General features: G+C 39.2%; 1 protein-coding gene across 1 annotated transcript; it reads right to left on the reverse strand.

Moving 5' to 3' along the window:
* Positions 1-20,076: 20,076 nt before the first annotated feature.
* LOC18444894 (leukocyte immunoglobulin-like receptor family A protein) lies at positions 20,077-58,127 on the reverse strand. The gene is made up of 4 exons (XM_006855048.4): positions 57,783-58,127; positions 39,646-39,735; positions 21,213-21,480; positions 20,077-20,557 (listed from the first exon to the last, which is right to left on the reverse strand). Exons 1-4 carry the CDS (start codon positions 57,823-57,825, stop codon positions 20,287-20,289), a joined length of 672 nt encoding a protein of 223 aa, XP_006855110.2. The 5' UTR covers positions 57,826-58,127; the 3' UTR covers positions 20,077-20,286.
* Between the last annotated feature and the right edge of the window lie 13,962 nt (positions 58,128-72,089).

Raw genomic sequence — 72,089 nt, forward strand, 5'->3', positions numbered from 1 at the left:
AAAACCTCTCATCCTATACGTGACCACTTTGGACGAGCCACTCAAGGCATTGTTGGGACAAAACAATGAAGAGGGAAAAGAAACAGTGTTGTATTATCTCAGCCGCAGGATGCATGGGGCCGAAAAGAATTATCCCTCTATAGAGAAGATGCGCTTGGCCTTAATCTTCACAGTTCAAAAACATCACCACTACTTACTTGACCATGAAGTGAAACTTATATCAAAAGCAGATCCCGTAAAGTTTCTAATGACACGCCCGTGCCTGTCAGTATATCTTGCTAACTGCGCATTATTATTGATGGAATTTGTCATCACGTATGTCCCACAAAAGGCCATCAAGGGCCATTCCCTGGCTGATTTTCTCGCAGCACACCCCGTGCCGACGAAACCTCCATTATCAAGTGATGGCCTTGACGAAGAAGTATTATGTACTGAGCTTGCTCACCCTTGGGAAATGTACTTCGACGTAGCTTTTCAATCTGATCGAGGAGGAGCCAGAGTCGTATTTCTCACTACGAAAGGAGGAGTATTGTCACTTTCCTTATCTATTGCCGAAGCTGGTTCACATAAAAACACAGAATACCAGTCCCTTAAAATTGGGTTGGAAATAGCCTTCAACCTAGACATGGAGCAGCTCAAGATCTATGGCGACTCTGAGTTGCTTATCCAGCAACTCAAAGGGATCTATGATGTCAGAAAAGACACACTCAAGGCCTATCAAGATACTGTATATGGCCCAGTTTAAGGATGTATCCTTGAATCACATTCTCAAGAGGCTAAACTCGCTGGCTGACGCACTTGCGAAACTCGACGCTATAATTCAGTTGCCCCCATCAGGACCCACACTCGTATGGGAGGCAGAATGGAGACACGTTGAATTAAGAACCGAGGTAGAAGCTGATGATGAGAGGAATATCTTCCTCGAGTGCCCTCCTTATCTATTCAGAGCGCTTTTATTGGCTAAAGAAGTAATCAAGGTTGAACGTGAAATGCCACGGAATCAAGAAATTAAGGTTCAAAACTGGGAACCAGAATTCTTTGACCCAAGGATCGTGCCGAATGGTCCTCAGTTTCGGAGCCAGTTTCGGATTATATCTGACGTACGCTGTTGCATTCGGCACGATCCTCTGGGAGCCTACCATATTGATCGGATTATATCTGATAATGGTCCCCAGTTTCGGAGCCACCATATTGATCGCATGGTCAAAAAGTTTGGTTTTGAGTGGAAGTACTCTACTATGTATCACCCTCGGGCAAATGGCTTAGCTGAGGCCTTCAATAAGACCATGTGCAATGTTTTAAGAAAGTCGGTATCAAAGACGAAAAAGAACTGGCTTGATAAGCTTCCTGAAGCACCGGGCAGCTAAACCCTCCCATGCAGTAACCATCGAGGAAGAATATGAAGCCCATGGTATCCTTCACGCCTTCTTTTGTTAATAATGCTTCACTAAGGCATAAGCATACCGAAGCTCGTCAAGCAGCCTTGTCGCCTTACTCAAGGGACTGCAGACCATTGGTGCCCGTATCACCAGATTGGGGTCACTACTTGTGGGAATTCACAAGTTTCCAAGATATATTCAAAAAAAAATGCAGGAATGTCAGGAGTTTTATAACCTCCCAATAAGTGAACCACAAGCCACTGCTTCACCATTACAAAAGGACCTCCCAACACAAGACCTTCTTAGTAATGCTCCAAACTCTGCTGAGCCATGGACTTCCCATCCATGGAGAGTCCACCGTGGGCGAAGCAGACTCAAGTCCATAAGATGAGAAGCAGTTTGCTAAGTTAGCGACATTCACAAGCCTAGTTAGATAAATCAAGCACCACCATGTGGAAACAGAAGGAGACGGGCACCAAGGACTGCTCGCCAGAGAAACCAGATGGCTCAACCACCGACTGAGCAAGAATTTCTTAGGCCCCTGCCCCCACTACAAACCTTACTGGATTTTATCCCTAGCACGATCGTCCTTCCTTCTCATCAAGAGGACGTCCTTACGGCATCTTCCACTCAGAGCACATTCAATGAGGGTGATGATGTTAAAAGCAATCCCCAACGGTCTAAGCAAGGGAAAGACATAAAAGACCCCTTGCACAGATCCAAACCTGGTGATGACGTAAAAAGCTGCCAGATCGGTCTGATGAGGGGAATGACCTTAAAACTCCCCCACTTTCTAACCCTTCTCCTTCTTCTTCATCTGCTTCAAATCCTTCGCCTTCTTTGTCTCCTGCAGGTATAACCTTGATATGTCCTGACTTCGAGGCTCTCGACAGAGAACTCAAGGGATCAAATATAATCAAGACGTAAAGAAAGTGGTTGAAGAAGACATTGGCTCAGAAAGCAGGATTCTTAACGGTTGCTAATGCCCTGGCAGCTCGAGCCAAAGCACAGCCATCCTCTTCAAAGAATAACAAAAAGTCAAAACCAAAGAAACCCTAGTGGTCCCCTGAGCCCGACTTTGAGTAGAGATTGAGAGAATCAAGGGGGCAGAGATTTTATTCTCAGGAAGCTTGCCACATGGTACAAGTCCATGAGCCATTAGACAGTATGGGGTAAAAATTGCAGGCCCCGTGTAAATACTGTGTGATTCATACGAAGATGCTTCATGCCCAACCATCGTTGAACCCCAAGACAAGCTCCTGCAGCCTCATTGGCTTCCCATGTTTGAAGTTGACCCTTTCGTCCCTTGGTTGGGGAAAGGCACGAAAATCATGACATACTCTGGAGCCTTATTGGAGGCAGAGATGTCTGAATCGTGGGTCTCTGCAATTGAGGCTGATGAAAAGACCTTCGAAAACAATGAGGAATAGTTGTAGGAAGCCCCAGAGGAATGAGAAGAAGGCGGTCAAGCCACAGCCGATGAACTCGAAGAGATAAATCTCGTGGATGAGGCTGATCCAAGACCTACTTTCATCTCGACAAATATGTCATTAGAGGAGAAAGAGAATTTCACTATTTTTTAACCAAGATATTTTTGCTTGGCATTACCATGAGATGCTCGGCTTAGACCCTCAAGTCGTTGTTCACCGCCTTAGCATTGATTCTACTGTCAAACCTGTCAAGCAGAAATCAAGGAGGTTTAGGCCTGAGCTCGAGATGCAGATAGACGTCGAGGTGACCAAACTCAGACGAGCAGGCTTCATTCACAAAGTCAAGTACCCGAAATAGCTAGCAAATGTTGTTTTAGTCTAGAAGAAGAATGGCCTCCGCGATTTGAATACCGCCTGTCCAAAGGATGACTTCTCGCTGCCAATCACCGAGATGCTCATTGACTCAACGGCTCACTGTCAAATATTTTCTTTCATGGACGGGTACTTCGGGTATAATCAGATACAGATGGCACCTAAAAATGAGGAGGCCACTGCATTCCTTACTCCAAAAGGGGACTTCTGTTACACATTGCTGCCTTTTGGATTAAAGAATGTTGGTGTCACATACCAAAGAGCAATGACGACCATCTTCAAAGACATGATGCAAAGAGTGGTGGAGTGTTATGTAGATGACTTGGTGGTAAAATCCGAAGAGAATGATGTTCACATGAGAGATCTTGAAAAGGTATTCGAGCGACTACGCCTTCATCCACATAAAATGAACCTGCTGAAATGTGCCTTTGGAGTGCGTTCGGAAAAGTTCTTGGGGTTCATTGTTAGACATCGAGGACTTGAAGTTGAGCCATCAAGATCAAGGCAATCTAAGAAATTCTGTCACCTACTACATTATGAGAACTGCGCTCTCTCCAAAGGCAACTGGCGTACATTCACCGATTCATCTCAAATATCTCAGATCAATGTAAACCCGTCACACACCTGTTAAAGAAAGATACCCCATTTATCTGGGATGAGGCGTGTCAGGCAGCTCTTGATGACATCACGCAGTAATTACTCAACCCTCTAGTACTCTCTACACTTCTGCTGGGAAAATCTCTTATCCTATACGTGACCACTTCGGACGAGCCACTCAAGGCATTGTTGGCGCAAAACAATAAAGTGGGAACAGAAACAGTGTTGTACGATCTCAGCCGAAGGATGCAAGGGGCTGAAAAGAATTATCCCCCTATAGAGAAGATGTGCTTGGCCTTAATCTTCACAGTCCAAAAACTTCACCACTACTTACTTGGTCATGAAGTGAAACTTATATCAAAAGTAGATTCTGTAAAGTTTCTCATGACACGCCCGTGCCTGTCCGGACGTCTTTTTAAGTGGGCATTACTGTTGATGGAATTTAACATCACATATGTCCCACAAAAGGCCATCAAGGGCCACGCCCTGGCTGATTATCTCGCATCATACCCTGTGCTTGTGGAATCTTCATTATCAAGTGAGCTCCTTGACGAAGAAGTATTATGTATTGAGCTTGCTTACCCTTGGGAAATATACTTCGACGGAGCTTTTTAATCTGACCGAGGAGGAGTCGGAGTCATATTTTTTACTACGAAAGGAGGAGTATTCACACTTTCTTTCTCTCTAGCCGATGCTAATTCTCATAACGAGACAGAACACCAGGCCCTTATAATTGGGTTGGAAATAGCCTTCGACCCAGACTTGGAGCACCTTAAGATCTATGGTGACTCTGAGTTGATTATCTGGCAGCTCAAAGGGATCTATGATGTGAGAAAAGACACTCTCAAGGCCTATCATGATACTGCAAAATTGTATATGGCTCAGTTTCAGGATGTATCCTTGAATCACATTCCCAAGACGCTTAACTCGCAGGCTGACGCACTTGCGAAACTTGACTCTACAATTCAATTGCCCCCATCAAGACCCACGCTCGTCTGGATGGCAGAATAGAGACACATTGAATTATGAACTGAGGTAGACGTGGATGATGAGCGGAATATTTTCCCCGAGTGCCCTCCTTATCCATTCGGAGCACTTCTATTTGCTAAAGAAGTAATCAAGGCTGAATGTGAAATGTCATGGAATCAAGAGATTAAGGTTCAAAACCAGGAACCAGAATTCTTTGACCCAATGTGCACCGAAATTGAGCAGGTAGTAGGCTCCCAGAGGACCGTGCCGAACGCGACAACGTATGTTGAATGTATACCCTCCCTGAAGGAGAGGCTCTTTTTAGACGATCATTTGAGGGTATTCTTCTTAGATGTGTGGAGATCCAAGAAGCAAATAAGGTGTTCCCATCTGGTCTTAAGCTCTATGAACGGATACACATGTTGGGATACTATTGGCCTTCGATGATTGCCGATTCCTTAAACTATGCTAAGAAATGTCAAGTGTGCCAAATCCATTCAAGCCTTATTCATCAGCCTCCATAACCCTTACACCCTACAGTGGCATCATGTTCTCACAATGGGGTATGGACTTCCTAGGGCCTATTGATCCTCCCTCGGCAATGGGTATTGTATTCATTCTCGTCGCAACATATTATTTTTCTAAGTGGGCTAAAGTAGTCCCCCTTAAGCAAGTTCTTGGGACAACAGTGGTCAACTTTGTTTGACATCACATTATATGCCGGTTTGGGGTCCCGGACCGGATTATATATGACAATAGTCCCCAGTTTTGGAGCCACCATATAGATCGCTTGGTCAATAATTTTGGTTTTGAGTGGAAGTACTCGACTATGTGTCACCCTCTAGCGAATGGCTTAGCCAAGGCCTTCAATAAGACCATGTGCAATGTTTTAAGAAAGTCGGTATCAAAGACGAAGAAGAACTGGCATGAGAAGCTTCCTGAAGCACTATGGGCTTATCGTACGACTATGAGAAATTCTACTGATTCCACTCTTTATTCTCTAGTCTATGGGGGTGAAGTAGATTTACCTCTCAAAGTTCAAATCCCTTCACTGCGAATCACTATTCATCAAGGAATAATCAAAGATGAGAGAGTCAAGCTCCAGTAACAAGAATTGGATGCGCTCAATGAAAAGAGGCTAGTGGCTCAGCAGAACCTTGAACTCAACCAAGGGAGAATGAAGAGGGCTTTTGACAAGTCCGTCAGGGTCCACTCATTCACCCTTGGAGATCTAGTTCTAATAGTCAAGAGGCCTAGTGTCATGCATGACCGGCGTAAAGGGAAGTTTGACCCAAAGTGGGAAGGTCCCTTTATAGTAAAAAAAGTTTCCCCAAATGGAGCCTACATTCTGCCACATCCTGATGGAGAGGAGGCAATGCCCCCTATCAATGGGCGATACCTAAAGAAGTATTATCCGCGATGCATGTGTCAAGAAAAGAGGCTCAATGCAAAGCAAGCAAAATAGTCCAAACACATTCTAACTCTTTTTATTGCAGTAAAAAACAAATTGCAAATTATAAGTTAAGGGCCCATTATTAGGGAGATTACAAGTCTCTTGCATCAAAGAAAAGAGAACATCTGACACCAAAAGTGTTGCTCTTACATCTCAGGATGAGAGGACGATTACAAACCAAAACCTGTAGTATTGCTCTTGCATCTGAGGATAAGAGGATGTTACAGGCCAAAATACTAAGCGAAACCACTCGAAGAAGTTAGTTTCAATTCATCCGACGGGTATGTCAAACATACAAGCCAGAGCTCTCATCTGACATGTATATCAAACATACAAGGCAGAATCCATTAGACGTGTGTATCAAACATACAAAGAAGGCTGCTCTAGTAAGGACCTGGCCTATTATGGAGAGCATGCCCAGTTCATAGTAGATGCCCTTCCACAGAACAACATGGACTTCACTGTTTTCCTCAAGGACTTGGCTTCCAACAGGTATCACAAGCCATGCCTTACCATCATTCACCACCCTTTGCCGGCCCATGCCAGCGCCACGCATGAACAGCGTCGGATGTAGCTCATCGTCGAGTGCCGCAACTCTCGCATGTAACTTACTACCACATGCGAGCAGCATTGTGCGCATAATGACGTGCCACAAGCGCTGATGAGCACCAGCTGTGTCCTCCAAAGGCCAGCACCGATTGTTCTCCCAACTCCCAGCGCTGGCTGCCTTTCTTGAGGATCAGTCCCGACTGTGTCAGCGCCCATTATATTTCTAACCATCAGCGTTGGTTGCATCAGCGCCGACTACGTCAACGTCGGCTGTCTTTTTGTTAGCGTTGGCCCTTTGGTGACCGTTCACCTGTCGAGACTCCTCGTTTTCAAGGCCAAAGTCTCTCGGCCTTCCCAACAGTTGCACGATTACCAAGTGCAACTATCCACCTTCTGCGATGGTTCACCTACTGTGACCATTCGTTTCCCCCAACCGTTCGCCTTCCCTGCGACGGTCCACCTCCCACAACTATTCGTCCCCTTACCCTTTGGTTTCTCGCCAGAACTTCACCTACACGATTGGAAACTTACTGAGAGACTTTCCCTACCTGTGCCTTAGCCTGGAATTCACCAAAACCTCGTCGAAAACCTCTTCAATTTTCCCTAAGTTACAAGGAAACCTTTGTGAAACCGCCAACGACACAGGAAAACCACTTAAGCCCTCGAAAAACTTCCCAAGATTTGCGAAAATGCCCACTACTGCACTTCCCTCCTCTTCCACTCTCAAAATACCACTGTCGGAGTTCTCCTGTTTCCCGCAAAGCCCCTGTGCTAACCGAAAAACTCTTGCAAACCCCCGGCAGAGTTCTACCCTTGCTAGAATCCCACTGCTTGCCAAAACCTTCCCTGTAAAACATTTGCTGGAATCCTTGGCTGCTTGCTGGAGCTTTCACCACAAACCCCCTGAACATTGTTAAAAAATTTTGCTTAAGTTTTTTTTTACCTTCTGTGAAAAGTGGGGAAAATGGGATTTTACCCCCTTATATAGCCAACACTACCATCAAACGCCCCTCACAAACTAGGAATCCCAGTCACGTCCAAGGAAAGCCAAACAACAATGAGCCGAGTCGGGCTTTAACTCAAAGCCCGAGGCAACTCTCAACACCATCTGTAAAATTCCAACAAACGGGCTAGACTGGGTCGGGCTTTGACCTGAGGCTTGGGCAAAGTTTATTTTTCGTCGCATCAAATTCCATGCAACACAGACTAGGACTAGGTTGGGCTCGGGCCATTGCTCAAATATCAATCCATGCCCAGCACCAGTTACGAGGTCGAAGTGACCTGGCGCCGGCTGAGTTTCAACAACCCTAGCATAGGTCGTGTCCTCGGCAACTCAACGTCGACTGTGTTCAAACGATAGCGCGAATCATCCACAACACCAGCTATGTTTTTAACAACTCAGATCCGATTGTGTTTTCAAAGACTCAGTGTCAGCTGAACACTCACAAGAAATAATGGTGGCTACACCTAGTGCCGATTGTATCTTAAACAGCCTAAGCCGAAGCCATGTGTCCTATCGTTATCCCGAGTGAGGTTTCACCTTGACTCTAACCTATAGCTCCCAACAAAGTGGAACCTAGGTCAATAAAAATCAGGTCATGACTTCTCATCCTCAGTGAGAGAGCCACACTTCTACTACGGCTTATTATCCTCAATAGAGTTAGGGTCATTCTTGCCACTGCAACACCTAGTGGTCTGCCTCATGCTTATTTATTCTGACCCACATTTGTCCCCTCTTCCCCAATAAGGTCGGCCTTCCTATATGGACCCTTCATTGGTCCTACCTATCTTATCCCCAAGGAGTCATATTGCTGCCCACAAACGTATTCCCCATGAACTGTCACCTACATGGCGACCCAAACCTCGATCCGTGCGGCATGGCCCTAAACTGCACAACCTTAGTCTAGGTGCACAACCCTAAAACTACGAGGTCCAAACTATATAACCATAAGCTGTAGCAAAGATCTAGCTGCACGACCTTAAACTGCACGGTCCAAGCTATACGAACTTAAACCATAGTAGACGTCCTGACCGCATGACATTAAAAGGCTTAGCACCATGGTCCAAACTATATGACCTTAAGCTGTAGTAGAGGTCTAGTTGCACGACCTTAAATTGCACGGTCCTAGTTGTATGACTTTAACCTATATAACTATGGTCCAAACTATACGACCCTAAACCATAGTGTGCATCCTGGCCGCATCACGATAAACAGCTTTGCACAGGTTCCAGAGGGATGACCTTAAACTTACCACTATATACGTGCACACTTTTTATGTGCATCTTCGAGCATGCCTTCACTAACCGAACCGTTCGTGTGCACGCATCTTTACTACCGCCCCAGTGAGCTCATTCATTTCATTATCCTCCATCATTCCTCAGAAAGTCTCACCCGCACTCACAAAACAGTGAACCACCCTGCCACCTATAGTCGTCGTAAGCTAGTGGGTTACCACACATCATCCATCTTTCATAGGTAGCCTCGTTCCATCTCCTCAAAAGTGAACTAAAACCACTACCATACTCACTCCATGGCCTCTACAGACTACCATTCATCTGTACGGTCCAAACTATATGACCATAAACTGTAGCGGAGGTCTAGCTACATGACCCTAAACTGCACGGTCCAAGCTGTATGACCTTAAACCATAGTGCACGTCCTAGCCGCATGATGTTAAAAAGCTTCACACAAGTCCCCAAAAGCATGACCTTTAATAAGGGAACGCCATAGGTAAAAATATGAAGGGGCATGGTCACAAAACCATGAGTAAAAGAGTTTCGTAAAAAAAATGGGCAGAGTGAAAACCCGAAAGGGCATCATGAGTAAAAATAGAAGAATAAGGGTGGACATGGTCGAAAGGTCTTGAGTAAAAGACCCCCAAAAGAAGAGGAAGTTGGTGAAAACCGCCTCTACGGCAACACTTCCTAAGTCCAAGTGAAACTTTGCAAATGATGCTTAGACCAATAAACAGGTTGATGCAGTACTCGCCTCAACAGGTGGCTTCAGCCCTCACTCAAAAAGAAAAATCCCTAGTGCCACAATACCAGGACTCAAAAATATGAGCTTCGAAGAAAAGATTCCAACAGCCTAAGTCCATTTGCCAAAAAGGACTTGAAGGACAGAAGATTTGCCAAGAATGCAAGACAAGTCTCATGAAAAAGAGCATCATTCCCAGGAGGTTATAAATACACTCCAATATGCCGGAGACACCTCCAGAAGGCTAAGTCAGCCAAGACTTTAAAGCGGCAATCAGATGATTGTCGTAGCTACAAAGCAGTGGGTAGGGGTGGTTGTACCCAGAGCTGGTCTTCTCGATAAACTGAGGTACCTTACTCGCCAAGGAACAATTAGTGCATGATGTAGATGAGCACTGATAAAAGGCTCTCTAGCAAAACAAATAAACAAGAAAGTCATTCTGACAAACCAAAGATTCCCTAAGAGGGGTAAGTCAACCAAGACTTTGGAGCGGCAATCAGATGATTGTCGTAGCTGCAAAGCAGTGGGTAGGGGTGGTTGTACCCAAAGCTGGTCATCTCGATAAACTAAGGTACCCTACTCGTCAAGGAACAATTGGTGCAATGCGCAGACGAGCACCAACCAAAGGCTCTTTTGTTGTCTATCCAAGACAAAGAAACCCAGACCAAATGGGAATAATGCCCTTTGACATGGCACTCAATTGCCAGACAGTCCTGATTCTAACTGACGAGGTCCGTACAAAATCCTCAGCTTCAGAATCACAATCAGTCCACACGAGGGTGAGATCACTCAAAAAAGTCTCTTCTCCCCTAAAATGTCCATGGACAGACCCGCAAACAATGCATCCCTACGTTTGAGCATCCTAGTTGCACCATCGCATGAATCTCCTCGACATTCACGTTGTCTTGTGGCTAAGAAGAAAGAAGTAATAAAGCCGAATGAAATATTCCAAATTGTTTCCTTCTCGCTTCTCTCGAAGCACAACATTTGGTGGGTCAAGCTGTTTGAACACATTTTTCAGCACCATGGTCCCTGATGCGAAATAAAGAGGAAGCAGGTCAATAAGCCTACAAAACAGTGGAAAATTTCAATAGTCGCAGAATTACCTCAAAATTGGTCAAGATCTTAACCATCACTCCAAAAGGCCACCTGCCAATTTTCATCACGAGTAGACATTTCTAAGGTAAAGAAACAAATTCAGAAAAATTGGCCTCTAACAACCTAAAATGGACCCCGTAATTAGAACTATACTTTTAGTGCATCAAACAGTGGTGGGACCACCACCATTGGATCCGAAACAGTCGAAAACCCTTATGGGTCAAGTTTCGATTTAAGCGGGCACTCCAGGACAAAGTTATGGAAAAACTATTGAAAAGGGGTAGGCCGCACACTATTCCCGTATGGCCACCCTGCACTAAAACACCATTAAATGTGGTTGTTCTAATAGTCACGAGCAGTGACTTTCGGGGCCTATATCTCACTCGTTCCAAGTCGTACAGCGCTCAAATTTGGTGAGCATCTTCGACTTGCCAAGACGAGCGATTCGATTAATGGTACGCCCCATGACAATGCCCAAGTAGGGAGAAAACTAGAGAGAAGTTGCTGATCCGTGAAGGAAGTTGCAGAAAATTCAGCAGCAGCACGCTCCACTCCGGTGGCCAAATCACGACACTCACATACCAGATCGACGCAAAACTAATTGCAATATGTGTGTAAGGTTTGTGGTCATCTTTGGTCCGAACCCTACGTACGATGAATGGTTGGATTTCACACACAAAGGCGTCGAAGAAGCTGTAAATTCTAGCCCCCAGATTCCAAGATTCCGGTCAAAAACTCAAAAATGACAAAATCTTCATCCAGACATGAAATCAAGTTATGTTTGTTGCGACATGATCGCGACAGCATGCTCAATGTGATTTGACGAAGAAACTGAAGAAAAGCATCAAGAAACAAGCACACAATCGATCTAAATTTTTCAAGATTCAAGCAAATTTCAAGTTTCATGATCATGGCTTAAAAACATGATTCATGGCTCGAAGTTGGTATCAAATAGATCGTCATACCGAGCCTTAAAAAAATATAATCATCTTTTGATCAAACGAGCATTAGAACAACACCGGATCAGTCATGGAAGATCACTCAAGTTCTCGGGCAGCAGCAGGGACTACTCTAGAATTCTACACATTGTTAGGCAGGGGCAAAACAGTCTTTTTGCACCCATTTTTAGAATTTCTTTTAATTCAATTAAATTGTAATTCTCTTCAATTATAGGCAGTTTTTGTGCGTACACCCATGTATTAGCCCAATTCTAGATAAGCATGTAAAGCTAAGTTGTAAACGACCCTTGGGTTCATTCTAAAAGATTCAATAAAGACTTTGTTTTTGCTTAAGCTTGTGGGTACGTCTTAGAGAGAAAGAGAGAGAGAGGAGAGAGAAGAAAAGGGTCGGTACCTTTCGATAAGGTAACTTTCTCTCTCCTCCTCTCTTTCTCTCGCCTCCCCACTTTCTCTCTCTATCTCTTTCTCTCTCTTCTCCTCATCTCTATCTCTTCCTCTCTCTTCTCCTCATCTCCATCTCTTTCTCTCTCTTCTTCTTGCCTCTATCTCTTTCCCTCTCTTCTCATCTTTATCTCTCTGTCTCTCTCTTTTTCTCATCTCCACTCCATCTCTCTCTCTTCTCTATCTGATACAGTCGGCGAAGCCTAGCGCTGACTGCAAGTTCTCTTTCTTCTTCATCTAATATAGCTGGCGAAGCCTAGTGCCGACTGCATGTTCTCTTTCTTCTCCGTCTAACACAGTCGGCGAAGCTTAGCACTGACTGCATGTTTTCTTTCTTCTTTGTCTAACACAGTTGGCAAAGCCTAGCGCCGACTGCATGTTCTCTTTCTTCTTCATCTAACACAGTCAACGAAGCCTATCGCCGACTACATCTTCTCTCTATTAACTATCTGATACAGTCTGTGAAGCCTAGAGCCGACTGCATCTTCTCTCTCTTCTCTGTCTGATACAGTTGGTGAAGCCTAGCACCGACTGCATCTTCTCTCTCCTCTCTGTCAAATGCAGTCGGTGAAGCTCAGCGCTAACTGTGTCTTTTTCTCTTTTTTTTTCTTGATACAGCCGCTGATGCTCAGCACCGACATTGTCATCTTTCTCGTCTTTGCCTAATGCAGCCGGCGACACCTAGCGATGACTGTGTTCCTCTCCCTTTCCTCATATCCCCCTCCTTCTTTATGTTCTCCTCTTCTCTTATCTTACTTCTTATTCTTTTTATATGAATTTCATTCTATTATTCTTTCGTTTGATTAAGAAGGGTCGAGAATAGCTTCTCGTGGTAATCCTGTCGTCTAGCCGTAATGTTGTTGTACCAGAATATTTGTGCCCGCTTTATTGCCACGACAGACTAACCATCATGCCTAGCTAGTCAGTATCAGTATTGATGTCTAATAGTAATTTTGGTGAGCCAGTCTAAGTTGCCGAGCCCGTTTTATTACCATGTCAAGCCAATTACTCATCAGCTTAGTCACTGTGCTGATCTCCCAGCCTGGTCAAATTCTTCTCTCCCCCATCTTTTTTATCTCATTCTTCTCTTCTTCTTTTGAATGTGCCTGCTCGTGTACGTTCACCAAAGAGGCAAGGTGAGGTCTTTGACGCACACATCTTATAATATTTACCATATGTGTGTGATTGTATAAAATAGGAGAGCACAAGCCAAGGGAGGCGATTCCGAACTAGTTTTATTACTGGGGGGCTTTCTTTGTGATCTAAGAGGACGCCCACATGAGCCAGCCGGAGTAAGTCCCGAACCCACCTTAAATTCCTCTCTCATCAGTTGGTAATACCTACCTTCGTTCTCGAATGAGATTCCCGAGAGAGCGATCTCAAAACGTCCCTCAAAACCCGAGACGCGTGCCGCCCGATCTTCCGGATCCGGATGGCGAGATTGAGGCACCTAACCAATATTCTATTATATATTGTATTATATAATCTTATATTATATTGCGATAAAGAAGGAGACAAAAATAATAATAAATCATTATCTTTCAAAAATAAATAAATCATGAACTAATCTGCTGGAAAATAAATAAATCGAAACATGCTCCAGTGCCATTAAGAGGACATCGTCATGTGCTTCACGTGTTTCAAATCCTTACTTAAGAAAACTTGTTGGAACTAAAAGTTTTGGATCCACTTATTTTTTTTTTTTGGATCCACTTAAAATCACTAGATGAATATTTTCTAAAAATTATTCGGGCAGTCAAATCTATTTGTTTAGAAACTCAATAAAAATCAAGTTAAGGTAATTTCTATGAACTCTCGATTCTAAAGATATCAAAGGATACTAGAATTTATATTCTGATTCATAAAAACTCTTACTAATTTCACATTTTTCTAGAAATAAAATTTATTTCACAATATTTTATTAGAAAAAAATTTTATATATAAAATTAAATTCATGAAAATTGAAAATATAATTAGAGTAATTTTTTAAAAAAAAACAGGCAACTCAAAAATCTATTGCTATCATTGCTTTCTATTTATAGTAATTTCACTTTTCTTTAAATGATATTTCTTTAAATACAAATTCATATAAAACAGAAAACAAAAAAATTCAGACAGAAAGAATGGCATCTATTTTTTTATGGGATTGTATATAATGAGACCATTTACCTTTACGACAAAGAGGTTACTTGTAACTAGTGGTTTAAAAAACAGATCGGTGCCTTGAATCTAGCACCCCAAAAACCCATCCGGATTCGTGAATCGACGATCCGGATCGAAAATCGGTCGGATTTAGTCTTTAAAAAAATCGAAAAAAATTATTAAAATTCATTATAAATGTTATTTTTTAGGAATCCAAATAAAAAATGGGGGGTACTCAATTAAGAACTTTCATTTTTTTGCTTCAATATGCGAATATTGAGATGTTTTTTCCCTGCATGAACTACTGTTAACTATTAAATTTACATCACACACAAGGATAAGCATAGAATTATCATGGATGAAGTATATAATCATACATAGACTACAATAAAGAATAGATTAAATCGATGAAAAAATAGCCACTAAAATCTTGAATTGGCAGAAAACCCTAATCCACTAAAAAAACCCAAATTATTATAATCTAACTAACTATAATCCAAAATTATTTCAACCTAACTAACTGTAATCCAAAATTATTACAACCTAACTAACTATAATCCAAAACTATTACAACCTAACTAATTATAATATTATATACTTAAATTGAAATTGTTGGTTTACATTTTATAATTATTTTACTATACAAATAATTAAAAGTCCAAAATATATTATAATATCATCTAATTTAAAATATATTATTGACAAGTGTAAGAAAAAATAGTACAATGCATAATTTATAATGCAATTTTTTTCCAAAAATCTAGTTTTTTAGGTTTTTAGAATAAATTTAGTGGAAGAGATTGTTAGTAGAGAGAGATATAGATATTTCAAATAGACACAGTGTATGAACCCTATCTTTAAATTAATATTCCTAAATTTATGTTAAAGACCGCTATGTTATAAAAATAAAAAATATAATTAGACCATTTTTTCCTAAGTCAAAAAAAAAAAATCTAATAATAGGCATTTATATATGAGATAGAAAAAAAGAGCTAACATGCTTCAAGCCTATATTGTATTACGTTTACATATCTAATTTAAGCTTACAATAATCAGAGCTCAAATGCGTGTTTGAAAAACATGATACTGGTTGTATTAACTTTTATTTATTTTTTAATAAGAAATACTTGTTATATTACCTTTTTTTCTTTTTGACAAGAAAAATAAGAATATGGTGTTGCCTAGGTACCTTTTATTTTATTTTTTGATGAAAAGAATATGTTTTTTACAATAATTTATTTATTTTTTGACAAAAAGAATTTGTTTTTGACAAGAAAAAAAAGAAGATGATAATTTTTATTTTATTTTATTTTTTGATAAAAAAATTTTGTTTTTGACAAGAACAATAAGAAGATGGTACATTTTAATTATTATTTTTTTAAAAAAAAGAATGCTTTAATTTTTAAATAAAAAGATGGCACCTTTTATTTTATTTTATTTTAAAAAAAAATGTTGCTCGGGAAAATTCGAACTAGCGACCTCTACCATCAAAGATGATAACCACTATGCCACAATGCCACTTAACGTGTTAACGTAATAAAACGATGTATTACCTTTCCAAATTGTTATCGTTGGAATTGTCCCACATCGAAAAATTCAATGACCATTAACGGGTATAAAAGATCTGAGGAGGCTCATATCAAGAACAAATGCGTGGGGCATGGGGCCTCTTGATAGTCGTGGTGACTCGCAATAATAGAATAACCCCCGTTTTGAAAAAAATATCCCAATTACCCTCGGGTGATTTACTTAGAGACTCTGGCGGTTTATTTACTACTGAGACTCGGGCAGACTCACCTGTTTATTTACTATTGAGACTGGGGCAAGGCAATTTATTTACTATTAAGACTCGGGCGGACTCACCAGTTTATTTACTATTGGCGGGGCAATTTATTTACTATTGAGACTCGGGCGGACTCACCGGTTTTCTGGTAGAACCTGGAGGTTTACTGTTGAGACTCAGGCAGACTCGTGCCGGTTCTGACTTAGGCAGAATCGTGCCGGTTCTTCTCTAGAACCGGGCGATACTGTGAATTTTACTAAAATCGACACAGGGTGACCCGATTCCCATGACGACTTGCCCGAGTCCGTGCTGAATCGACGATTTTTAAATCACTGCTTGTAACTTATTTACTATTGAGACTCGGGCAGACTCGCTGGTTACTCTTGCGATTTATTTACTATTGAGACTCGGGCAGACTCTCCGATTTTCTGGTAGAACCGGGAGGTTTATTGTAGAGACTCGGGCAGACTCGCGTCGGTTCTTACTCAAGCAGGCTGGTGCTAGTTCTTCTCTAGAACCGAGTGATACTGTGAATTTTATTGAAATCGACATAGGGTGACCCGATTCCTGTGGCGACTCGCCCAAGTCCGTGCTGACTCAGCAATTTTTAAATCATTGCTTGTAACCATCCGATGAAATTAGATAATTTGATAGCTTCCGATGAAATTTGATAATTTGATAGCTTCGATGTGTCACAAAGTTTGAGAAAATTCTTTTGAACTTTGAGCTTGGCCAATGCAATAAATGTAGCCACGCAATTTCACATCCAATGGTGAAGATTAATTGTGATCACGTTGTACTAAAGATAAATGGTCTCCTTGTATACTTTTCTTTTTTTTATTTACCCCAAAAGAAGAAAAAGACATGCTTTCAATGCATCTAGAATTAAACCAGTTTTACAAAACTAACCATCATGATTCATGGAAAGTTTTAGTAAAAGTTTACCTTGGTTACCTAATTAATATAACCCACCTCCTTTGCCCGTGTTTGGGACCTCCTTTGCCCGTGTTTGGGACGAGTTAAGGAAAAATTTTAATAACCTAACACGTGCAAAGAATAATCAACTTAAACTAGCCGAATTAAAAAATGAAAGAAAACACAAACCGGATATTCTTTGGTGAAATACTCGATATTTTTTCTGGATAGGTAACCCTCAATAGTATATTATAATAATATAATAATATATTTCTTCATTCCCTTACGATTTGTATAGTTCTTTGGATTTTACGGCACGAAAAAAATAATAATAAATCATGAAGAAACCTATTGCGGAAAAGAAGAGATCACAATATCCTCATGCTTCCTCAGGTAAAAATTAAGTTCGACTATTTTTTAGGACTCGCTTTTAGGGATGTCAAGTGATATTAAAATTTATATTTAAATTTATAAAATAACTTACTAATTTCATGCTTTCCTAGAAAGAAACTTTACTTTATAATATTTTAATAAATGAAGTTTTATATAGAAAATTAAATTCGTGAAAAATTAAAATATAATTCGAATAATTTCAAAAATGGGGACAATCAGTCTTCTTACTATGATAAACCGGTTTTGCTTTTTGAAAAAGATAAAAATAAAAAATACTTGGGTTGCAAAATTTCAAGAGCCCATGCATAAAATATACTGTTACGGTAATATCATAATAAAAACCCTTTAACTGAACTTCTGAAGGCCTATTTATTCAACATGTACCGTCTTAAAAAAAATTGATGGAAAATCTTAGTTTCTTAATTTTACATATTAGATGATTTCACTTGAACATCTATTAAAAAGATATGGTGCGTGACAAAACCATTTCCTTATAGTACAAGGTGGTCGTAAATCACTATCCTGGATCTTAAATCATGTGGCTTAGAGTCTATAATTGACTTTCAAAATTTTTCGAGTTCTGTGACATATCCAGGCTTTTGAATAACATCTGATAGGCATGTTTGATTGTGACCTCTGTCTATTAGAAGTAAACATATTCATATTATATAATTCCTATTAAAAATGTGAGACATATTTTATGTCAAATAAAATTGGGTGCACTTCTTGAATTAACAACCAGAATTGCTAAAACCTTTTTTATTTGCTATAATATATCTATGAATGCATCAGATAATTTGTTAGGTATGAGATAATAAAAAGAAAAGGAAATTTGTTTCATGTGGGCTGGATCACATTTCTACATATGTGCTCTAGGTAGTGTAAAGCATCCATTTAAAGATGGCAACTAGGTGTTTCATTTAAAAACAAAAGAAACTAACGGCCCAAATGTTTTCTTATTAGAATTATTATTTTTAGTTTTTAAAATTTATTTATTTGTTAAAATCCATCTCAAAAATAGGTTTATTAAAAAGCTCACATTTCTATATATGCGGGCTTGGCCGCAAAAAAACCGGATCCAAAAGAAAAAGTGTTTTGTGAATCGGGGGACTCACTAGCCCGCACAATGACAAACTTCATCTTTAAGATAAACATCCACAACTAAATATTCCTATACAACGGATAGAAAACATTCTAATAAAAATTTTATTTTATTATATTTTATTTTTATATTCATGATCATCATAGTATAGATCATGGATCACTACAAATTTGGATCCAAGATTGATACAAATAATAGGTGTTCAAGGGAGCCCACCTGAAAACACTATGAGTCGGGGGACTCATAAAAACTGGGTCCTACTGAAAATATCTAAATCGTATATTCCAAGCAAAGCACGTGCCCCTCGTTAGTATATACAAAGTTACACAAACAAAGATCATACAAACTCCGCTCCTTCGGTTAATAAATACTACCAAATCTCATTTCCATGAAAACCAGATCCCAACCTATTCTAGTTCGCCACGAGCCAACTCGTGCTTCATATAGATTAGATCTTTATTTTATATTCGAATTGTCTACAAATAGAATATTTATCTTTTGTATATTCGAATTGTCTACAAATAGAATATTTATCTTTTGTATATTCGAATTGTCTACAAATAGAATATTTATCTTTTGTATATGGAGGTCACAATTATTCCTACTCATTAGATGTCAAATTAAATGGCTTGAGGTGAGCCACGAACTTTAGGACATTTTTTTTATTTTTTTTTTGAAATTTTGTTTATTCAATGACACTCTTACAACCACCCATTTTGAAATTTAATGGACAAAAATGATCGTGACCTCCATGTACAAGAAATAAATGGTCTAATCAAAACCTTTTCTATTTACACAGTCTAATTCGAGAGTGATTATTATTTTTTATTACACGGCCTAATTGTAGAATGATCTATACAAAATCGATTTTTATTTTAGATCGTACAATCTAATTTGAGAATGACTTTTATTTTCCATTATAGAGTCTAATTCGAGAATGATCCTTGGCAGTGACATAGATTCAATCCTCATGTGATTCAGGGTCAATCTGCAGTTGTTAAACCCTGGCTTTTATCGGGGTTTTGTGAACAGGTGAAAACCCACTTCACTCAAAACTTTAGAAAGGAAAATTCATTTTCCATCTTTTTTAAGTGTTTTACTAGTTTCCTTAGCTGATGCAACATTTCAAAGAGTTCAAGGAAAAGAGCCTTCACATGGATCACTTTTTAAGACATTTGATTGCATTCTAGCACAGCAGCTAATTAAACAAGGGTGAGGTTTGTATACGTTTCTTCTATTGCAGAAGTGAACCACACCTCTAAATTTTGTTGGCGATACAGTTTTAGTGTCGAAAACTTTATGATGGCTTAAAAATCCATTTAGATAATTTAAAATTCCAAAAATAGTACATATTGAATAGACCTAAAATCTTAAAAATAGATTGTCCATATAATTTGTTACAAGAAATACTATTTTTAAGACTTGAAAAATTATTATTTTTCTTTATATCCATACAAGTTTAAGTTGAGATGATCAAATTGTAAAAAGTTTTTCCAACATTGGATTCTTCTAGAGGATTTTTGAAGTGCACCTTACTTCAATAAATAAAGACACCCAAATCCTTTATGCTTAGCACAAGGATCTCAAAAATTCACTTGCACCAAGTCTACATAAATTTCTGATCTTAACGAACTTTCCATGTACAACCATCTCTTTTCCCACAAACAAAAATAATCAACAACCTTCTGAAAATACAACATTCATCACACTACATAACAAGCACTTTGTCAATTGTCACTTCCTGAATCTGAGCCGTGCCTCCTCTTCCCTTTCTCTCTTTTGTGCTTCCTCTTCTCCTCTGAATGATGTCTATGTTTCTCTCTCCTCTCATGCTTCTCGATCCTCTTCTCATCTCTCCTCCTCTTGCTGCCACTTTGATGGTTTTCAGCATCTCCAGTGTCTTTTTCAGGCAGTGGCTGAGATTTAGAGGGCTTTTCTGGTGAAGAATCTTCACAACTGGGATGAGGAGATTCATGTTCCGGCCTATTGCTTGGAATCCTAGAAACAACATAAGCTTTTTATTAAATGTTATAAAAGGCAACAAATTTCTTCTTACCGCTTCTTTTTTTTTTCTTTCCAGGCAATTCTTCAAAAAACGTGAATTTTCCTTGACCTTAATTATATGCTTATTAGGAAACTAAAGCTCAAAAATACAGGAAAATTGCTATTTTGTAGAAAATCCAAATCATATCTGCATGTAGGGAAATTTATTGGGGTTTATTTTTTATTTATTTCAAGTTTCATTTTTTTTAATTAATTTTCCTGAGATTTTTGCAGAATTTTCTGAGAAAAACAACAAAATCTGGAAAAGCCCCCAAGAAATTCCGAAATTCAAATTCTTTCAATACAGTCTAATGCAAGTTAATAACACATGCAAATAACTGGCAATGGAGATGACAAACCCAAAAACAAGAGATTTATGTGAGTAAATTCACCCAAAAACTCTGAACAAACAGCAATGCCAAACACAATAATATGAACTGAACTACCAAGGAAACTAGTAACTGACACCTATCCACTAAAAATGAATTATATGAGAGAGAGAGAGAGAGAGAGAGAGAGAGAGGAAGGGAGGCGAGATCTACTCTCAAAAAACAATGGAAACTGGGGTACCTCAGACTTGATATACAAATGCATAGAACAATTGGGTTACCTCGAAAAGCCAAGACCTTGAACTCTATCTGCTTCAGCATAACTTGGAGCCAAGTTTTCAACTGCAGTCCCTCTCTTGACCAGGTCAACATATTCATGCTTATCGAGCCGATTCCCTTGAGATCGAACAGAACGTTTTGGAGCTAACCCTAGAGCCTCACGCATTGCTTGTTCTTCCTCTTCCTTGATCCTCTGTATCTCTGCCTTGGCCGCCTCCATATCTGCATCTTGTGTTTTCTTATCCCTTGCATACCAGTGAAGATCCTTCCCTATGGGGATCCCGAATACACAGTCAAAACTCAAGTTTTTTACAGTTCATAGAAGAAAATTCATGAAGGCAAACAGACTAGCCAAAGGGGATTTAATGATTTCTTCTTTCATAAATATGGATGCATCCGTAGGTGTAGAGGTATGGTGCACCTTAAAACTTTATCATGGTATATAATTTTGATGTAAAATGTTCTTAGGATTATTTCAAAATCTATTTTCATATCTAATTATAAAATTTTAAATTTCAAAGATGGTTAAAATCAAGTAGATCTATAAACATATGAAAATCTTGAAAATGGACGGTGCAGTTAATATGTCATAAAATGCACTATTTCTGAGACTTAAAATCTTTTTATTTTTCATAGTCATACATCTCGATGTCGAGATTGTCAATCAAAGGGTTTTTTCAACATTAAAACTACATTTTCCGATGGATTTTTGAGGGGCATCCGTAGTTCTACATTATAAGGTAGCATCTTTATATAAACTTTTTCCTTCATAAAAAGGATGTGGATTATTAGCTAGCATTTGTTAGATGCAAATTAATCAGCATGTTTTTTGAGAAGTTTAGTGAGCATTTTATATGTATGAATTATGGGTTATGATGGCAAACAAACAACCTATTCTCCCACGTGCTCACTTTACGTGGATACTAACAAAAATATAAAAGGGGAGGAGAATGACTAACAATGAACCTCAGCCCACAAATGAGAGCTTGGGCTCAGCATCTAGGTGAATAGACTAGGATAACTGATCCCCATATGCCTCAATCAATGAAACACATTCTAACCTAAGGACAACTGATAGTAATTATCCTTGAAGCAGGTGGACATTTCATCTTCCACATGACTACTTATTTTCCAAAGAATGTAACTATTGATACATGGTCAACAGCCGATAGAAAAGAGAAAAAGACCCAGGAAGTGATTGAAGCCCAAGAGAGGAGTGAATAAGCAAAGCAAGGAAGACCCTATGCCAAGATCATACCCATCACACAAAGGTCCCAACTATTCAAAGGATGCCATAAGGGAAATGACTTGAACAAATGATAGAGGAAGTTGAATAGAATGGTATCCTCATCATCATCATCATTATCATCCCAGCTTTATCCCAACTATTCGGCATCGGCCACACGAATCTTATTTCACCATTCCGCTCAATCAAGGGTCATATTCTTACCATATCTCTTTTTGTTATTTCCATCCATGTCCTTTAGGGTCGTCTCTTGCCCTTTTAGAGCTTCCACTTGAATCAAATTATCCCTCCTAACTGGTGTTCTAGGTCAACGCTGCACATGGCTAGACCATCTAAGTATACTTTCTCTCATCTTATCACCTATTAAAACTACCCCTAAGTTCCCACTGATGTATTCATTCTGAAATCTATCCTTTCTTGTCTTGTCACATATCCATCTCAACATCTTCATCTAATTTATACTCATTCTATCGATATGTTGTTTCCTGACCACCCAACATTCTGTCCCATAAAGCATGGTTGGTCTTATACTTATCCGTCCCATAGAACTTCCCATTTCGTTTCATTGGTGTGCGATGATCACATAAGACTGTGAAAGCACGTCTCCACTTTGTCCACCCAGCTCTAATTCTATGCACAACATCTTCCTCAATCTCTCCATTCTCATGGAAAGAATATAGAGATATATGACATATACGATATATGGTATATAAACTAAACAAATTGCTGCGATAATGCGTCAAAATCTCCTCTCTACAATAGTGTGTGAATCACAAAAATAGTAGGACCCGAGGACTCATAAGATTAATTAGGCCGAAGCCATAACAAATTTGAATTATTTGAGAGAGAGAGTTACGTCCTAGAGAAGGTCAACATCTCTAACAAGACAAGAAATTCATAGTCATTAACACAATGTCAGCAAGTGTCCAATTCTACATTTCTGAATTTTCAAGATTCCCATGTCAATAGTGGGCAAGCTGATAATATCACATTTATGTAGGAAAACGGAGGTTTGCTTAAATTCATTTGATTTAACAGAAGGACGTTTAAGTTAAGTAACAAGTCTTTTGAAAACACCAAGCAAGAGCATAGTTATCAAGACCGGACTGAACCGGTGGTCTAATCGGACCGCCGACCAGTGCTTTGGCTAATCTAGTCCAAAGTGAAATCGGGGTTTGGTTGAAAACGGTAAAAACCGATGTTTGACTAGTTTTGGGCGGTCATACCAACTAGTTTTAAACAGTTCGACCAGCTAAATGAAATTGGGCAAATTTTTAGTACTTTTATATTTTTTAAGGGAAATATCATGCGGACCACCAATTTCTAAACTTATTTTATGGTAGCCTCTCCCAACTTTTCTCTTGCATCAAATTTACCTTAAAACTATCAATGTACCCCCGCATCACCTCGCTTCCATCCTTTTCTTAGGGTTGTAGCCTTTTAAGGCCTTGACACACAGATTTTCTACAATTCTTGTTCATATTGGGAGTGAACAAGAACACATGATGCATTGGATCTATGCGAACTGGATCCAGAGTTGGTGTCCATAACGTCACAAAACCCCAAATCTTGAGGAATAGGATTGAAGGACAACAAACTAGAAGGGTTGAGGGTTGTCCCTAGTCAGGGTCAGCATGAGAACCCCTCATATCGTAAGAGCTAGGACATGAGTGTTTATGTTATTTACATGAGTATATGTCATGTTTCTCAATATTGCCCTGTGTGAAAAGGATAAGCTTTACGAGGAAATGAGCCAAATCCCTAACAACGAGCCTCCTCACAGTATATCCATGAACAATCGCCAGTGGGAAGCCGCTCTTTAACAGTATGATCCACTGGAAAGAGATGCAAATGTGCTAGAGAAAGCACCCTTGCATCCACAAGAGTGCATGTCCTTGGGGGACTACTTGTAATCCATTATAATTCTGGGACCCACCCAATCTATTGGGTTAGCTTTGATCAGACAAGCATGGACTCCTACTACAGAGTGTGGATCATGGGTCTGATTGAGTTAATTTTGACAAAATAACTTAAGGCTTCAGGACTAGACAAGTGGAGTACCCAAATCGTCAAATTCAGTTTCCTTAAGGATCGTAATTTCACTCTAGATAACTTATTCAATCCCAAATAAGTTCAGAATGGCGAAATAATACTGAAAATAATTTTTTGTATTTTTTTTGGATTTTTCAGGAAATTTTCTGAAGCGAAAATCGTGTTTATTAAATTTGTCATGCAAAAATTCCAACAAGGACCACATGTGAGCTAGCATGGGGCCCAAATGGCCAAAGGAACCCACACCCATCTCATCCCATGTGGCCACACGTTTGATGTGGGACTAACATCAACAATGGGGTGGCATGCGCTTAAGTGATGTGTGGTTGAGGTTTATTTGTGTTTTATGTTGAGTTCAATTAGTGCACATGTGGATTGCCAACTAAGCCTAGATTTTTCCCTCATTTTATGGACTTAAGTCCAATCGAATTTTAGATCTTATAAGCTAGTATGATGCGGAGCTTTTTTATTGATCACATGTGTGTTTTGACAATATGCGTGTTGTGACAACATACTTGCGTCTTAAGACACGTGTGGATTAAGACACTAAGAGAGAGAAACATACAGTTTCTAAACTTGAAAAAGCAAGAGTGAGAAACTATAGAGAATTGACGGGCATGCCCCCCTCTAATTTTAATCTCTCACACAATTTGTTTAGGTAAATGTATAATGTGATTTAAATTGAATTTTGAATTTTTTTAAATTATTATTCTAGGAGGAAAATTTGGAAATTAGCCTGTACTTATAGGGATAAGGTGGAAAGATCACACAACACATCAATAATAGCTTGTTGTGTAATGTGGGGCTAGGATCAACCATCTCTCTCACAACATGAATGCCTAAAATCAAAGGTCCATATTAAATCAAGGCAAAATAACCTCACACCTCTCAGTAGGAATCAATATATAATGTCAATATCCTAGCTCTCATATTTATAACCCTAAATCATCCGAGCCCAGTGAGAGTCCCTTACAGCGTGTTTATTTTTTTGAAAGTATTCTTTCAAAAAGTATTTTCAGATTTTGAAAAGATTTTGCGCTTGTTTTACACTTTCCATGAAAAGTTCATAAACTAATCTTTCAACCAAAGTTCCCAGCCCTTTGTTAAAAAGTGAAAGATTAAGTTCCTAAGAGGGGTAGGAACTTAATCTTTCATAACATTTTTGTTGATCACTATTCACTACGCATAATATAAATACATAATATTAGTATTATTAATATGATATAATATAATATAATATAATATTAATGTAACATAATATTATATTATATTATAATATTATAAATCATATACAAGTTTAATGTATATTTATTATATTATTATATAATATAAATATTATAATGTATATTATATATAAATATAACATATATTTTTATTATACTAAATATTATATATAATATATATTTATTATATTATATATCTTATATATTATTATATTATATAAAATATATAAATATAATATATATTTATTATATTAAATATATATTGTATATAATATTATATAAGATATTTATATAATATATTCTGATATTATATAATTATATATACATTATATACATAATATAATAAATATTATATAAATTATACATAATAATATAAATATTATATACATAATATATAAATATTTTATATTATATTATATATTATATATAACATATATAATATATATTTATGATATTATATATTATTTATATTATTATATTATATATTATATATTGTATATAAATATCGTATATTATACCATTTATTATAAATAATATATAATATATATTTATCATATAATATAATATTTATATTATTATATTGTATATAATATATAAATATCTTATATTATATTATAAGAAATATTATATTATATATTATATTATGTTATATATTTTACATATTTACATTTATATGGTTAATATTTATATGTTATCAAACACAGTACTGTTCGGACCTGATTTCTCATCGTCCCGGGTCTGCCCAGATATAGGCAACCCAGTCAGAGGAATCCTCTCTCAAACAACTGTGGGGCCCACGCACGTGTGCTAGTGGTGCGAATAGGAACCAACAAAGAGATTTTAATCGACAAAGAAGGGCTCGAGGACCTACCTTGCCGTGTCGGGTTTGGGGACGCGTCCGGGTGATTCGCCCTCTTAAATCATCTCGAAAGCCCTCCGGTTATCCTTGCAGCACGGTTTGAATTCAGTCCCCCTCGCTTTCCCGTGCAGCACTTGGATCCACACAAAAAAATGGCCTTCAGGGGATACTTTTTGGGGATCTCCTATTGGTAATATGGTAAATTTGGAGTCTAAACTAAGGGTAGAAGGGTGATGGAAGTTCTTTACCAATCGAGTGTGACGAGACTCAACGATTAGAGCAGCCAAAGAGTTAAAACTCTATGGATTGCTAACTCAGGATGACCCCATCCAAGTGAGCGAGGGCAAGAGCATCAATACCTCTCGCAACTCAACTTGACTGTACGGAATGGAAGTTAGAGCAGTGGTCCGAAAGTTAAAACCCTTAAAATAACTCTAAGTGTAGCACCACGTCGAACACACAAAGAATAGAAGAAGCTACCAATACAAAAGAATAGAGGGGTTTGAAGATTAGACTGTGCTCAAAACAATATAGGTTCGGATGGGTGAAGTGCGAGTGAGTGAGTGTGAGAGTGTGTGAGTGAACGTGAGAGTGTGTGTAAATATAAGTGTAAGTGTAAGTGTGAGTGTGAGTGTGAGTGTGAGTGTCAGTGTGTGAGTGAGGGGGATGTAGACGTGTAAAGGAGAGAAATATTTGAGGGAGAGGTATGTGCAATAGAGGGAGAGGGAGAGAGAAGATTGAGGAAGAAAGAACGAGAGAAAAGTGGTGCAAAGAAGAGAGAGATGTGCGTGAGGGAGAAGAGAGCGAAATATGTGAGGGAGAGGAGAGAGAGGTAGGTGCAATAAAGGGAGAGAGAAGATTTGAGAAAAAAGAGGAGAAAAAGGTGGTGTTGAAGGGAAAGAAAGATTTGGGCATGTAGAGAGGAGAGGGAAATAGAGATAAGGATGATTTGTTGGGGTATTGAAAGAGATAGAGGTGGTTGAGAGAAAGAGAGGTAAGTGGGATAATAAAGATGAGAGATCGAACAAGATAGGGGAGAGAGAGAGGGAATGAACAAACGTGAGAGAGAGAATGGTTACATGAAGAGAGAGAATGGTTGTGTGAGAGAGAATGAATAACTACGAGAAGAGAGAGTGATTGTGTGGAGGAGAGAGAAAATCAACAACTAAGAGAGAGAATGATTGTGTGAGGAGAGAGAGAGAAAGAAATAAAGGAGTGTTAGGCGCAAGCACGGAGGGAAAATAGGAAGGTCGCGAGCACGAAGAGAAAATATGAAGGTTGTGAGCATGGAGAGAAATAGGAAGGTTGCGGGCACAGAGAGAAAATAGGGATGCTCGCGGGCACGGAGAGAAAATAGGGAACTCGTAAGCACAAAGAGAAAATAGGGAACTCGTGGGCACAAAGAGAAAATAGGGAGCTCGCAGGCACAAAGAGAAAATAGGGAGCTCGCGGACACGAAGAGAAAATAGGGAAGAGAGAGAAAGGGAGGAGAGAGAGAAGAGGAAGCGAGAGAGAGGAGAGAGAATGGACTTGGGGTGTGTTCTAGCCTAGGTGCACAACCATGAGCCCTTTTGCATGCACATGAGAGAGAAGGGTCAGGCTTGGGTCTAGACTAAGGCCTACGGTCTGTGATGTAGGCTAGGGTTTGACTTTTGTAAACCTAAGTTGGGAAGCCTAATAAAAATTGGGTTTTTGCCCCTTCAAGCCTTGGATTGTGCATAGCTTCCAACTTCAAGAGAGAAGAGAGAACACCCTAGCCTACACACTACACTATAAACCCTAGCCTACACCCTAGCCTACATCACAGACCGTGGGCCTTAGTCTAGACCCAAGCTTAACCCTTCTCTCTATTGTGCATGCAAAGGGGCTCATGGGTATACACCTAGGCTAGAACACACCCCAAGTCGATTCTCTCTCCTCTCTCCTCTCTCCTCTCTCCCACTTCCTCTTCTCTCTCTTCTCCCTTTCTCTCGTCCCTATTTTCTATTTATGTCCGTGAGCTCCTTATTTTCTCTTTGTGCTCGCATTTTCTCTCTGTGCTCGCGAGCTCCCTATTTACTCTTTGTACCCGCGAGCTCCCTATTTTCTCTCCATGCCCGCGAGCTTCCCTATTCTCTCTCCATGCACACAACCTTCCTATTTTCTCTCTGTGCCCACAACCTTCCTATTTTCTCTGCGTGCCCACGACCCTCCTACTTTCCCTCTGTGCTCGTGCCTAGCACCCCTTTATTTATTTATCTCTCCTCACAATCATTCTCTCTCTTAATTGTTTATCTTCTCCCTCCACGCAATCACTCTCTCTCCTCTTAGTTATTCATTCTCTCCCTCAAGCAACCATTCTCTCTCTCCTCATGTAACCATTATCTCTCTCCTCTCACGTTTGTTCATTCCCTCTCTCTCCTATCTTGTTCGATCTCTCACCCACATTATCCCACATACCTCTCTTTCTCTCAACCACATCTATCTCTTTCAATCTCCCCAACAAATCATCTTTATCTCTATTTCCCTCTCCTCTCCACACGCTCAAATCTCTCCCCATTCAACGCCACCGTTTTTTCCTCTTCTCTCAAATCTTCTCTCTCCTTTTATTGAACGTACCTCTCTCTCCTCTCCCTCACGTATTTCTCTCTTCTCCCTCACACACTTCTCTCTCCTCTTTTTCATGCCAATTTTATCTCGTTCTTTCTCTCTCAATCTTCTCTCTCCCTCTATTGCACATACCTCTCCCTCTCAAATCTCTCTCTCCCTCTTACACGTCTACATCCCCCTCACTCACACTCACACTCACACATCACAAACTCACACGTTCACTCACACACACTCTCACTCACTCGCACTTCACCCATCCGAACCTACACTGTTTTGAGCACACTTTAATCTTCACAACCCCTCTATTCTTTTGTATTGGTAGCTTCTTCTATTCTTTGTGTGTTCGACTTGGTGCTACACTTATTTTGAGGGTTTAAACTTTCGGACCGCTGCTTTAACTTCTACTCCGTACAGTCGAGTTGAGTTGCGAGAGATATTGATGCTCTTGCCCTCGCTCACTCGGATGGGGTCATCCTGAGTTAGCAATCGATAGAGTTCTAACCCTTTGACTGCTCTAATCGCTTACTCTCGTCACACTTAAGTGGTCAAGAACTTCCATCACCCCTCTAACCCTTAGTGTGTGGATCCAAGTGTTGCACAAGAAAATGGGGGAGCAGAATTCAAACCACGTTGCAAGGACAGCCGAAGGGCTTTCCAGATGATCTAAGCGGGCAAATTGCCCAGACACGTCCCCTGAACTCGACATGGCAAGGTACGTGTTCGAGCTCTTTTTTCTCGATTAATATATCTCTTTGTTGGTTCCTATCCGCATCACAAGCACACGTGCGTGGGCCCCACAGTTGTTTAAGAGAGGATTCCTCCGATCGGATCACCCATATCCGGGACGACGACAAATCAGATCCAACTAACTGGCGACTCCACTAGGGATGCGCCACCCTATCATTGGTTTGGTTTGCTCACAAACCTTCACAGCACTTAATTACACTTAAAAATGGCTTTGGGGTTTACTAACTCTTCCTATCACCGGGTTGGGGACATAATGATCCCTATACCTGCAAACACATCCCTTGGGGGTAAGGTTTCTCAACTTACATCTCCCTCCCTTGTTTTGCGACCAAACAGCTCGCACTTGGTTCCGGCCTAACCTAAGGCGAGAAGGGGCTCGTAAACCCCTTACTCCCCCAACACTAGCACCAACGGTCAGTCCATTGTCGCCAAATGCATTGGTGGTTATAAAACCACCACATCTCATACTCACCCAGTTGCTGGTGGACCTTCCACCAGTCTCATGTCTAAGAGTGGCCCTAAAGCCACTCCCCCTTTTCTCGCAATCGGCTCTTCTAAAGTCGTTGCTTTTGTGGGTACCAAGAAGGTCACCCCCAACTCTTCTTTTCACAGGCGTGCCGCCCGTCTTGACATCGCATCTCGCACGCCCCAAACAGGTGATTGAATCGCTAGCCCATCTCAGTCGAAGGACCGCAAGGTCACTCGACATACTTTAACATCCACAACGACTAGAGGCCTAGCCGTTGGCTCATCTTCTCAGGGCAAGCAAAAAGCTACCTCGAGTCTCTCGCACACTCCGGGTCTCCTAGGACACCCACTGTTAAGAGTGGCTCTCAAACCACTCCAATTGCATTGCATACTATTCACTCAGCTTGGGGCAGCTCAAGTGTCATTCCCCCAAAAAGCACATGATCAACGACCCAGTCGTAGGTCAAATGCGAACATATACTTGCATGCAAAAAATGGTGGTCATAAGGCCACTCCAATCACTAAGGTCGGCATCCCAAAGGCCAGACCTTTTACCCCACTAAGGGTTGGCCCCCAAGCTGCCCCAAACACATCTTCGGACTCTGCACACACAAACAGGTCAAACATTGCTCCTAGTTCTGAGGGCAAACGTTAAAAGAATCCAGAAGAGGGCAATTCTACCTGGCCATCAAGAAGGGAAGCCCAGATATGGGGTCAGGAGACCAAGATGCTGAAAGCCCGACTTAAACTGCTTCAAAGGGCTAAGAGCCTCATTGCCAAGATAATCCTCATGAACAAGGAAGAGGCTCTGCCATCGTTTGTCCCCTCTACTCCTTTACCCGGATTCATCCTGGAATCTCAGAGATCGGATGAACCAGATTCTTCTTTGACCGATGCTGATGATGTGGTTTCCATTACCCTCATCCATCCTATCACCCCTACCTTTGATGAGAGCTCGTCACTCTCATTTGAGGAAACCTACCCCTTGATGGTGGATGGGAAGAGCCACATTCCCTCTATTGGTGACCTCACTAAAGTGGCTTTGCCATGCCATGAAGATCCCATGATTCCCTATGATGACACTTACATGCTCTCTTCATGGCTCGAAAGCTTCTTATCTTCTCTCAATGATGACGTGGTCTCATTGTCCTATGAGCGTTTCACATTCTCATTCAATGATGAGGATATCCATGCCTTGAAAAATGAAATGGGTCTGAGGGAAAGCCCAACAAATGACATCAATGATGTTGTTGAAGTAGCAGCAGTTGAACCCGTGATCGAAAATTCCATCGAACAAGAGGCATGTGGCGAGCAAACTATGTTGGAGAATACCACCTCAAATGAAGAAGTTTTCGAGGCAATTGTCCCTTCACTCTCCCGTGATGAGCGACCCTTCAAGGGAAGAAGAACCTTCAAGCATGACCGTTGTCAATGCCATGGTGATAAATGAAATGTCAGAATTACATGGAGACAAGATTGTGCTGCTTAAAGGCACATTAAAGCAATTGCAAGCCGAGATGAAGACAAAAGATGAAATGATGGAAACCATGCGACAAGAGATGTAGGTGTCCCATGAGGTTGAGCATAGTCCCTCGGCAAACCAAATCCTCTTTACCACCTCCCAACCACCATGTCAGCCGATTGAAACGATGCCATCAAAAAAAGAGTTGTTCCCACTCATACCTCCCTCACTCTCAGTCCCTTCTTCATCGACCCAGGTTGTGGATGAGGAACTAGTGGAAGGCATGGTAGCTGAAGCATTGAAGGAATACAATATCCCAATGGTGGACGAGTTGAATTGTTATCAAAAACCTTACCCGACTCATGTTGACCAAACTCTCTTCCCGCAAAACTACCAAAGGTTCGATTTTCCCAAGTATGATTGCACCGGCTCGTCGCAGCAACACATAGCTCACTCTGTTTCTGCTTGTGGAAATACCGCAAACAATGAGCATCTCTTGCTCCGACAATTTGTAGGGACCCTTACAAGAGCCGCGTTCAAGTGGTACTCTCGATTACCACCACGGTCAATTTCATCATGGGGACAAATGGAGAGAGAATTCCTCAAGCGCTTCTATGACAGAAAGGAATGTCAAACTTCATGAACTTCTTGATGTAAGGCAAAAGCCACATGAGCCAATGATCGAGTATATCAGAAGGTGGCGGCGCAACCTGACTGCCCCTCAATTGGGCGAGCTTCAAGAAGTGGAATACTGTGTAGAAAGAATGCACCAAGAATTGTCAATGCATGTCAGCGCATCATGTCCTTCCTCATTCGCCAAAATGATTGACAAAGCAGTGCGAATGGAAGACTCGCTTAAACATCATGGCAAAATATCAAATCCCTTCACAGTGGGGGAAGATGATGAGCAATTAGCAATGACCATGCCAAACACTATGAATTCCTCGTGGAAAACCTGGCACAAGAGTTATTCCTTTGACGAAGGCATGGTCCCCGAGTTGCTTGAAACTCTCAAATCCAAGGACATGAGCAAGCTACCCACGCCAAAGAGGCTGGATGAAGTCAGAAGGAATGATGACACTAACTACTGCCGATATCATAGAATGCTTGGCCTTATGACCAAAGATTATCGTGAGTAAAGACATCATCCAAAACTTCATAGACAATGGGCAATTGAATTTGGGGCCCCGATTCCATGCAATATAAATCATGAGCCCGCATCTCGGTCCGTGCTGCAAGACCCTAAACTGCATAGCCTTGGTCCAAGTTATACGACCTTAAACTATAGCACACGTCGTTGTTGCATGATGTTAAACTGCTTCGCACAATGGTCCTAGTTATACGACCTTAAACTATAGCACACGTTCTGGCCGCATGACGTTAAACTGCATCGCACAATGGTCCACGTTACAAGACCCTTAACTGCATCGCACCATGGTCCAAGCTGACCCTAAACTATAGCACACGTCCTAGCCGCATGACATTAAACTGTTTCGCACAATGGTCCAAGTTATACAACCTTAAACTATAACACACGTCCTAGCCGCATGACGTTAAACTACTTCGAATGATGGTCCGAGTTGTATGACCCTAAACTATAACACATGGTCTTGAAAGCACGACGCTAAACTTGTCTCCATTAGGTCTTGGTGGAAAACCTTAAATCGCACCAAGTGACAGTCACGAAGGCATGACCTTAAACTTGCCTCCCCATAGCCACAGCGGCATGACCTTAAAAACACCCCCACAAAAAGATGGACATGACGAAAACCTGCAAGGGCGTCATCGGTAAAAGAATCAAAAGAAGAAAAAAGAAAAGAAAAGAAGAAAAAAAAAGAAGAAAAAAAAAAAGCAAAAAAATGACGGACATGGTGTGCACCCCAAAAGCCACCATGGGCAAAATATGTCACAAAGAAAAGAGAAAAAACGGCCATAGTGAAAACCCGCAAGGGTACTAAGGGCAAAAGTGTCAAAATAAAGGGAGTGCGGTAAAAACCCTTCGAGGCACTCATTCTCAAAATAAGGATGTGTTGATCCTATTCTACAGGTCATCACGAACAAAAATGTCATGCTCTTGCGTCCCTATGGCATGACTTTAAACTGCACGACATACAGCCTGTTTGCACGACTATAAACTACCTCCCGTTCCTACACATCTCCATAGGGTTGCCACATGACACCTTGCTACATATAGCCCCTATCATGTCCTTCTTCATAACTACCCCAGTGACAGAGCACCATCACTCCAAGGTGTTCTCCCTAATTGAGGCGGACCACAGTTCCAACTGTATGACTTCAAAGCATGCAAACGCCTCTTCATAACTTCCCCAACGAAGGAGCACCATCACTCCAAGGTGTTCTCACCAATGGAGGCATACTATAGTTCCGACTGTGTGACTTCAAAGCATGTAATCGCCTCTCCATAATGTCATATTCCTAGTGGAAGAGCGCCATCACTCCAAAGTGCAATCTACCCAAGTGAGGCGTACTACAATTCTGAGTATGCGTTCTTAAAGCATGTAACCGCCCCTTTACACAAAGCAATATCCCCAAAAGAGGCATACCACAGTCTCAACTGTGAGAATCAAAACCATGTTCTCACCTCTTCATAAACTCCCCCAGGGGAGGAGCACCATTGCTTCCAAACCCATTATTTCCAGTGCTACTCTCAATGGAGGTATACCACAGTTCCCAGCTGTGCGACATCAATGCGTGCAATCAATCGCCTACTCATAAAGCCATATCCCCAGAGGATGAGCACTATCACTCCAAACTCAGCACCACCGGGCGCTCTCCCCAAGTGACGTGTACTACAGTTCCTACTATATGACTTTAAGTCATGCCATGGTCTCTTTGTAAGGCCATATCACATATGGAGAAGCACCATTTCACCCCATCTCTCTCTTATACGTGCATCTCCACGTACGCGCTCACGAGCACAGAGAGAAAATAGGGGAGCTCGCAGGCACCAAGAGAAAATAGAGAAGAGAGAGAAAGGGAAAAGAGACAGAAGAGGAAGTGGGAGAGGAGAGAGAATGGACTTGGGGTGTGTTTTAGCCTAGGTGCACACCCATGAGCCCCTTTGCATACACATGAGAGAGAAAGGTTAGGCTTGGATCAAGACTAAGGCCCATGATCTATGATGTAGGCTAGGGTATAGGGTATTGGCTAGGGAGTATGGACCAAGGGTAGTTTCTCTCTCCACAAAAGTTTTGTCTCTCCTCTCTCTTGAAGTTGGAAACTATGCACAATCCAAGGCTTGAAGGCGCAAAAACCTAATTTTCATTACGCTTCCCAACTTAGGTTTACAAATGACTTAAGCTCACTTATATAGAGCAACCACAAAACAATGGTGGCATGCTCAAAACTAAGCCAACTTGTGAAAAATTACAATTTAATGGAATTAAAGTAAAATCCCGTTTTTGGACAAGATTACCAAAATACCCCTTAGTTTTTTTGAGTAAATGACAAAACCATCCCTCCATGAGAAGCCTCTTGCCATTGCTAAACTTCGGGAGCTTTTTCAGACGCTTACAACGGTGATTCAGACGATCCATCGTCGTAGAATTGATGCTCGATCCGTTCTAAACATTTGATGTCTTTTGATCGTCTTGAAACGGATTTTTCATGAAGGGGTAAAATCCTGCCAAGTCCATAAACGTCAACCACCGATCCAGTGCAATCCACGATGTTCCAAGCCTTAATTTTTATCACAAATTAAAGGGGACATTGTCACAATCGTTTTGCACCAAATTTCATCCAATTTGGTTTCTGTTTGAGCATATCCCCAAACTGGGAAGTTATCGAAAAATGGGATTCCGATAACCGAGAAACTCTTGCCATCTTCAATATTGAAATTTGTGTCATCCGGCCCTTAACTGAATGTAAAATCTATACCAAACTTGTAGCCCGTCATGATACGGTCGGAACGGGCCCAATTTCGTGCCTATCCGATTTACGAATCTCAAGTTATTGCTTCACTAAGTATGGGATGTCTTCTTTAAAAATTCTGATTTTCATAGTTTCGGGCTCATCTTCTCTCTAGAAAATAGCTCATCTCGGGCCACGCATGACGTGTGCCATATATCAAAATGACCAGATTGTCAAGACCTAGCTTGTGTCCGAATTTGAGGTTGTTCCGATTCCAAACAAGCGAGCTATGAGCACTTGAAAATTATCCCGAAGGGTGAAAACAATTTCCAGAAATGGCAACTGGTTCACTGAGGCCGCATTGCAATAGTGTGAAAGCTACCCAGTTATGATAATTCAGGCTCTGAATGGTCCTAGAAGATTTGATTGAGCCCAAATTTGATCCCTGGGGGTTTTTTCGATGTTCCTGATCTAATGGCTGTGCTCTGGTACTGTTTTGAAACACTGAAAATGGGGCTGTAGTTTTAAAGTCCCTTTTCAGCATGATACGAGCTGGATTTGAGAACCGAGTTCCGTCCTGATCATATCAAAACTTGTCGGAATGTGACGAAACTTTGTGAGCGTCCTTCAGGCATCCCAAACTACCCTTCTCATACATTTTGAAGCCGTTCCAGTAGTTTTTTCAGAGGTTGCTTAGTTTTAAGCTTATTTGCAGTGTTCCATTGGTCTACCGATGTTTTGCGTACCGGCAGGACCAGGTTGTGACTGGCTCTCTCCTTATTTGCACTAGGAATGTAAGTACATCAAAAATGACGTATAACAAGTACCCAAAACTTTTTTAACATTCCAGCAGGTTATCAAACACAATACCCAAAACTTATTTAAACCTTCCAGAACAAAACATTCAACTTTCCAAAAGATTTAAACATTCAACTTTCCAAAAGATATCTTTCAAAAAAACAAACGCACCCTTAGAGAGCTTCCAAAGATAGTTGAAAAAAAGAGAGAGAGGAGAGAGAGACATTAGCCATCTTTGGGCTTCTTCCTTCTTGCCATGGTGCATACACAAGGAAGTGTTCTAAGGTTATAAGGAGGTGATCTTCTCCACATCAAAGCCATCTTATCCTTGCTGTAAATCCATCATAACAGCAAGGTAATACCCTCTTCTTAGTGACATTTTCTTAGTATTTTGGTTCCCTTACATTGCTGGATCATATCCCTCCATGGATGCTTTATTCTAACACACATTGGCATGGTGTTGTGATAGTTCCTCAGGAGAATATCTAGCTGATTTTTCTCCACTTTTATTTAAAAAATCAGCAAGTATTTGACCTCCTTTTGAGATCCAAAAGTCCTGCCGAAACTCTCTCTCTCTCTCTCTCTCTCTCTCTCGTGTGATTTCCATTCAAGCTCCTACTTGTTTCTTGAGCATTTTGAGCATGTCTTTCTGTAGTTAGCGTATATCCTATTGCTTCCCAAAACCTAGATTGGATTGGCCCTTTATCCTGGGCTATTGGATTCTGGGCATACTCATAAGTTGTATTTAAGTCCTTGGAGGTAATCTGGGCAAATTTGATACATATATTGGCTTCCCGTGACTTCAGTCTTTGTGCACAACTTTAGTTTTGTTTAAGTTGTTGGAGACTGACTTGTTATTATGTGTTGGTAATTTAATTATTTTGAGAGCCTATTGTTTATGGGCTGAAATGGCATGGAACTAAAATCTTGGACTAATTTGGGGTCTTGTATATGTTATCTGGAGCACTCTGCACATATTTTATCAGCAGATTCCAGGAGAAGCCAATGCAAATGGCAACCTTTTTGGCCCAAACAAGGGCCTCAAGACAATTTTATAGTACAACCATTGTAATCTATACTGCCTTCTGAATATCTTGTGTGGATCACCCAAAGGCAATCCCATCCCTTCGTCTGCCTCCCACAAAGTAGAAACCTCTAAATTCCATACATGAAAGCCCACTCCAACTCCAACAATAACTCCAAACACCTGTTTCCTCCTTGGATCCTAACAAATCTCTCTCTCTCTCTCTCTCTCTCTCTCTCTCTCTCTCTCACTCAGTTTCCCTCTCTCCCTCTTCTCTCTCGGTTGTCTCTCCTCTCTCCCTCTCTCTCAGTTTCCCTCTCTCCCTCTTCTCTCTCAGTTGTCTCTCCTCCTCTCTCTCTCTCTCTCTCTCTCTCTCTCTCTCTCTCTCCCCAAGAGATCCTTTATATTTCGATGAAAAGTTGCATGAAGTTATTCAGAGAGGAACCAAGAAACATAGATGCACTGATGTACGAAAAGAGAGAATCAGAGTAAAGAATGAAAGGGCATCATGGAGAAGAGGGGCCTGGCCCAGCGTAAAGAGTATGGCATCCAACTCATGCCTGAGAACCAGCCAGGTTGTTCACGGTCCCAGGCTGCATGTCTAAATATAACAACTGCTAAGTGAAAATTCTCCACGATCTCTTCCAACATCCACCAATCTACATGGAAATCTGCATCCCTTCTAGCCCCACTGATTACATCCATGCAGTCTCCTTCTACTTCTAGGAGGCCCAAACGAGACTGAAAGAAAATCCTCAATCTCCTGAGTAATATCTTCACTCCGGCAGCATCAGCATCACCAAAGCTCAGAAAGTCCGAGTAAACCAGTTACATATGTCCTCCATGATCTCTTATTACACCATCAACTCCAGACAGGCCAAGGTTACCAAGAGAACTATCACCAGAGCTTAGACATCCCATATGGGGAGGGGTCCAAGTGGAATGGGTGTGATTGCTAGGAACCCCATAATGGACCAACATGCAACATGCAACAATCCTCTAAAAGATCAGAGGAGAGAAACCAACATAATCTTTGCAGGTGAAGGCCCAAGTGCTAATCATATCTCGCCCCAACCGCCTTGAGTAAAATCTCACATTTATGTTTAAAATCTTTTCATTTCTGTCTATACTTATCCAATTCCACAAAAAAAGGAATTCAACCTAATTAAATCCTCATCTCACAAACATGAAACCTCCCTCCATCCCTCTCTCTCTCTCTCTCTCTCTCTCTCTCTCTCTCTCTCTCTCTCTCTCTCTCTCTCTCTCTCTCTGTGTATCCTTGGTACACAAAAAAAATAGTTTTTAATCACCATGGAACATGGGGAATAGACTGTAGTAAGCACAACTGTCAAAAGAGACATATAGTCGCCAACCAAACATGGAAAGTATGATAGCCAAAAATAACAGACCTAAGTTGCACCAAAATTGTGTGAATTGCCAATTACTACTGCCAGTTTTCTGAAAAAGTTGTTTTAAACCTTTGCAACGCCTTATTAAATTTTTATGGAATGTAGGAATCATCAAATGCAATCCAACCATGTAACAAAACCTTTGCTCTCCAATTGGACACTAGACCAGCAGGTTGATACTATTGAAGTTCAGGTTCCATCTGGTTTCGTAGAAATAATATCATATGGTCATAGTCATGCCAACACACGCCAGCAGAGAAGTTCGTTAACTAGGACAGAAGTGGATTCCCATTGTTGGTTGGAAGGCATTCTTTACATGGGTCCTTTTACAAGGTAACAGGCAGACTTTGCAGTGACCTATAAGTCCCCTTACAAGCACTGTTCTTTAGGTTCTACTATCAATCTAAAGCGTTAGTCAATAAAATTATGAAAAGTACTCTGGCAATGCTGTTCCCATCTCATACTCAATGGTAACTCTTTTTACTCTTGCAATTCTTCCACAATAGATAGACCATACAAAGTATAACTCTTTTTATAATGCTCACTGAAATAAATCCCAGAATATTATGGGCACTCAATACACTATATTCCAAATTTTCAATGTAAGACACATCTTAAAAAGCGTGAGAAAGGTTTGAATATAGGAACAAAAAGAAACAAGTGAATGCAATGGTAACAAAGATAATACCTTTTTGCCATCTTCCAACTGGTGCCATGATACTATGGCCAACATAGTTCTCTCGATGCTTGTCAACCTTGACATCTTCCCACTTAAATTCTGCGCATTATAATAAAACTAAATGAAAACTGACTAATGCCTCCAGAATATATAAAACCAAAGATTAAAAGCTGGGGCGCATAGTACAGAAATACATGAAGGGCCAGAAAAAATGTAAATATCATGTAAAGTAAGTCCGTGATATTTAATTCTAGAGTTCATTATCTAGAATATTTCCCTCATGAACTAGAATATTTCCCACTGAACCACAATTCGGCTAGCCATGTCCCAACTACAACACATAGTTTGTGGTTGGGCAAGGAAATGTCCAGACTCCAGATGACATGAAATTACAGATTAAAAAGATGGGGCGTGTATAGTACACACACCAAGTGGCCAGAAAACATTTAAATATAATGTAAACTAAGTCCGTGATATTTAATTCTGGAGTTCATGGTCTAGAATGTTTACCAAGAAATCCAATTTGGCATAGTGTTTATGACGCCATTCTTGATGTAGCCATAACCCATAGTTTGTGACTAGGCAAGGAAAGGTCATAGGGTCTAGAATGTTTACCAAGAAATCCAATTTGGCATAGTGTTTATAACACCATTATTGATGTAGCCATAACCCATAGTTCGTGACTAGGCAAGAAAAGGTCATAGAACCATAGGGGTAAGTAGATATTAGAGATGTTGTTTTGGGTTTCTTAATTTTAGTTGTTAACTACGGTTTTTGTTAGGGGCAGAGTTAGTCTTTTAATTTAAGTTAATAATGGATTTTTAGATTAAAAGACAATGGATGGCTAGGATTTCGTAGGAGCTTCTTATGCTTTTAGGGTTTTCTTAAGCAGTTGTTACAAAACGGTTTTGGGGCTATTTTGTTGTTTTTGTCTGAACTGTGGGTAAATGAAATTTGAAAGTGAATTCCTCCCTATTTTTTTTTAATATGTTGACTATATTGAATAGAAAGTGAGTACAGAATGTGAGAGGAATGGGGGGTAGGGTAACTACAGACGGGTTCCACCCAAAAAATAAGCAACCCACAAACAGGTGCCCTGTACAAAACCAAGGGTGTATCAAAAAAGCTTTACATGAATTGAGCCATTAAAACAATTCCAATCTGTGATATGCAGTCGAGCGAAGGTTCCCTAAGGGTTGCTCAGGTTGGCTTGAGACAAGGTTGCAGCTGCCTTTGCTAGGGAATCAGCCTCACCATTTGCTTCTCTCCAAACATGATTCCAAACGAGATTTGTAGATTCCTTGTGAGTTGACAGATTTCTCCAAGGCCAGGGTCAGTGCTTGAGGCCCAGGCTATAACACTGTAAGAGTCGCCTTCAACGGTTACATTCTGCCCCCAGCTAGTGTTTAACTTCCTGAGGCCTTCCCAGAGGGCAAAGGCCTCAGCAATTGTTGAATCAGAGACACCAATGGGAATAGAAAAGGAACAAAGGGTATTGTTGCTGTGGTCATGGAACAAGCCACCTATGCCTGCATGGCCTGGGTTTCCGAGAGAACACCCATCGAAGTTAAGATTGATGTGGCCCTCTTCGAGTGGTCTCAAAAGGGAAGAGCGTGAAGGCCTCTAAGTTTTGAAGGAGAGAATGGGAGTCCAGCTGTGGAGAAAGTCAGAGCGGCAAAGGTTTTTGAACTGTTTGTGGTGAGTGGCCTAGAAGATGACTGCTTCTCCGATCTTTTGTACTAGTGCATTCGCTGGAGATGACTGGCTTCAAACAATTCTGGCATTTCTCTCAGTCCAAATTGTCCAAAGGGTGGCAGCCACTGAGGCCCGCCATAGTATGGTGCCAGCCTTAGACCAAGCGGTTAAGAAGGTAGAATTGATGAGATGAGTGACATCAAGTGGAGTCCCGCACTACCATTGGAATAACTGAAGGATGTCAGCCCATATAGACGAGGCTACCTTGCAATGGATGAAGAGGTGAGCATTGGTCTCCTCGTCCTCAGTGCAGATAATGCATCTATTTGGAATTTGGAGACCCTTTCTCTACAATTGATCTATAGTAAGGGCTCTCTCGGATCCAGCTATCCAATTGAAGAATTAAATCCTGGGGGGAACCAAAGGGATCCAAACTTTGTTTACAATAGAATTGGGGCAAGTAGGGGGGCTTCTGGGATGAGCTAGAGAAAAGTAGAAAGAGGCCACCGATAAGGAACCCGAGTGGTTGGGGGTCCAGATGAGGTTATCTTGGCCTCGAAGGGGCAGGAAGACACAGTTTAGAGTGATGGAAAGGGCTGTGAATTCCTGAAATTCTGGATCCGAGAGTGGTCTTCTGAGGGTAGGACTCCACACCCTCCTATTGCCCATCAGCTGAAATTGGGATTCCACAGTTGCACTAAAGTCACTGGCCAATAGGAAATGTCTAGGGTATAGAAATCATTGGCCAAAAGGAAATGTCTAGGGTATATGTCTTTAAGGGGTACGTTCTTCAGTCAAGTATCGATCTAGAACAACGTTTTGTCGCCCTGCCTAGGCCTGTACCTGATCATGAATTGAAAGTGTGGGTAAGAATGCAATATGGACTTCCATATCCCCGAGGAGTTGCTATGAGCCCGTCAGGAGGGCACCCAAGAGGGGTGTATTTTGAGTTGATCACCTCCTGCCAGAGATGGTTGTTTTGGGTAGCAAAGCGCCACCACTATTTCCCAAGTAAAGCAAGATTATTTTCTTTGCGAGTTCGAATGCCCAACCCCCTAGAGATTTAGGTTTGCAGACATTCTTCCAAGATATAAAATTGATCTTCCTATCCCCATTGTTGGACCACAAGTTTCTCATTAGCTGCTCCAAACGGCCACCGAGGCTGGCATATGAAAAAGTGACATCTGAAATATAGGGGCGCTAGAGAGAGTGGCTTTAATCAAAGTAAGGCGGCATGCCGGAGATAGGAATCTGCCTTTCCACCCTGCCAATCTACAATCATATTTATCAATGATATGGGCCCAAAGATTCAATCTAGGCTTACCTATGCAAAGGGGCAGTCCCAGATATGTGGAGGGCGTCCTCCGACGAGTAGCCCCAGTTGAAGCAAAATTTCTCACGATAGAAGGCTCCAATGCCACACCACTCATCTTAGATTTGACATTATTGACCTTAAGTCCTGTGGTCATCTCAAATATCTTGAGTAAAAGTTGAAGTGTGTTAAAAGTTAACTTTACTCAAAAAAAAAAAAAAGATGAAGTGTGTTAAGTTGTGCTTGCGATGCCTCACAAAACAACAAGGTATCGTCGGCATATTATAGGTGAGTGATCATCGGTCCCGAGTTGCTGATCTTGAATTCTTTGAGCAAGCTGGCCTGGTAAACTCGAGAAATTGATCTGCTGAAAACTTCAGCTACAATCATGAATAAAAAGGGGTAAACTCCTCGGCAGAGTCCCCTGGAGGATGGAAAGAAACCTATGGGAGATTAGTTGATAAGAATGGAGAAGTGTGGGCCTGAAATGCAACCTTTGATCCAAGTTCTCTATCGACTACAAAAACCCACGTGACGGAATGTCTCATCAAGGATGAACCAATCAACATGGTCATAGGCTTTCTCCCAATCGAGTTTGATGATTAAACCGGATAACTTAGCACGATGTCGAGAGTGGATGGCCTCATGAGCAACGAATGCACCATCGAGAATTTGATGCTCTTTAACAAAAAGCTCCTTGAGTTCTGGAGATCACTGAGCTAAGGACCTCTCCCAGTCACAAAGTGAGAACTACGTTGAGAATCTTATAAGAGCTATTGATCAAGCTAATAGGACTAAAGTCTATGAGTTCTTCTGCCCCCTCGACTTTAGGAATAAGCACAATGAAAGTGGCTTTCATTGTATGATGAATGATTCCCCTAGAATGGAATTCATGGAAGAAGGCCAGAATATCCTCTTTTAAGGATTCCCAAAAAATCTTAAAAATAGCGATTAGAAATCCGTCAAGACCTGGGACTCGGTCTTGGCCAAGATTTGAGATTGCCTTTAAGATTTTAGGCTCTTCAAAAGGCCTTTGGAGCCAACCAGCAGGCGGGAGAGATGGTTTGGAAAGAAAGATCATCCAAGAATGGTCTAGAGCCTCGAGGTGCCTCAAAAAATATTTTGTAAGTACTCAGTGATTGCATCTTCAATCAAAGGAGGTTGATCAAGCACAGTATATCCCACTCTAATCTGAGTAATGGTATTATCCCTTCTTCTACAGTTGGCTATTTTGTGAAGAAAACCGATGTTGAGGTCACCGTGTTTAAGCCATTTCACTCTTGATCGCTGGGCCCAAAAAATTTCCTCTTTCTTTAAGAGGAGGTGTAGTTCAAAGTTGGCCTCGGCTCGGCGGGATCTCTCATTATCTGCAAGAGCACGAGTCTCCTCTGTAGAGTCCCACAATTGGATTGAATGGAGAAGGGAGGCCTTTTGGGATCGAAAATTTCTTGGCAGCAGAGCACTCCAAGCTTTAAGAGAACCCTTAAGACATTGAAGCTTCTTTTGGAGCCGATACCCTGCCCATCCATGGACATGGCTAGAAAAAGAGGTCCACCACATGTGAAAAAGGTTATTGAAATTATCCTCCTCTAACCAAGCCAGCTCGAATCTGACGGGCTTGGATGAACGAATGGCTGGAACAGTGTCTAACATGATAGGGAAATGATCCGAAGTGGGCTTAGGGAGGGCAAGGGAATGTGAACCAGGAAATTCTGCATCCCAGTCCAAAGATATAAGAAAGCGATCTAGTTTTGAAAGGGTGGGGGAGAGGCCTGACCAGGTGAAAGAGGCCCCCAGGAGGGCCATGTCAATCAGTTCTAACCTAGAAAGCAGTTCTGAAAAATCTGTCATCGATTGAGAGACCATTGAGTTAGAATTTCGCTCGAATGACCATCTTGTAGTATTGAAATCTCCACCAATGCACCAACTATTTGGAGGGACCGAAGCCTCAAGATTCAGTTCTTCCCATAACCGTGGTCTAATAGAAGAAGAGTTGGGACCATAGACAGCAGTGAATTTCAGGGGAAAGGAATCGGAAACTCTCGAGAGGGAGATGGAAACCGAAAATTTACCAACTCTAGAGGATAACAAGTTGTGAAGGGTTGGGTCCCATATGACCCAAATGCCACCCGATGACCCTAAAGCATCTAACGCCATCCTCTGACAAGGTCTATACCTCCAAACTTGTCGAATGAGGGAGAGGGAAGGCCCAGGGAGTTTAGTTTCAACCAGGGCTAGAACAAAGTGGGAGTGAGAGGAAGCGAAGTTGTGGACGTGCCTGTGTTTCTTGGGATCGCCCAATCCCATGAAATTCCAAGTCAAGATCTTCATGAGGGGGGGGTCAAGGGGAGGGGCCAGATCTAGAAGATCGCTGCGATGAGGGAAGATCAAAAGTAGTCCCCTGAATTCTTCCGACATTCTAACCGTAATTGATCCCTAATTCCAGATTGGCGAGTTCTCATTTGGCCTTTGCCATAGTCTTGGGTTGGGTCTCTTGATCTGAAAAAACGAAAGTTTTAAGGACTTCTTGGGGTCCACTGAAGCCCATGCCCATGACCTTCATGACGAGTTGACATCAACCTGAGTTTTATCCATGTTGTCTATGAAAGATGAGCTAACAGAGATGGGAGAGTCCTCGGAAACAGACTAGGCTAATGAGAGGCTAAGGCAGTCGGGAGCAGGAGAGCTGAATGCATCTTCAGAGGTGGGTAGGGGGTTATGAAGCTCCATTGGCATCGCAGCCTGTCACAAGACAAAGGGAAGATGCTCTACTCCAACAGCAGGACAAGGGTGTCGAGGATCCAAAGAATCCATAGACTGCCGTGAATTGGAGGAGAGAAGCACTGCCCCTGAAGCCTGTTGAGGCGAGGGAGGTGAGAGAGAGGAAAAGGGCTGGCAATGGTTGGGGATCGAGAGATGTTCAGAAGCTGGCAACCTCGAAGATACAGGTGGAGATAACGGCAAAAGACAGTAATGGCTAAAATCGACTGTGGAAAGGTAAGGAAGAGAGATAGATGGAGGAAGCCGGCCATCAAACGTAGCAGGCCCAGGGAAGGGGGGTTGAAGGCGTCGCCTGAGGGTTGCGACCTTGGTGGAGACAAGACAGCCAACGGAAGGTCGATTGGGTGGTCCACTACCAAAGTTTGAAAAGGCCCAAGTCTAGAGAGGTGGGATCGTGACAAAGAGAGAGATGGCAAAAGGGCCAGAGTAGTAGGCGGGAGGATTGGAGAGGGTTCCTCGAGGACAGAGAGGGGAGGGCCCACATGGAGAGTGGGGGACGAGGATAAAGGGGGGTCAAGGTAGGGATGAGAGGTGGTGGAGAAGGGTGGTGATGAGCATTAAAACGTGGTGGGGTGGGAACAGATGAAGTGGATAGAATAAGAGAAGAAGGCAGCTGAGTAGCTTGAAGCTTAGAATAAGGGGTTAAGTGAGCAGCATTGACAGCAGGCTTCATATGAGCCACAGGTGTCTGCTCAAGGGCGGCGGATGTCAGGGTAGTACTAGGAAAGCTGCCAGGTGGCTGAAGCAGAGCAACAGGGGGCGACCTCTATTTCCTCAAGATGGGTTCCATGAGGGTGGTGTTGTGGGCGAGGCCTCGCGGTAGCTGAATCAGGTGGGGTATGAGATGCTCGATGATTGAAGGATCTACGGTTGCTCTTTGGTGGTTGCCATCGTGTTCGACGAACAATGGTCCAGCCTTCCAGAGTAGAATGTTGGTCTTGCGACATGTAGCACAGCGATGTGATGCAAGATGGAGGTCCTGGACATGGCGGATGGCAGCAGGAGAGGCTGCGTACCATGTAATGGGGACACAAAAGAACAAACCTTCGATCTCAAGCCATAGGAAATTAGGAATGCAAAGAGGGTCTACAGTGTCGATGAGAATTTGAATAGTCCCCAGGGGTATAACCTCAAGAGATTTCCAGTGAGTAGATATGAACACCCTTCATGCATCACCAATAATCTTGAAGGTCGATTGATGCCAAGCCTGAAGGGGAATGCTAGATATTCACAACCACACTCGGAGGGATCGAGCTGCTCCAAAGTTTGTGGTCCAGCGTGAGAGCTTTAGGGAACCACCTCTGAAACTGGGGTTCTTTCACAACAAGGCTCTGTCTGCACTGGCCTTGTAAGGGAGCGAGAAACCAAGATTAGGCTCATTCCAGAGGTTTTGTCCCCACTTCTCAATGCTTTTGAAGTCACCTCGACGGCGCGAGAAGCGACCCTCCAAGCTGTTTTGGAAGGAGAGTGATAGGTCTGAAATCTTTGGACTGCTGATGTGAAGGAAAAGAGGGTTGGTGGGCATGCATGGATTCAAACTGAGGCCAGGGGGATGGTTGCGACATGAAACTGGAGCAGGCGTAGGGCTGCAAACAACAGGGTTTGGAATGTCATGCTGAAGCGATGAGGCTGCTGGATTCTGATGGGCATCAAGAAGCAGTCGTGGAGAGCCCTGGTGTAAAGGGTGGGAGGGGCCAGGGATCAAAGGGGGGTTTCCCGGGCAAGGGGCAACTCAGGCCGGAGCCCTAGCCTGAGCCAACATCAATGAGAGCCTTCACAAAACTGATTAGTTGCTATGGGTTTTAAGAGTGCTAGACTAGAACTAATTAGTTGCTATGAGCCGGCATCAACAAGAGCCTTCACAGTTCTGGCCCTGGGGCCTTAGCTGCCCAAATTATCCTCTGCTCCAAGGATTTTAGCATCATCGATAAAAGATCTTTCTAGCCATGTGCCCTTTCCTTAGGCGGGGTAGGAAGAAGAAATCGTGGGTCTGATGGGCAGACAACAACAGCTCTCATTTTGGGGGAAATAGAGCGGGTTATAATGCCTCCAAAGTGGTAACCCTCAAAGCAGTGATCCAGTTGACTGAATTAATTCAAGCCCTAATGGAGAGCATAGATAAAATCACAAAGGTCAGTAAGCTTCAGCATAGAAGAAATCTGGAGATCAGTGGTGGAAATCAAAGCAATGATGGTGATGGAGGTGACTTCATCTCATTACTAACCATCCTCTAGCTCTCGGGTTAATGGTGAGTTCAATGATCGAATCCTTAGATTTTTGGAAAGGAAGACGAAACTTGGAATCAAAAATGATATTCCCAAGTATAGTTGTGAGGGGCTTGGTTGAAGGGCAGTGATTCCCCCTTGGAATCTCGCTTCGGAGATCTCGGAGCCGGAGCTCGCTCCTCCCATTGAAGGACCTCTATCCGTTTCTTATAAGGATCTCAATTCCAAACTAAACGGGATCTTGATTGCTTTGGAAGGCGATCACAACCCAACTAAACATGGGTGTGATCATCATTTGAAGGAATCTCGATCCGAGGGGAAGTTTCAAAAGTTTTTTATTTTTGAATCCGACGATTTTGTGTTATTTTTTTACTCTCTGTCGATTTTGTAGCTAATGGTTTGCATAGTCGTGGTTTGCATAAGTGGTTGAAAACTTGCGAACAAACTGCTCAAATCAGCTTGAACCTAGGGGGCTCACCAAATTATAGACAGTCCCGAAGAGTGGAATTGCCAAGGTTGTCCAAAACCAGGTGGTTTTCACTATAGTGAATTGCCTTATCCGTTTATGGACTCTAGCATTTCCTAAGTTCAGTTGTTATCATGGCCATCCAATCACATTTTTCTCAATTTTCTATGGGGGTTACATGCTATAGATTCCCATTGTGCATGTATAATAGTGCTAACGAGTGGATTATACATTTATCAAATTTTTAAATCAATTTAATATGTATAGATAAATATAAAATGTTCCAAGCAATCAAATATATATGTAATACATATATGAAGCCAGTCTCAAGCACTCTCACGGTAAGGAGCTTCAGCTATGAGTTGATCATAGGATCCCCACTCCCACTCCCAACAACTATGTTAGTGACTTTCTCGATTGGCTGAGTAAAGCTCAGAAAGTATCAAATATATAGTTCATCATAGAGCAAAAATTAGTAGCAACTAAGTTTTTTTAGTCATGCTTTGACGTGGTGGGATGATTTTCAATAGGATCATCTCCAACAAGGTAAGGAAAAAATCAATTCATAAGAGGAGGAATACGAAATTGTGCCAAAAGTTCTTATAGTGAACTATGCCCAAACCCAAATCTCAAGCAAGGGGAGGTATGTTAGTGAGTATACTATACTTTGACATCTAGGGCAAGTGTACAAGAATTTGAGGATCAAAAGATAAGTCATTATTTGAATGCACTAAATCAAGATGTCTAGAATTAATTCTTACAATGAACTATGCTCGAAACAAAATCTCAAGCAAGGGCAGATCGGTTAATGAGTATACTGAGTACTGTACTTTGACATCTAGGGCAAGTTTACAGGAATTTAAGGATCAAAGATAAGTCATTATCTGAATGCACTAAATCAGGACGTCTAGAATGAATTCATCTTAAAGATGTTTATAAGGTATTTGATGCTTACAAAGTGGCCCTCAAGTCAAAGGAACTTGTCAATTTAGGCCTTTGGAGGAAGGGATCAGTCAAGTCACATACGCCTCTACGTCGACATTAGCGCAACAAGCTATGACCTTTAGAAAACCAACTATGGGTAGAGGTCGCAATGGACTTGACAGGTCGGGTCTGGCTCCATTTGTCCTGGACCTAACCTAGGTAAGGTCCAAACCCGAGTCCATCTCGGATCAAATCGAGTTGGGTTGGGGTCAACCCCACATGACATCATCATCAAAGCCTTTTACCAACTAATTGGAGTAAACCTAGCATGACATATTATGTATAACATATATGTACATATTATTTTATAAATAGACCTGGACTTGTCCCAACCCAATGGATCTGGTCTAGGTTCAACTAGGACCTAGTTGGGTCGAGTCCAAGTCCAACCAATCCATTTACACCTCTACCTACCTTAGCGTATCCTAATTTGCAACTAGGCCAAAACCCTAGGTTTAGAATATGTGGTGTTGTGTGATGGGTCCCCCTGCAAATATGCTCAAATTGTGCATTTCATATGCCAATAACTTGGGCATACAGCATATAATGCCTTCATGTTAGCTTGATCTCAAGTTTAAATAACAGAAGAAAATTATGATGTAAAACAAGGTTTCAAAAAACAGTCCGCCCGGCGCTTAGGCGCTCGCCTAGGGGGCCTGAACAAATAAGCCACACGCCTCGACCCAAGCGGCTCTACACAAGCGATTGTACCTGGGCGAGCTAGGCGGGCGCCCAACGTCATAAGGCATTTTTTATTTTTAAATTCGCCAAAAAGGGCAAAGGGGGTCATTTTGACCTCCAAGTTTGTATAAAAATGTTATGGGGTTTATTTTTGAACCCCTAAAGTGAAAAAAAAAAAAAAAAGAAATCCTCAATCTCTAAACTTATTTCGGAGAATCTGAAGTAATTTCTGAGAATCAAAAGTACTTTTTGTGGATTGAAAAAATTTTCTTTTCTCATTGAAATTATTTTTAGGGTGTTATTGGTGGCATTAGAAGACTTTTGAGTTGATTTGTAGCTTGATTGAGGTAACCAACATCGAAGATTAGAGATTGGGTAGAAAAGGTCAGTCTGTAATATTTATTTGAGTTTTATTTTTCCCATTTGAGATGCCTTCTGCAGGGTCTAGTAGGGGTGGAGATCCGGGATGGAAATATAATGTTAACCTTGATAACAATGACAGGAATAAAATTATGTGCAATTTTTGTGGACATGTTTCTAATGCCGGCGGCATAAATAGATTTAAGAAACATCTTGCCGGTATTAGAGGTGATGTTGCCCCATGTAAGAAAGTCTCAAATCTTGTAAAGAAAGAAATTTTGGAATACATTGAAGGTCAAAAGAGTAAAAAAATTGCAAAAAAAAAAGATATAGCAGAATTAAAGTCAGGGGTCCATGCTTTTTATGATAATATTAACACTGAAGAAGAGGATGAAGAGGGAGAAGAAGAGGTAGTCATGGTTGGTACTCAGAGCTTAAAGAACAAGAGGGCTTTTAGGTCTAAGAAGCCTCATATGAGAAGGCCCATAGATAGTTTTTTTACACTTAGCCTTGAGACAGTACTTGAGAAAGGTAAGGGAGGAAATGGAAAAAAACAAGTGACAAATGAAAATAAATTTAAGGAAGATAGAGCCAGGGTGATTCAGTATATTGCTAGGTGGTTTTACCCAGCGGGCATTTCTTTTAACACTACTCGCTTGAATAGCTTCCATATAATGTTGGAAGCAAGCAATTTGGGCCAGGTTTGAAAGCTCCAACTCCTTATGAGATTGGAGAGCCACTACTGAAGAAAGAAGTCGAGTATACTAACTAATATCTCAAGACCCATAAGGAGGGATGGGCTAAATTTGGGGTTTCTTTAATGACAGATATGTGGAATGATAGGAGGAGGAGGAGTAACATGAATTTGTTAGTAAATTGTCCCACGGGTACAGTTTTTTACGTTCAATTGATGCTTCCAATGATATTCACGATGCGCATTATATATTTTCTTTCATTGATAAGGGCATTGAGGAGGTTAGGGAGGAACCTGCAATTCAAGTGGTCACAGATAATGCTGCTCCTAATCTGTCTCCAGGTCATTTGCTTCAACAGAAGAGGCCTCGCATACTTTGGACTCCTTACGCTGCACATTGCATAGATCTTATGCTTGAGGCCATTGGTGAATTGCCTACTATTAAAAGAATTATTTTTAAGGCTAAGGAGGTTACAATCTTCATTTACAATCACATACTTACCCTTATCATGATGCGCAAGTTTATAAAAAAGAGAGAGCTAGTGAGGCTTGGGGTCACTAGATTTGCCACTGCCTACCTTAGTTTACAGAGCATGTATAAGAGGAGGATCGCATTAAGGTCTATGTTTGCTTCAGAGGAGTAGAGTAGGTGTAAGTGGTCTAGAGATGCCAAGGGAAAGAAGGCACGGGATATTATTCTTTCGAAATATTTTTGGCATGGGTTAAAGCAATCGATATTAGTATTTCTTCCCTTAGTGAAGGTCTTGCGCTTGGTTGATGCTGATAAGCCCTCCATGGGCTTTATATATGATGCAATGGAAAGGGCTAAGAATGAGATTGCAGAGAATTTGGGCAATAATGCAGCCAAGTATGCCCCAATTTGGGAGATTATAGATGACAAATGGATATGCAGCTCCATAGACCATTGCATGCAGCGGGTTACTACTTGAACCCCAAATTCTTTTATGCGGATGCGGATATTGAGTCAAAAGGGTTAATTATGGAAGGTTTTAATGAGTGCCTTGAGAAATTAGTCCTCGATCCACATATCCAAGATAAGATATCAACTGAAGAGCTAATTTTGTACAAGTGTTCTTTGATGTCATTTGGGAAAGATATGGCATTAAGACCGAGAAACAAAGACGAACCAGGTAGTATACTTTTGACTCTTGTTTTATAAATTATAATTTTCTTTCAAGTTTCAACTTTCAAGTTCTGAGAATGTTAAATACCTAAATTAATTACAAAGGTTACCCATATATTGCAGCCCAATGGTGGAGACAACATGGGAGTAGCGCACCAAACCTCCAGAAGATGGCTATACGGATCTTGAGTTTGACAACTACCTATTCTGGTTGTGAGCGCAATTGGAGTTCGTTTGAGATGGTATTTTACAATTTTATATGTTTTTCTTGTTTATAAGTTCATTTTGTAATATAGATTCATAGAAGATAAGAAGATCATAAACTCATAGTAGTTACTTATGCCATTTTCCTTATAGGTGCATACAAACAGAAGAAATAGGCTTGAGCAAAAGAAGCTCATTAGAGAGAATCAAAGGCTCAAGGAGAAGAAAAACCAGCCAAAGAAGAATCTGATATCTTTGAAAGGCATGGAGAATGCTTCAGATTCGCTAATTAGTGATCCTGGAACTGAGGAGGTCTTCCCTGGGGAGGGTTTGACATGGGAAATGGTCGAGGAGGCTTCGGGGCAAGCTTCTAATCCTAGGAGGGCCACTCGAGCAACTTCTTCTGCTGGTACTTCATGAAGGGAGATAGAGGAAGAGGAGGCAGATTCAAAAGAATCTCGGAAGAAGAGGAATATGTTGAAGAGGGTGATGATTCTGATGATGACAGCCTCAATGCTGATGCAGATGAAAGCAATGAACATGACGATTCTGATGCTTATTGAAGTCTTCTCTCTTCTTTCGTAGTAACTTTATTGCACCATCTTGGTTTGGGCTTTAGACATTTGGACTTTATTTTGTTATGTGATTTATACTTTTTTGCCTTTTTGGACTATTTTGTTGTGTGGTTTACTGGTTTTTTATATTTTGGAAGTCAGTTTGTTGAAGACTTGGAGAGTTGGAGACTTGGATGTTATTATGGTTTATTTTATGGATATGGAATATGGAGAATATGAGAGTTGGAGACCTTACAAGAGCCTATTAGACTTTTAAATGTTTTGTATGGATTGAAATTTTGAATAAGTTTATTCTCAACCTGAGATATGTGATATGTTTGTATCTGAAAACGTATGTTGTGAACTTCTGATATTTTCAAAGGGAATAAATTACAAAATTTGACACAAATATCTGCATATATGAGAATTTGGATAACAAATATATAAAAAAATGCTAAGAATTTGCACCACAGGGTGCTCGAGGTTTTGGGCGCCCACCTAGGTGCTGGGCGCCAGGCAGGCCGCCTAGCGTTTTTTGAAACCTTGATGCAAAAGGTGATGCATAGCAAGCTATGAGGGAAAGGGTGACATCACGACAAAACCAATGCTACAATGAGACTGAATCTCTCACGGGGTTCAATAAAGTTTTATATGGAAACAAATGGGGGTGAAACCTTGGTTATCCCATGAACCATGTTCTCAATGCCAAAAGGCTATTTGATGAAGATAAGTAGTCGTAATAATATACCTTTCGGACTCACTTATATATTTAGCAGCGAGTTGTGTACAGTATTTGTTGATGGTGGAAGTAGCAAGAATATTGTGTCTAAGGAGATGGAAAAACTCAACTAAAGGAGCATAAGCACCACACCCATATCAAATTTAATGGTCCAAGAAAGGATGCAAACTACCAATTCTCACATGACGTTTTCTTTATCAAAAAAAAATTCTCACATGATGTTTAGTCTCTTTTTCTCATTATCAAAGTCTTTTTCCAACTATTTAGGGTCAGTGTTTAGTCTATTTTTCTACTTCTGCCAATTATAAAGATGAACGAGGTATAGTGCGACATAGCGTACATGGATACATGTCACATTTACCTTGGTAGACAGTGGGGCCACAAGACTAGGCCAAGTACTCCATCGAATACGGCATTAACATCACATTCCACTATGAAGCATCTTTCTACAACCATATCAACTAAGAGGCAGGTCAGGACTTACTCAATATGCAAAATTTCAAGAGGAAGGCATGGGTGTTAGTGTTTTTTATATTATGTGTTGTTTGATAAAGAAAAAACTACACCTACATCAATTCCTAAGTCTCTAGAGCCTCTACCTTGGAAGTACCATGACTTGCTACTAGAAGAATTGCCTAATGGACTTCACCTACTGAGGAATATTCACCATCACATTGACTCGGTGCTACCACATTTTGCCCTTCACTCAATGCGCCCCATTGACCACAAGGAATCGCATAGACAAGTTTCCGATTTGCTCAAAAAATGAATGATTTGGGAAAGCATGTCGTTGTTTGCCATTCGTGCCTTACTAACTCCCAAGAAGGGTGGGTTATAAAGGATGTGTGCAGCTAATTGTACAATTAATGAGATAAGTATCAAATACCAATTTCCCATACCAAACTTGACGACATGTTAGGCATAGTTCACAAGACCAAAGTTTCCTCAAAGAACGATACGGGAAGTGGTGGTCTGAAATCCTCTTGGGAGTGAATGAAATCTCAAGATGGATTGTACAAGTGGTTGGTAATGCCCTTCGGGCTTTCTAAGTCACAAAGCACCTTCTTGCTCTTAACAACTAAGGTTCTTAGTTCTTTATTAGTAAATTGTGGTGGTTTATTTTGACGATAACTTGTTTTTTCAGTGCCAACTCAAAGGATAATCTTAACCGCTTGAAACAAGTTTTTGATGTGTTACAGAAGGAATTACTTTTCATGAATTTTAAAAGAATGCTCCTTTAGATGGACAATCTCAAAAAGTGCTTCCTTTAGGACGGACAATCTCATCTTTTTGGGGTATGTTGTCTCCTCTTAGGGCATTACAATGGACAGGGGGAAGGTGACGGCCATAGCCGAGTGGTTGTGCCAAAATCACACATTCAGGTTTGCTCTTTACATGGCCTAACAACCTTTTATCCATATTTTATCATAAATTTCAGTACACTAATAGCACCAGTGACCAATTTATATGAAAGTTGGAAAGTTTTTATTGAATCCTGTTGCAATAAGAGCTTTACTTTGATCAAACAAAAAATGATTGATGCAAGATAAGATGCCTTTTATTTTGAATTTTTCTTATTGAATTAAAAAGATGTATTTTTTCCATTTTCTAGGGTTATTTTAAAGGTTTAAAGTTTTTTGAGATTTTTAAGGATTTTTAGTTTTTTTTCTTTTTAGGATTTCAGGGGCTATTTGGAAAAGTAGTTAAGTGTGCTCATAGAATTATTTGTTTTATCATGGATGAAAATGTCATTACAAATTTTATTTTAGTTTCAACTTTTATTTCAATTAGAACTAGGATTTCCTAGGTTCTAAGTAAAGCCTTTTATTATGGAGTCTATTAGGGTTTTTCATTGAGAGTTGAGTTTTGAGACCTTATTTCTGCTTTAACAGGTGCAAAACTGTGAAGTCTGATTTGCAAGTTTCCTCTTTAATTTTCTATCGATATATTATATAATTTTCTTCAAAATTTTATATGATTTTCGTCTCTACATAAATTATTTTTACTTCACATGGTATCAAAGCAAGTCATCTCTCCCAAAGCACCAACGATCTTGAGCATGATGGCAGCTACAAGAAGACGTGGTGGTCGTGCCCCGGTGGTGAAGTTGTACCAACACAGGGAGATTATGAAAATACAATGAGGAGATTCAAGGAATTGGCACAACATGTACCATGAAATCTGAACAATGTTTGGTTGTTCATGACATTGGCAGATATGAGTCCAATCGTCGTGGTGGGTCAAGTTCAATGTTCAAAAATTCGTCCCAGCACGGCCACCTAGGCTGTCGAGAAATAAAACACCTAATCACGTACTACGTGGGCTCCCTAGGCGAAGGGATTGCCTACAGGTGCCCGCCTAGGTACCCAAGGCGCTGCCTAGGCGCTCGCTTTGGGCAGGCGCCTAGGCCCTGATGCCTCGATGAAGGCTGGCCAAGAGTGGAAATAGGCCCTTGGCCAGAGGGTGTTTTGGGTATTTTCCTCCAAGAAAGGGGGGATAAGGGTTTTGGCGGGTAATTCTAGCCCCCAAAAACCCCTTTTGTGTGTTTTTGAGAGAGAAAAACACTCCAAAAACTTAGTTTTTGAAATTTTTCTCAAGATCCAACAAAATTCAATATTTTTTTTTCTTGCAAAATCGAAAGATACACTTCTCGAACTTTTGGAGCTTTTATTGGTAGCAAAAGATAACTTTTGGCAACCAAAGGTCACCAATTTGGGCTCAATTCGATTTCAATTTGAAAAGGTAAGTGCATCACAATATTTGAATGAGGGTTTGGACCGTTTCATATATTTTATCTAAAATGTGTTATGATTTGTTATTCTTTCATTTTTGTTTTTGTTTTGTGACATTTTTACATGCTTGTAGTTGGATTATTCTCCCATTTTCACTAGCAGGTTTTGGTTAGGATTCTTTTGAAATTTTCTTTAGAATGGGAATTCCAATCATAGGAAAGGCTGAAAAAGACTGGGAGCATGCAGGTTATACCGCCTTCAAACTCGTAAGGGACATATCATCAATATCTAGTGAAATGGAAGGGAAGTACATATCCTGACAGCATGCAAGTTATACCGCCTCTAAGTTGAATACAACTAGCCAGAATCAAATTATTCTCAACGAAGGGTGAATATGCAACCATGCCCCAGCGACAACACATTGTTCATGGCAGGGGCAAAGAAAGTCATAGGACCATGGGGGATAAAAGAGGCAAGTAGTGTATTGGGGATGTTAGTTTAGGTTTTTCTATTTGAGTTGTTAATTTTGGTTTTTGTTAAGGGGATTAATCTTTTAGTTTATATTAATAAGGGATGGCTAGGTTAAAAGAGAGCGTACAGCTAAGATTTTGGAGGAGCTTTTTAGGGTTAGGGGTGTGCTTGAAAGGTTTATGGGGCTGCTATGCTACTTTTTGTTTGAGAAATTTGGAGTAGTGGCGAGCCCCTATCCGTGGACCCTCGCCCATTATTTCGAAGAAATAGCCTAGCTTTGCTTGGGGATCTCTCTCTTGGAATCATGTTTGGCGAGAGAGCAATTCTCTTGCGGATGCCTTGGCCAATGAGGGAGCCGCCAATCCCTGTGCCCGAGTAGTAAAAAATATTTCCTAATTGCACCCTCTACAAAAAAAAATAATGTCTCGAGATTGAATAAGGACCCGACGAATTTTAGAGGGTGAGATCTAAGTGTTGAAAAACTCGAACTTCAATTTTTTTTCTTTTGAGTATAATCATCTAGCAATTCTTAGGTGGTTCCCAAAATTTCAAATTGAAAAATTTCCTCCCAAGTAGGTCTTCTAACCAAAGGAGTAAATCTAAACTATGTTCCTGCAGGAGTATAGTATTGCACCCAAAAGAAAAACTAACAGGAGATGAGCTAATTCCCGGAGGAGTCTTTGTAAACAAAACTATACCAGAAGGAAATTAACCCCTGTAAAGATTAAAAAGCACAAAAATTGTAACAAATACATGATATTTTTTGGTTGAGATATGAATCCAATTATCAACATTTCCAATTCATAAAACAATAATACACTACTCCAATGCAGCTCTTTAGATAGGATTTCGATAACCCCTAAGCAAATAGATTCAAGGTAGGTATGAAGAAATCCAGTGTCTCTCAAAATTATCAAATATAAACAATACCTTGTTAATTCGGGTTAATTTCAACAATTAATCACTGAGTCGTGCTATAATGAAATAAACAGTACCAGATTTTGTTTATCTTTGAAATTTAAGATATAAAGAAGATATCGAGAGAGAGATAAATAACGAAAGTAAAGCGGATTAGGAGAGAGAAAGAAAGAGAAAAATTCTTACGGTCTCGTCCTCCACGGACACCTCCTCTTGAAGGGTGATACATCGATGCCTTTCAAATGCTTGTGATTTTTCTTACTCGCCAGAAAACCAAAAGGGGTTTTGCTTGCTGTTTCGTTGCCCCAATCTCAGGCACATGTAACCAAAAAACGGCATAAAAGCTCTAGAGCATGCCACTGACGTGCGAAAATTATAGTGTGTGATCCATATAACAATGGTCTTTGACGGTATCAAAAGACGTTCTTGACGAAAAAAGATTTTATTTGGGAAAATTGTTTCATGCGGGCAGGACCGCTTTTTTACGCGGTCCGAAATGTTGAAATATCTTAACATCTAAAAACAAAAAACAATGAAAACTAAATGTCCAAATGTTTTTTAATTAGAACTATTATTTTTAATTTTAAATTTTCATTTATTTTTTCATATTCATTTTTAATTTTTAAATTTTATTTATTTTTTCATATTCATGATCTCCATGTCAAAGATTGTATGTCTTTAAAACTTAAATCTTAAAATCGATCTCAAAAATAGATTTATTAAGAGGCCTACATTTTTACATATTGAGCTTCCGCATAAAAATTGGGTCCATAATCCTCTTGCCTTTTTGTTTTTTGGGGCACAAATGTGGTTGTAACTTACAAGCTGTGTTTTTTCTTTTTTATTATTAATGAAAAAACAAGTAGAGGGCCATTTTTTTATTTATTAATGAAAAATAAACAAGAGGACATTCTTCCCCACTAACTTACCTAAAAAACGAAGTTGTTGACATATGATTCATCAAGGTTGTTGACATATATGATTCATAAGTGACATGTTGGTGGGGCGATTTCCACACCACCCATGCAAGACAGTGATAAGTATAGTAAAAATCGACCGATTAGAACCGGAGCCGGTAGTGTCCCGACTCCAGTTAACCTCGGTTTTGGGGTATGGAGTAGACACCCCCTTATTGTCCGGACCAAAACCATCAGTTAGTACACGAACTAGCCGGATTTCTAATTAATCGATCGTTTTTTTGCTAACCAAACTGGTTGGGCGATATATCGGGTGTTATTTCCCATTGTTGACTGTTATATTAGCATAAACCCCTGATTCAATTCTTTTTGCTTTTTCATGTCTTTTTCTGCCTTTTTTTGGAATTTTTAGTGCATTATTGATGTAAATCATATGATTTTGTCTATAAAACAACGAATTTGGAATCAAACATCCAAAAAGAAAGAGTTTCAATGGATTAAAATGATGGATTTTCATGGGTTTTGAAATTTCCACCATTTTTGCATTTACTTCTTTAATACCAAATGAATGAAATTAGGGGCTTTTGATAGAAAATCGAAGAACTTACCAGATCTTTGCTTCAATTTGTTCAATCTACAAAAGACTGTGGGTCGATTTTGGCTCGAAACGCTGCTACTCAAAAAACCTTAGTTCGATTCAAAAAAGCATATATTTTTATTAATTTATTGCTCTTTTTTTATCAAATTGAGTAGTGGATTTTGATCACCAAGGCTTCTCTCAGTTTATTTATGATTGAGTCAATTTTTTATATGAAGTTTTCTATTGCTTGATTTCATGAAAATTTCAAAGATTTGAAATTTTTGCTATTTTTTCAATTACATAAAAAATACCTAATATTTTGTTTTTAGATTTGGGGCATTTGAAAGATTATTGACGCTTTTATGAATAGGGGAAGTGTTTTTATGTATAGGGGAAGTGTTTTCTATTTTGCTTAATACAATTATGTTTTTTAATAAAATTATGTTGATGAATATGACTAAATAATCGATTCTTCTTTTTTTACTAGTCATTATGCTAATTCTTGTTACTTGGATTTTGTAACTCCATTAATTGAATTAATGTCAAATTCTAAATTGTCTTCCATATTTTCATAGAATTCATATATTATTTTATATAAAAAGTTGTTTCAAGTTTTTTTTTTTTTAAGATTAATGGTGCAACCAACCCATTTATTGTGGAATTCAAATAGAGTTTGTAAAGTTTTGAAATTGGCCCTCTATAAATAGGGGCTCAATTCATTTAGCTCCTATGTCAACCAGAATATCACGGTGATATGATTTATAACCTTGAAAATTAAATTCACCCAAAACAAACAAATATTTTTTCCTGTTTTGTTTATGAGAAAAGATTATTTTTTCTCCATCTTGAAATTCGATTTTCGAAAACAAAACCGTGTTCTGAAGTTCTTCTTTTTCTTCTCCTTTTGTATTACTGGTGTTTCCAGTTTCAAAAGTTCTAGACAGTCCAGGAAAAGTATTGGTTATGAGAAAATATTATTTCTTCCAAAATCGTGTTCTGAAGTTCTTCCTTTTCTTCTTCTTTTGTATTACTGGTGTTTCTAGTTTCAAAAGTGTCAGACAGTCCAAGAAAAATTGGTATTGAAATGTTTTTTAGACCGATTGGTTTTCTATCTAAAGATAAATCTTTTGGTTCAAAAAATCTTGGTGCGAGACTATTTGGTACTGACTAACTCAAACTTTGGTTAAAGTTCTTTGGTTATAAAAATACTAGTTTTTCCCAGATGCTTGAAAAGTTATAGGTTGCAAATCTTGGTTGTAATTTTCGGAAAAACTATCAACCAATCAATTTCTGGGAATTTCCAAATCCTTCCAGTTGATTAACAGGGGCTGGATTTCATTATCAAAATTTCGTAGTTCGAAAATTTCGACAAATCTGTTATCAATATAATTTGTTATAGTTCTAATTTCGCTTGTAAGTTCGTGCATGGGTTTCCACTCAATTGCAAGGATGAAACGGTTGTTCTTCATACCAATGTTTTTGGTCTGAATCAAATTATCACACTATCCGGGATGTTTTTATCATGGATAGAAATGAAATGAAACTGATGAGTTATCTTGGAGACATTTATTGTGGTCGGTGAGGTGTCAATGCTGAGGTGGCAGTGATGACATCATTGCTTACATCGTCGCTTACGTCACTGATGATGTCGTTTTTTGCGTCATCCTTGCATCATCGGGACACATGTGCTAGATAATTTTGCAGTCGGGCTATCCCATAAAATAATATGTAGTAAGATAGTATATACTTTAATCTATGTTTTTCTTTTCTTTTTTTAACTTTTTTATTTGGGGGAAGGGTTTGACCCATTAAAAAAACAAAATCTTACTGGACCAAGCCGGTCCGGTTAATCGCCTGGTTAGCCTGGTTCTGGTTCTAACCACTCTCAGCCCTATGTCTGATTAACCGTTCTGGTTCGATTTTGCAAACATTGGCAATGATAACATATAAAAGGGGAACCATCATAATTATACAAATACATCAATATGGTCATTGGTTTTAAACTGGAATTCTATATAGAATCGATAGGGTTTAAACCATAATTATTAAGACCAGAATGAACTTATGGTTTGACTAGTCGAATAGCCAACCAATACCTTGGTCGGTCTTATCCAACATAAAAAATAGATTTGATCAAAAATAGGTCAAAATCAAGGTTTAGCCAGTTTTGGCCAATCCAACGAACTGGTTTAATCGGTTCGACCAACTAATGAAGTTAGAGAAATTATTGTAATGTATTTTATATTTTTAAACTATTTTAAAATCCCATCTAACTAGTTCAACCAGTTGTTGGGCCAATTCTAAATGGACCAAACCCCTCACCAGTTTGGTGTCTAGCCTGATCCTACTAACATTAGTTTAAACTACATGGCATGTCATCATTACCATAAAGATACATCAATATGGTCTCTAGCTTTAAATTGTAATTCTACTAGTGGCTTTATATTTGTTGCACATATACATATAGAAGAAAGCATGCTTACTTCTAAATTTTAAATAAAGATGCATGTTTATTTAAAGAGAATTACAAAATGAGAATATTAGAGTAGAATATTCAAAAGTATTAATAAAGATAGGGCCCAATTCATTTAGGAATTAATGTCTTCATACACAAATATTATAGGGAGAATTACAAAAAAACCCCAAAAGGAGACTTTCTAGACAACCTACCCCCAACCAAGTTTTTTTTTATCAACTTTTACCTCAAATTGAACTTTCCTAGCAAATATCCCCCAAGTCAAAAAGTTATATTTTTTGACGAAAAAGGCCATAGTGCCTGACCGCCCCCATTTTGTGTCGGAGCATGCCTGAAATACCATACCGCCTCTATTTTTGTGACGACCCAAATTTTTTTTTTTTCCCAGCCAGTTAGAGTTCATGCCGGGATAAGGAGGGAGGAGGGATAATAGAGCGCATGACAGTGAAGAAACGCCGTGAGTGAACGAGAGGTAATGTCATGCGCGTCAAGAGAAGGAGCGCCGACTGTGTTGTTATCGCTTGTGTTATCGCCGGCTATGAAGTGTGCTATCGCCGGCTGTGAAGTGTGATATCGGCGGCTCCAAAATAGAAGGAGTGATGTCGCGCATGTCAGAAGAAGAAGAGAGAGCACACGGCGATGTGCGCATGGCAATAGGAGAAAGAAGAAGAGAGAGAGCGCGGTGAAAGAAAGAGAAAGAGCGCCACGTGTGAAGTGTGCTTCTGCCGGCTGTGTATAGAGAGAAGGCCAACGCCGTCTGTGAATGAAGAGGCTATGCCGGGAGTGTATGGAAAGAAGAAATTTCACACATGACAGTGAGATGGAGCAATTGGAGTGGCACCGGCTGTGTTTCGCTGTGTGTGCAGCGCCCGTTGTGTAGCGTCGGTTGTGTCACTGACGTACATGTATTTATGGTGCCACTTGTTGAGTGCATGCTGCTTGAGTGCAACTTGTCCAGATTTTAAAGTCTTTTAGCCCCACTTGGACAGCCACCCCACCCTCATGAGTGCTTAAGCCTCCTCTCTCACCCATGTCACTCACTCTTCCCTCATCTGTTCTGTCTCTCTAAGGCAAAGGTTTTGAAGAAGTGACTGTTGAAGGGCTGCCATTGATGGACAGGTGAGAGCTGTGAGAGGAGGATTGGAGAAGGCACCATTGTTGTTCAAGTAAGTGAATCCATCACCATTGAATTATAGTCATTAGGATGCATGAGTTTGATGCTTGTGAGATGAGTAATGAATGTGTGAGTGATGTGGAAATTCCTTATGCATTGTTCATTGAAATTTGGGGTTTTTATTCTATAATGGATGTGGATGCCGAGAATGAATGCATGATTCTTATATTATGTAAGAAATGCATGTTATGTATGTACATAGTGAGAGGATGGTTGTTATCATGTCCTTTACCATGGAATAAAGGTTATGGAATGTGTTCTTGAAACATGTCTTATGCCACTGTGAAATTCCAGAAATATGTATATTCTTGAACAGCCAAATGAGGTTCGATTGACCTAAAATCACCGTCATTAGAAAGATATACGAGTCTAGTAAAATGTTCGTTTTTACCCAATGTCCAAATTCTTTATAAAAATGAAATTAGTATTCAAAATGTATGAATAGGTCATTGTTGACTGTTTTCTAGAATTTTCACTGATATTGTTGTTTTCAATGGATTTAACTAGCTAAACGAGGTCCATTTTCAGTTAAACCACTTCCATTTGAAACGTCTTTGAGTGGACTAAAACATGCACGAGAAATTATGTGCAATTCTTCTTAGATTGGAAGCTATATACCATTTTATGAAGATATGTTACTGTGGACAATATTGATAAAATTCAGAACTATCACCTTGTTTGGCACGAATCTTTGAACCAGCAAATAAGACCCAAATGCTTTCAAAATAGTTTTGTTAGAAAGATATACGTCTTGGCTTAAACTTTGATTTTGAAACCATCAAAATTTGCTTCACGGTTTGAGAGTTATAGTGATATGAATCAGGGAATATCGTTGTCCACTATACACAGCAGGGTGCGGCTAGTAAACCTCACCTCTTTGAACCTTTAAGAGGTCAAACAGGATCTAATTGTCTTCAAACCACCCCTATTTGAAAGATAGGTAGATAGGTATGTTTAGTACAAAATTGGTTTTGGAACCATCTTCAAATTCTAAATGGTCCAAATTTACAACCCTAATGGTAAGCACGCGTCATTGCCCTTGATGACAGGAAATTGAGCGATAAGGCTTAACTGGAATAATGTTATTATTACTATGATATTATCATTGTGATATTGTTTAAATGTGATATGCCACTATCAAAATGTGATATTGCTATTATCATGATAAGTTACTGATATCGTCATAATGTGATACTAATACTGGTTATATGATATGTGAATGGATACCCATTGTGTGAAGGATGGTGTTGTGTGTTTACGATGAAAATCAAAGAGATCTTCATCGGAAGATCTGTCAGATTTTCATCATAACAGTTTGGCACCCATCGTGGGCATTTCGAGCTAGATCCATGAACAAAAAATAAAAAAAATAAAAAATAAAATAAAAGCAACCCCCGATCTCCTTTTTAGGGTCTTTTATTTAAAAAAAACAAAAATTTCCAAAAGAAACAAAAAAAAGTAAAATAATATTTTTCATAAGAAAATCTTGTTTTTGTTACCTTTTTCCCTTAATATTTCTTTTCATTTTATTTATTTATTATTATTTTAGTTTGTAAGTAGAAAAAAAAAAGCAAAAGCAAAAAGGATCACTCATTGACTTTTGTAATAAGAGCATGTTTAGGTTTATGTGTCTGTTTCTTTTCTACTTCTAAAATTTCTACTTTTAAAAGGTTGTTTTGGGTTCGTGCTTATCTCTATTGAAAAAGGCTACTCAACTTCCTATTTTATTCTCTCTCCACCTACTCAACTTGTTAAGGGCTTGGATCCATTCCAAATAACTTTCTTGTGTTTTAGGGAACTTGCATGTCTTTGTTGATGGCTATAAATTTTTAGATCTCAATGTTTTCTATTTTATTGTCATCTCCTTGAACTTTTTGTGAGTTTTAGACAGAGAGAAAGAGAGAGAAAGGCATAAATATTTTCTTTTGGGATTCTGATTTTAGTTTCTTTATTTTTTTTTAGTTCGTTGTTGTCTTTTTTTCTTTCCTCATAAGGTTTCCTTGTTGTTTATTCATTTTCCTTTATCTTATTAAAAGAGGTAGAGTTTTTGATTAATAGATAGAGCTTTCTTTTTGGAGTTATTCCGTAGTTATCACTTTGGGTTAATTGTTAGTAGTCTCTGCTGGTATTCACATTCAAAACATTCTTTGGTCTCTTCTTCCTTAATCTTTTTTTGATATTCATGGAATACTTTTTTCTTCTTTGGTACTCATGGGATAGCTTTTCATATCAATAATATGTGACTTTAAGTTAAGTGGGATGATGTGTGTGAGTTGTTAAGAGCACTTTTGGGAATAGATAGAAACTATTCCATTGAGAGCAGATTTACTTAGATAGCAATGAATCCCTTCAAGGGAAATTTATGGAAAGAAGATTGAGAGAAAATAGGGAGAAAAAATAAGAAAAGGAGATTGAGAGAATATAGGAAGAAAATATCGTGAGACAGAGAGAGAGTTTTAGGTTGTGGGAGAGAAAAAAAACAAAAATTTTTTAAAAAAAATCCACTAGTCTTTAAAAAAAAAAAAAATTTCTTTTAAGGCCAACTTGTTTTCTTTTTTTTTTAAAAAAAATTAAGGCCTTTCTCATTTTTGAAAAAATGAAAAAGAAAAATTCCTTTGCAATAAATAAATAAAACTTCATAAGATCTTTTTGTTTCAGAAAAAAATAAAATAAACAATTTTTGTGAAAAATTGTTTTGTCTTTTTAAGGTCGTTCTGTCTCAAAAAAAAGAAGAAAAAGAGTGGGTGTTTGAGGCCATCTTTGTTATCCACTAAAAAAAAAAAGAAAAAAAAAAAAAAGATGTATCTTTAGTTTCTCTTTTTCTTAAAATAAAAAATTACTTTCCTAAAAAGCAAAGAATATCAGTAAAGTTTTTAGGCATCTTTGTCTAAAAAAAAAAGAAAGAAATCTTTTAAAGGCAATCTTGCTTTCAAATATATATATATATATATATATATATATATATATATATATATATATATATATATATATATATATATATATATATATATATATATATATATATATATATATATATATATATATATATAAAATAGAGAAACAAATACAAAACTGTAATATACATAAGGTACCTATATCTGATATATATAGAAAAGGAACATTTAATCTTAAGATAGGTTATGCAATTAAAACAGTAGAACAAACTCTATCAGTAACAAGTAATCACGAAGATTTTCAATTATTATCTGAGAAAATAATACAAGAACATAAAAATAAAAGTTATAATTATCTACATATAGGATTAATCCCCTAATATTCTTTAAGTATTAACATTAAACTTAAAAACCCAAGGATTTGACATGATCCCAGGATCTCAAAATATTGCTATAGTATATAGGATATATTATAAAGTCATGACTACTTTATGCCCAAATGTCCTACAGACAGATACTAGGGGGAAAACCATATTCTTCCAAACTAATATAGAAAGATCTAATACTATTATACCTAAATCAATAGAATGGTCAGAAATAATTTTACTAGAATCATGGTCTATTTATAATGAAAACCAACAATTCCAAAAACTTCCTTCTAAAAATATTCCAGATAGAATAATCGAACGTACAGATGGAAACATAGAAATTCAATTTAGAACTCAAAGAAAAGGTCAAACCAGTAAAGATGATTCTAAAATTAAAGAAAAAAAGAAATTGCTGATAAATTTCAAGATATTATATTAGACAAAAAAGAATTACAAAGATTCTTAGGATGTTTAAACTATATAGTAGACTTTAAAGGTCAACCCATGGACTTAGTACCAAGCAATATGTTTGGGCCTCTTATGCCCATCCATTCCCCTTTGAATCTGACACCTATGTCACCTCTCAGATCCACAAACATACCTGAATACTTGATTCAAACTCCTCAAAGTCCAATACAAACTCCAAGTCCGGCATTTTCCCCGGCAACATACCCAAATAAGCAAACCTCTACCTCTGCTAAGTCAGTCTATATAGATACAGCATTCCTAGCAGATATACCCATTTCTGTTGACCATGCACAAATTGACCCAAATAAATTGGCTCCCCTTTACCTCGTAAACCATTTAAATCCATCATACGGGGTCAAAACTCGTGAATGGTATGAATCATTCTCATGGAAACCGGTTCGGTTTCGATTGTTCATTTTTATCAAGGGACTACTAAAGTATATGCTTATTCAAAATTTCAAATCAAAAAATTACTTTCTTATGACGATTGGGGATGTAATCCTCTTCAAGGGAAAAAATTGTTGAATCCAGAATTCCAATATAAATATTATAAATATGCTGAGTACATAGAAGCCTGGCATAAGGTATTCTCATACCAAAATCCAAATAATACTCACTCTTGGTATTTGCAATTTAAACTCCCTATTTACGAGAGATTCCCAAACTGGTTCCGCCACTGGTTTTTATTATGGGGATCTCAGACACAAATCTTATCAGATTCCTTTCAAGCCTTTCAGACCAAATTTGCACAACATAATACTTGCACCGAATTGGATGACTTCCATCTTTACTTCATGGCCATCTACCAAATACCCTGCATCCTAAAATGGGATTACACCATCTCTGAAAATAATACACATAATTATAAGTACATTCTTAAACTTGGCAAAACCATCAAAGTTAAATGGTGGGATATTTTTAGTACTGATCCTGCCTCCTTACCTCTTAAACGCATACCTCCTCAGAACAATATCCTGAACCCACAAGCACATAATACAGTCAGCCTACCTACCTTCTCTGCTTATTTGAAAAAGATGAGACTAGCACACCCTAATGCTACCCTTGAAGAATTAGAACAAAATCTGCTTAACATCTTTGCGGCTGATAACACTGTGCCTACTATGTCAGAAGAAACAGTTCAATCTGGCAATCCATTGTTAAAAGATTTCAGCCAGAGACCCGACCAATAGCTGCCACCCGGTATTGCAACCCGATACTGCGGCCCGAATCATTGCTACCCGATAGTACAATATTGCAACCCGATACGGCGACCCGAATCATTGCAACCCGATAGTACAATCAACATCAGCAACAGTCCATATGATACAACATCAGCAACAGTTCATAAGATACAACATAAAGCAATTCTTATCTTAACCTTTATTCGCGACATGACCATAAAGCAGATTCCTATACTCCCTTTATTCGCGATATGACTCCACCCACCGTCACAACGTCACGTCACCTCTCCACGAACCAATCAACAACGCTACTTTCAAATGCGAAGAGATTCCTCCGTCACGTCACTGCTTCACTGACCAATCAGCAACGCTACCTTCCACACGAAGTCATCCTCCGCTAATCAGAAAAGCTACCTTCAACACCAAGTTACCTCCTGCCAATCAAAACGGATACCTTCGTCACCAAGTTATCTCGAGCCCTCTATAAATAACTCCCTTCGTCTACTTCCAGAGACAGGTTAGCAAGGATTTCCGGCAGACCAACGAAGATCAAGCTCAGACCTCCACTCTCAAATCTTTGCTCTTTTCTCTTCTACCTTCTTCTACTCTCTTTTGTTCTATTCTCCTTTCACTCTTGCTCAGACAATAGTTTAGTACTGTTGTAACTCTACCGTCTCTCAAGTCGGTAACTTTTTACCCTTTCTTTTGTTTTACATGTGTGATTGTAATTTATCAACTCTACCCTCTTACTGCTCTCACGAATGGCAGTCATTTTCCAGCTTATGCATTTGTAATAATCCGTAAGTGTGTGTTCCTTTCGAGTATCAATATATGATTAGTATTTCTTTTCCATTCCATAGTTTTTTCCCTCAATGCAATTCAAATTAGTATTGAGTATAAAAATTCATAATTATACTCATACTTTGTGGATAGTCATAGAAATATCCTTTGTATCTGCCATTTTTATCATCTTAACATTTTTATATTATGTTAATATATTACAACAAGTAATATCTTATCATTCGTTAATATTTCAATTTCTAAGATAAGTGTTATAGTTAAGTTGTTAGATACTATAGTTAAGTTGTTAGATACTATAGGGTGATCTTGGCGCAGTTATGCTAGTAGAGCCAACCCTGTATTAGAGGACTAAGAGTTATCACTAGTTCTTTTATCTTAAGAAACTTAACAAATTAATCCATTAAAGAAAGTTGGTCCGAGCATTGAGGTTAGAGACGCTCAGACACCCAGTCAGTTGACCGTTTAGGCCAGGAGAGCCGCTGAGGTCTAGAAGACATAAGAGGTAGTCAAAGAGGACTGTCCAGATAACACTCAACCGCAACCTAATAATGGATAAATTTATTAAGAATCTGATGGATAAAACAACCAGTACAACTAATAGAACTCTAAGGATAAAAAATAAAGAAGAAATTATTATTAACGATATTGAAAATCAAATACAAAATTGGAACATACCCAAAGTACCAATATCAGACGTATATAAGAAAGGCACATTCGACCGAAAAATCGGATATGCTATCAAAACAGTAGAACAGACTCTATCTGTTATAAACAATCAAGAAGACTTTCAATTATTATCCCAAAAATATTACAAGTCCATAAAACAAAAAACTATAAATATTTACACGTAGGATTAATCTAAATAGCTGTAAAACTTTTAACTCGTCTAGGATTAAATAATTCTATCTTAGTATGCTTACGAGATACTAGGCATAACAGATTTTCTGATTCATTACTAGGGATGGTCGAATCAAGTTTATGTAGCGGACCAATATATTTCAATTGTTTTCCAAATTATTCTGTATCTCTTACAGACCCAAATATTTTGAATGTTTTATCTTTAAATCTAAAAACTCAAGGATTTAATATGATGTCAGGTTCTCAAAATATAGCTATAGTTTATCGTATTTATTATAAAGTTATGAATACATTATGTCCAAATGTACTTCAGATAGATACAAGAGGACAAACAATATTTTTCCAAACCAATATGGAAATATCCAATACGATTGTACCAAAAACAATATCATGGTCAGATATTATCTTACCACAAACATGGTCCATCCATAATGAAAATCAACCATCACAAACATCTGTCCAAAATATTCCAGATAAAATTATTGAATATACAGATGGAAATATTGAAATCCAATTCACAAATAATAAGACTTTACAACCAATGGATGATTCATCCATCTCAGGTACTTCAAGTACTTACTCTTTCCGAGAACCAGAACCAGCACGAAAATCCGTTACTATATACAATAGAATTCCTCCCATCATAACTCTTCCATCAACACCAATAAAACCTCCAATTGATGGACAATTACGAACATCTGATAATGTCATTATCCCTCAATATAAACAGGCTCAAGAAGAACCTGAGGAAGCAGAATTTATTCAAGTACTACAACTTGAAGAACAATTGGATTGAGAGTTTATCATAAATGATTATTTATCCCACGAAAATAAAAATATCAGAGAATGGTATGTAGAAACTTTTGATTCTAAATTAGTATATATATATGTATATATATATATACACATATACATGTATATGTGTACATGTATATGTGTGTGTGTATATATATATATATATATATATATATATATATATATATATACACACATATACATATACACATATACATATATATATATACACATATACATGTATATGTGTATATATATATATACATATAGATATACATATAGATATACATACATGTGTATATATATATATATATATATATATATATATATATATATATATATATATATATATATATATATATATATATATATATATATATATATATATATATATATATACATGTATGTATATCTATATGTATATGTATATATATATACACATATACATGTATATATATCTATATGTATATATATACATGTATATATATCTATATGTATATATATATGTATATGTATATATATATACACATATACATATATATGTGTAAATATGTATATATATACATATATATATATATATATATATATATATATATATATATATATATATATATATATATGTATATATATACATATTTATATATATATATATATATATATATATATATATATATATATAAGCATTGGTCAGTTTGAAAATTAAGCATCTGTGTCTAAAAAAAAAAAAAATCTTTTAAAGGCAATTTTGCTTTAAAAAAAAAATTTATTTTTGAGGCATTTCTCATATTTGGCAAAGAAAACATTTCTTTGCAAAAAAAAAAAAAATTGCTTTTGCTACTAAAGTTTCTTTTTGTAAGTCATTTCGTTTCGCAAAGTAATAATAATAATAATATATATATATATATATATATATATATATATATATATATATATATATATATATATATATATATATATGTAAGAGAATCTTCACTTAAAAATAAAAATTGTAAAAAAAAAAAAACTCTTTCATGTCTTTGCTTTTAATTCAGCATTTGCAGTTTCTTTCTCTCCTCATTTAACAAAAAGGGGTTAAAAAAAAAAATTCTAGGGTCACCTTCACTCTCTCTAATTGTGTCTTGATCGAGTCAACCTCGACTCGGGGCGCTCTCAACTTGGCACAGGTTTTGCCTGGTTCCACTTTCATTTACTGTATAATTTCTTAGGGGTTGCTTACCCCCACATCTGAACAGTGCTTTTGGTCGGTCAAAAACCAGACCCGAAGCACACCTCATCTGGCACGATTTGCGCCAAGTGCTCACATTTTTCTTGCATTGTGTGTCTGCTTGCTTGCTATTTTATTTTTTCTTGCGTGCTTCTTTACACACTCTTGCACACACCAGACCGGGAATGCCTGGGAAACCAACAATATTTTAAAAAACCCCCAAAATCAACGTTAACGGCGTGAGGCGAACCTAGCTTTGAGAGTCGAGGCGACTGGGATTCATGTAACTTTAACTGTGAGTGCCCCTCCGTAATCCTTTGGCTCAAAGCAACTCTGCGTATAGTAGGATCTGGTGAACATCCTATAACAGGAGGTCAGGACCCATGTGGGGACCTATATCAGCCCAGCCGCATTTCTATGGTTAGGAACCCACTTTTAAGCCAAGCCTACCTATAATCTAGGTCAAACGTTTTCATGTGCTGTGCTTGATTATTTTTGTTGTTTAATCTTAGATCTCAGACTAGGCTTGCTTTTGGTCCGAACTGAACTCTCTGGGTCAAGTCCTGGCTTGTACTCAGCTTAGCCCTAGTCCGAACTAGGTTTCGCCTTCATCCAAATTTAGGCCCCCTCTTGGTCCGAGTCGAGGGCACATTCCTAGTTCATATTTGATCCAATCTGGGTCCATACCTGGTCTGATCATCAAAACTCTTTGGGTCCAAGTTTAGGCTTATACCCAGCCTAGCCCAGGTCCAAACCAAGTTCACACCCAGGTCCGAA

This window comes from Amborella trichopoda, chromosome 11 (genome assembly GCF_054954075.1).
Source record: "Amborella trichopoda isolate Santa Cruz 75 chromosome 11, AtrichopodaSantaCruz75HAP2 v2.0, whole genome shotgun sequence".
NCBI classification, from domain to species: Eukaryota; Viridiplantae; Streptophyta; class Magnoliopsida; order Amborellales; family Amborellaceae; genus Amborella; species Amborella trichopoda.

Coding starts and splice junctions, on each gene's coding strand:
- LOC18444894 (XM_006855048.4), bottom strand. CDS start 57,825: ATGTATCACCCTTCAAGAGGAGGTGTCCGTGGAGGACGAGACC. Junction 39,736..57,782: donor TGTCCGTGGAGGACGAGACC/GTAAGAATTTTT, acceptor TATAATGCGCAG/AATTTAAGTGGGAAGATGTC. Junction 20,558..21,212: donor CAAGGTCTTGGCTTTTCGAG/GTAACCCAATTG, acceptor TGTTGTTTCTAG/GATTCCAAGCAATAGGCCGG.